We start from the raw sequence: 72,089 nt of genomic DNA, 5'->3' as shown, positions 1-72,089 counted from the left end.
GAGCTTGTGGAGTTCGGTTTCTCTCTTCTTTCATTAACATTGCACCTGAGGTATAATACACACACAGGAAAGTATGTGTTACTAGGATCCAGGTCAGGAAACAGAACATTACCAGCAATCCAGAATGCTCCTTTATCCCTTTCCAGTTACCACCGAAGCTACTGTAAAGAAAACTATGGTCCTAACACCATAGGTGATTTTGCCTGATTTTTACCTTTCTTGTAAGTACTATATTCTCTTTTGCTTATGACTCCTTCAACTTGCTATTATGAGTTTTATCTGTGTTGCTTTGTAATACTCCATTATATAACTATACCATAGTTTATCCATTCTCTTGTTGATGAATATTTGGGTTGTTTCCAGCATTTCTCTGAGTTATGCTCCTGTGAACCTTCTGGAACCTGTTTTATAGAAAGCACATATACGTTGGGTACACATCTAGGGGAGAAACTCGAGCGGCCATGAGCATACATGTGTTTGACTTAAGACTGTGATGTAGTTTTACAACATGATGAGTTTTACAACTCAGCTCCCACTAGCAAGGTGTGAGAGTTTCATCTGCTTCCTTGTGACTTTGGGCATACCTTGTTTCATTGAGTTTCACTGAATGGTGCTTCTCTTTTTCACACCTGGAAGGTTTGTGGCAATCCTATGTTGAGGGAGTCTTTGGGTGCCATTTTTCCAATAGGATTTGTTCACTGTGTCCTTGTCATGTTTTGGTAATTCTTGAGGTGCTTCAGACTTTTTCATTATTATTGTATTTGTTATGGTGATGAGTGGTTTCTCGAGATGGAATCGACTGGTGAAGGTGCTGTGAAGATTGTTGAAATGACAACAAAGTGTTGAATACATAAATTTAGTTGACAAAGCAGCAGCCAGAGGATTGACTCCTTTTGGAAGAAGTTTTCTGGGTAAAATGCTATCCAACAGCATCACAGGCTACAGAGAAATTGTGAAAGGAAGAGTGAATGATGTGGCCAACTTCATTGTTGTCTTATTTTAAGAAACTGCCACAGACATCCTAGCAACCACCACCCTGGTCACGCAGCAGCCATCAACATCGAGGCAAGACCCTCTGCCAGCCAAAACATGACAACTTGCTGAAAGCCCAGATGATGGTTAGCATTTATTCTTTTTTTTTTTTCAACGTTTATTTATTTTTGGGACAGAGAGAGACAGAGCATGAACAGGGGAGGGGCGGAGAGAGAGGGAGACACAGAATCGGAAACAGGCTCCAGGCTCTGAGCCATCAGCCCAGAGCCTGATGCGGGGCTCGAACTCACGGACCGCGAGATCGTGACCTGGCTGAAGTCGGACGCTTAACCAACTGCGCCACCCAGGCGCCCCGGTTAGCATTTATTCTTAACGATAAAGTATTTTCAAATTAAGGTCTGTATTTTTTTTTTTAAGGCATAATGCTATTGCACACACCATAGACCACAGTGTAGCGTAATTGTAACTTTTATATGCACTGGACGACCAAAAAATTAATTTGACTTGTTTTTTTTTGTGATAGCTGTTTCATTGCAGTGGTCTGGAGCCCGAGCCACAAAATGTCTGAGGAATGCCTGTATTTCTACTGTCGTTTTAACCGTTCTGGTGAGTGGTAGTGGTACCAGGTTGTACAGTTTTAATTTGCATGTGTCGTAACTTTTCATATGTTTATTAGTCATTTAGATGTCTTGGAAGTTTTCTTACTACCTTTATTCAATTCAGTGAAATATCAAGCAAGATGACTTTATCAGATGAGGATGGAGGCGATTTTGGAGGTGTTTGGAAAGAGGAAAATGTATAATTGTTTCAAATTGGAAACTGGAAAAGAAGCCAGACAAAGGGGAAAAAACTGCCAGGCAGCATTAAGGTTCCAGTGACATTAAGGAGGGTGAGTCTAAAAAGAAATCAGCTATTCATCCACATTCAGCTGCTGGAGGACAGGCATACAGAGTAGGATTTACTCGGGTGTGTGATCTACCCAAGCAAGTATGAGAGGGGGCAAAGGAGCTTATGTTATGTGCGAGAGAGTGATCATAATGATGACCATGGAACTGAATCTGAGTAAGGTGGAAGGGGAGGGGGGAATCCTGGAATAGGGAAAAGGGGCATAGTGGAGTGTCAAGTTCTTGATGTGTTGGGATTGCTTTGAAGTGAGGGATTTGTTCTATTTCAAGGAGTCTATTAAAGGTTTACAGAAACGGTAACATTTGAACTCTCTTAAATCTTTAATTATAAATTTCCCCTTCCTCCTTTTTGGTCTTTTTGGCAATTTGTTGAACAAGGTAGGTCTTTTCCCTCTACATTTTCCCTCACATTGTGGATTCTGTTTATAGGATCCTATCACTTCTTTCATTTAACATATTTCTATCCCCAATATTTCTTATAAACTGGTATTTGGATCTGGGGGAGCCTGATCCAGTTTTGAAATTTTGCCAAGAAAATGTCATGGTTGGTATTTTGTATTTCCTGTTGTATCCCAGCAGGAGGTACATAACATCGTTGTGTGTGTGTGTGTGTGTGTGTGTGTGTGTGTGTGTGTGTGTGTGTGTTTTAAAATGATGGGACTGAACTGTGGGGTTTGGACGTTGTCAGCATGATTATAAATTCCCCATAACCTTTCGACCTAATCGTTTTAGCAGTCATTGATGATCGTTGATATTATTTCATAATGAATTGTAAAATGGAAACCTCTTAATTCTACAAATCCTTCACATTTTTATAAAGTACAAATTTTTCATAACTCTATTAGTCCAGTGAGGTACAGTTATTTCCCATTATCAGCTTTTAGAACACTGAACAGTTTAGCTAGCAACAAATTTACATACATAGGGAAGGTGTTGGTATCATTTTGAACCTGTGGTTTAAAAACATACTTTATATGCTGTGATGCACTTCAATTATGTTGATGCTTGAAATGCTCCATTTTTGGCTAGTGTATTATTTTCCTGTGGCTACTGTACCAAATTGTCACAAATTTGGTGGCTGTAAATAACAGAAATTTTATTGTTTCACAGGCCTGGAGGCCAGAAACCCAAAATCAGTTTCACTGGGTTAAAATCCAGGTGTTGGCAAGGCTGTGACCCCTGTGAAGGCTGTAGGGGTGAAGGTGGTCCTTGCCTCTTCTACCTTCTGGTACCTGCCAGCCATCCTTGGCTTGTAGCCACATTACTCCAACCTCAGCCTCTGTGGTCATATGGCTTTCTCTTCTGTGTCTCAAATCTTCTTATGCATCCCTCTCATAAAAGAGATGTATGACTGCATTTAGGACACACCCTGACTATCCCATGTTCTCTCCATTTCAAAATCCTTAGTCACATTTGCAAAATTTTTGCAGTCTTTCAAAGATTAGAACCTGATATCATTGGTGGCCATTATGCAGCCTGCTAAAGCTAGTGAGAGCCCTTTAAAGTTAGGCTTTAAAATCCCCAAAGCTCTGTGTCTTTTTGACTTGACTCCAGGAATTTCTGATAACTGCCTTATTTTCTGAAACAAGAAGCCTTTCCGAGTTCTCTATATTTCTCATCCCTTACCTTTAATTGGCCATTCTCCAAGGAGGTGGGTTTTGTTGTTGTTGTTTTAAAAGTGTGAATGGTATTTATAAACTACAATTTGGGCATTAGGAATGCTCTTTGCTAGTGAGTTGTCCACTGAATCAAAGGATCCAGGAATCAAGCAGGGCTTGGGGAATAGGAAGAATGACTCTTCTCAATAATACATCTAATAACCCCACTCACAGAATTTTGGCTTCTGTACTTGAAACTTTGGGATCTGCTGGTTGAGTCCCAAGGGAGGAATGTGTCCACTAGGAAACCAACAGTGCTCTCCATGAACTGGAAAGTGTGACTTGCACTTGGGCATTTAGGGTGCTTGTGCCACTGAACCAAGGGGAAAAGTAAGGGGTTACTGTATTGACTGGGGTGCTTGGTCTCAATTGTCAAGGGAAATATGGCTGTTGCTAAGCAATGGAGGGCACTCTCTGGAGTGCTTCCGTAGTGCTTCTACGTTCAGCTGTTCAAAGTTAATAGAAGGCTACAGTAACTCACCGAAGGAAGAATCAGTAAGGACTTAGATACTTCAGGAATGAAGGGTAGGATCTCCTCACTAGGTAAAAAAAAAAAACCCAGCCAGCTAAGATGCTGACTGAGGGCAACAAGAAAATGATCTGGGCTGTGAAAACAAGGTGAGAGATAGCCATATGATTTATAACAATGAGGACAATGCCAGCTGTTGCTTTCCTACATATTTTCACTTGTTAATCACCTTCCCTCTCTCTTCTGTTAAACATAAAAGCTTTGGTGGTGACTGATTTATAATTGAGACTCAAGATGATAAAATATCCTCCAGGGGGATTGTCTCAACTAAAATTCTCATCATCCAGATGTTCATAGTGACTGGTGGGATGTTTTGTCTTTCTTTGGGGGGAGAGATTAAGTGTACTTTGTACAAGAAAAGTTTGTTGTGTATAAATCTCAAAAAAGGCAAGAGGATGGGTGTACAGGCAGAGTAGTTAAAGGAGGGTGCTGGATATTGTCTGTTCCTTCAGCTCTCTCTCTCTGTATTTATGCTTTGAGAGAGCGAGAGAGAGGGAGAGAGAGAGAGAGAACACAAGCAGGGGAGGGGCAGAGAGACAGGGAGATACAGAATCTGAAGCAGGCTCCAGGCTCTGAGCTGTCAGCACAGGGCCTGATGCAGGGTTCGGGCTCACGAACCACGAGATCATGACCTGAGCCAAAGTTGGAAGCTTAACCAACTGAGCCACCTGGGTACCCCTCTTCCAGCTCCATATTAACTCTTCTATATTTTTTCCTCTTCACTGTTGTGGCAGGAGATCCACAAGCTACATTTCCCTAGACTCTGCAGCTGGATTTCTGTAAGTCTGACCTGTGAGAGGCACTACTGGGATACTGGGGGGAAGAACCCATCTTCCAGTGGTGTCACAAGCAACGGTACTGGCTGCGGTACTCCAGCTGCAGAAGCTGGAGTGCACCAGCACAGTGGCAGCTGTGGCTGATGACAGTAGGCTCTTGGCTGCTTGGTTCCACAGTAGCAGCCTCAGCGATAGTGACTGTGGGTCTTAGGATTTTCCTTTTTGCTTCTTCCAGCCATAGGAATAGTAGCTGTTTCCTTAGTATTCTTTAGATACACTCATTCCTCCTTTGCTCCTCCAGCCCTTTGAAGACCTTTGTAACAAACTCCCTATATTACATTTCTTGTGTTTGAAACACTTTCTAAAAAAAATTTAAAAAATAACTTGTTTTTGAGAGAGGGAATGTGCATGAATGGGGGACGGTCAGACAGAGAGGAAGACAGAGGCTCCGTGGTGACAGTAGAGAGCCCTACATGGGGCTCAGATTCACAAACTGTAAGATCATGACCTGAGCCATAGTTGGACGCTTAACCGACTAAGCCACTCAGGTGCCCCTAAATTTTTTCTAAAGTTTATTTTTATTTGAGAGAGATACAGAGAACAAGTGGGGGAGGGGCAGAGAGAGGGAGGGAGACCTAAGAGCCGAAGCAGGCTCCATGCTATCACCGAAGAGCCCCACACAGGGCTTCAATTCCCAAACCATGAGATCATGACCTGAGCTGAAATCAAGAGTTGGATGCTCAACTGACTGAGCCACCCACACACCCTGTTTGAAATACTTAATGTGGTTTCTGTTTCACTGATTAGACACTGACTGATACACTTCCTCTAAGACAGGTATTATCAGGGCCCCCAAGACAAGCTGAAGACATAGTTCTTTTCCTCAGGGGTCCTACAGCTTGTCAAGACAAGAAGATAATTCAGTACTAAGTAGGGTGGTACAGGAATTCGGAGACATGGGAAATGGAAAGATGAGAAAAAGCTTCTCAGATGTGGTGGGGCTCAACTAGAACAGACAGCTCTGGGGAAGGCAGGGAGAAGACATACAGCAGGTTTTCTCCTAAGCATTATTTTTTTAAGGTTAAAAAAACCCAAAAACCTGTTGGCAAAATATACCTAACATTAAGTTGACCATCTCAGCCATTGTAAAGTGTACAATTCATTATGGTTCATGTTGTTTTGCAACCAATCTCCCAGAACTTTTTTCGTCTTGCAAAAAAAACTCTGTACCCGTTAAACAACTAAATCCTCCCAATCCCAACGCCTGGCAGCCACCATTCTGTCTAAGTTTGACTGTTGTAGGTCCCTCATGTAAGTGGGACCATAGGGTATTGGTGCTTATCTTTCACTTAGCATAATATCCTCAAGTTTCATCCATGTTGTAGCATGTGTGAGACTTTTTTAAAGGCTGAATGATATTGCATTGTATGTGTATGTAACATTTTGTTTATCCGTTCGTTCATCAATAGGCACTTGTGTTGCTTCAACCTTTTGACTCTTACAAATTATGCTGTTGTGAACACTGGTGTGCAAATATTTCTTTCGGTCTCTGCTTTCATTTAGTTTTGGTATATACCCAGAAGTAGGAAGGCTGGATCATAGCGTAATTCTAGTTGAAAATTTTTGAGGGACTGCCATATTTTCCATAGTAGCTGTACCATTTTATAGTCAGTTGTACACAAGGGTTGCAATTTCTCTACATCCTTACCAACACTTGTATTTTGTTAGTTTTGTTTTGATAGTAGCCATCGTAATTGGTGTGAGGTGGTCCTCAACACTTAAGGTTTTGTTTTGAGCTACATGGTTTTTAAGAGGTCGGTGGAATTTGTTATCTGTTTCTGTGGTAATAAGGTGTTTTTTACCCTATTTAAAGAATGTCTTTTGCTGTTTTTCAGCACTTAGATTGTGGAGTGCATCATTATCCTGTTTGGAGTTTATCAAACTTCTTCACTCTGTCAGTTTAGGGCTTTCCTCAAATCTGAAAAAAAATTGGCCATTATTTGTTCATTTTTCTAAGTGACAAAAAGAAAATGCTGTATTCTGGATAGATTTTATTGCTAGGTCTTCAATTTCACTGAACTTTTCTTTTGCAGTGTCTAATCTGTTAATTTATCCAATATTTCACTGCATATATAGTTATTTTTTATTTCTATCCCACTTTGGTTATTTAAAAATATTTTAAATTTTTTTCATGTTTTTAATACTTGTACAAAATTAGCTGTCTTCACATCCTTGTCTGCTGGCTTTCATCACTGCCATGTCTGGGTCTTTTCCTATAGACTACTCTTTTAGTTATGGGTCACATTTTTCTGCTTCCTAACATGTCTACTAATTCTTTAATTAGATAGGTGCAGGACATTATGACTGTTACATCATTGAGGAACTGGATTTTGTTTACTTAGCAGTGTCAGTCTTTGTTTTAGCATTTATTTGTGGATCAGTTTGATCCCTTTGAATCTTGTATTTAAAGCATCTTTGCTAGGGTGGGTCTAAGCTAAAGTGGCCTTCACTCCAGGGGATATATTTTTTTTAATATACTTTTTTAAGTTTTATTTATTTATTTTGAGAGACATAGAGACAGTGTGAGTGGGGGAGGGGCAGAGAGAGAGGAGAGAGAGAATCTCAAGCAGGCTCAGCACTGTCAGCTAAGAGCCTGATGCGGGGCTTGAACTCATGAAACCACAAGATCATGACCTGAGCTGAAACTGAGTTGGACGCTTAACCAGCTGAGCCACCCAGGTGCCCCTTACTCCAGGGATATTTTATGGTCACTACAAAAGGCATGATCCCCCTCTACTTAATACCCTGGGTGATTACTGAGGACTCTTCACTCTGGCTCTTCACCCTCTGTGAGCTCTGGGAATTGCTGTTTGCAACTAACCTCGTAACCTAAATCACTTCTTGCTTGATCCTGTAGAGTGTCATTCTACCTATATGCAGCCAAGTACTCAGTGAAGACACAGTGAAGACACTGTATTGATTCCTTTCTGGAATTCTGCTTACTTCCAATTACCTCACTGTCCCTAAACTCTGATCTCTACTTTCCATCACCACACAGTTACACATGTATTTTCTCGTGATAAGAACTTTTATGATTTTTCTCTTAGCAACTTTCAAATATGTAATACATATATGGTCACCATCTGGGACATTACATCCCTAGGACTTACTTATAACTGGAAGTTTGTACCTTTTGACCATCTTCAACCATTTTGTCCACCCAACTCTACTCCCTGCCCCTGGCAAACACTGATCTATTCTCTGTATCAATTTTTTTTTTTTTAAGATTCCACATAAAAGTTAGATCATACAGAATGTGCTTTCTTTTTCACTTAGTATAACTCTCAAGATGTATCTATCTATCTTGTCACAAATGGCAGAATTTCCTTCTTTTTTATGCCTGAATAATATTCCATTGTGTATGTATTTATATATATCACATTGTCTTCATCTAATGACAGACACAGGTCATTTCAATGTCTCAGTTATTATAAATAATGCTGCAACAACATAGGCATGCAGATATCTTTTCAAGATAGTGACTTTGTTTCCTTTGGAGAAATAGCCAGAAGTGGAATTGCTGGATCGCATGGTAGTTCTATTTTTAATGTTTTGAGGAATTTTCATATGGTTTTCCATAGTGGCTGTACCAATTTATATGATCACCAATGGTGCACACGAGTTCTCCACATCCTAACACTTAATTCCTGTCTTGCTGATACCAGCCATTCTAACAGGTTTGAGGTATGGTATCTCATTGTGGTTTTGAGTTGCATTTCCCTGATATTAGTGATATTGAGCTCCTTTTCATGTACCTGCTAGCATTTGTATGTCTTCTTTGGAAAAATATCTATTTGAAATCCTTATTTTTTAATTAGACTGTTTTCTATTGAGTTGTAGGAGTTGGTAATATATTTTGAGTGTTAACATCTTATCAGATATATGATTTGCAAATATTTTCTCCCATTCAGTAGGTTGCCTTTTCATTTCATTGATGGTTTCCTTTGCTGTGCAGGTTTTTTTGGTTTGTACAGGGCTACTTGTTTGTTTTTGCTTTTGTTGCCTTTGAAGTTAGATCCAAAAAAAAATCATGAAGACTGATGCCAAGGAGCTTACCACCTGTGTTCTTCTAGGAGTTTCATGGTTTCAGGTCTTACATTCAAGTCTTTAATCCATTTTGAGCCTTTTTTTTTTTTTAAGATTTAAGTATTTCCTACACCCAACGTGGGACCTGAATTCATAACCCTGAGATCAAGAGTTGCACACTGTACCAACTGAGCCAGCCAGGCACCCCTGAGCTCATTTTCGTGTATGGTAAAAGATAGTGGTTGAGTTTCATTCTTTTGCTGAAGCTGTTCAGTTTTCTCAACATGAGTTATTAAAGAGACTGTCTTTTCCCCATGGGTATATTCTTGGCTCTTTGGTCATGAATTAGTTGGGACATATATGCGTGGGTTTATTTTTGGGATCTCTGTTCCATTGATCCACGTGTCTCTTCCTATGCCAATACCATACTGTTTTGATTATTATAGCTTTGTTAATATCATTTGAAGTCAGGGAACATAATGTCTCTAGCTCTTCTTTCTCATGATTGTTTTGGCTATTTGGGTGTTTGGTGGCACTTCATCTTGGAAAATAGAATGAATAAAAATCATAGGGCGAAAAACATAGAGCATGTGTGTCCACTCCCTTAACTTAGACAAAGGTTTGGTACTTACCCATGCATTCTAAAAGTGTAAAGAATAATCTCCAATCTCTGCTTAGGGGCAAAGGAACCAATTTTGAGGCCAATTTCTCCTGGAACAGAACTTTAAGTGTTCACATAGTCTTTGTGCACAGTGCTCTTGAGCTAATCCTACTAAATTCTTTGCTGCATGTTGACACATTCCTACACCTATTATAAAGTGAAATGCCTTGCCCTAAACCCCGTGGAAAGTCTATCTACCTATGTACTAGGAAAATAAGGTTCTAGTATTACCACAGCATTAAAAAAAAACAAAACTGGATGAGTTTTCACCAAATTAGAGGGCATTTTCAGAATGGATTGACAAAGTCTTTAAAATCTACTGGAGGGCCCTGAAAGTCTCCAGAAAAAAATGGCAATCATTGTATTAAGCAACTGAAGCTGAGTTATGAGACAGCTATGTGGGTCCCATATGCCATGATAGTAAGATAATGTGGACAGAGAAAACCATAGTAAAAAAACAAGCCCTAAATATATTTTAGGACAAATGCCACACATTACAGGCATTAAGATAAAAACCCAAGAACTCTTTTAAGAAATTTTCTAACATATATTCAAATAGTGAGGTGAGTATCATGAATCCCATTTACCTATTACTAAACTTAATTTTGTTAGGGTCTCTCCTCTTCTCCCAGCCCCTGATCACTTCCGTCCTTAGTTTTTGCGGTGCCAGGCATCATAGAGTTTCATTCGAAAGTATTTTAGTAGCAGGCATGGATTATGATTTATTGTGTTCTCACTTGGACAGCTCCATGTATTGTGCTCTTACATGTGTAGTCGTAAGGACTTAAAGCAATGCTATGAAGGACCGCTTGTATTTTCATTTAGTTTTACAGCTTTGGGGCTTTATACTCCCCCTTCAGGCTTTTTGGTCTTGGAGAAGTGGACCCCTATCTGGGTTTTGTCTTTCTGGTGCACTGGATGAGGATAGGTTTATTGGTTGATCTTGAAGTTTCCATCACCTTTGAAGTCTCTGATCTGTGAACCTCATCACGGGACCAAGGGTGGGCATCTTGGCCAGCAGGTCAAGAGATGTCCATGTATTTAATACCCTGAACTCCCAGCTCCATTGACTTTTTCTCAGTGAAATTTCCCTGGTCTGGGGCTCTGTCATTCCCACAATTAATCTTCTAGGCTAAATTTTAACTCCTGCCAGGATACTTGTCTATCTTCCCTGCATTATTTCAGCTTTGTTTCATATGTCTCCCCCCACCCAAAGCCCATTAAAGGTGCTGTATTTCCTTGCTCTGGGAATGCAAGCTGGTGTAGCCACTCTGGAAAACAGTGTGGAGGTTCCTCAAAAAACTAAAAAAAGAACTACCCTACCACCCAGCAATTGCACTACTAGGTATTTACCCAAGGGATACAGGTGTGCTGTTTCGAAGGGACACATGCACCCCCATGTTTATAGCAGCACTAGCAACAATGGCTAAAATATGGAAAGAACTCAAATGTCCATCGGTGGATGAGTGGATAAAGAAGATGTGGTATATATATACAATGGAGTATTACTTGGCAATCAAAAAGAACGAAATCTTGCCATTTCCAACTACTGGAGGGTATATGGAACTGGAAGGTATTGGAGGGTATTATGCTAAGTGAAATTAGAGAAAGACAAAAATCATATGACTTCACTCATATGAGGACTTTAATATAAAAACAGGGAGGGGGACAAACAGAAGAGACTCATAAATATGGAGAACAAACTGAGGGCTACTTAGAGGGGTTGGGGGAGGGGGGATGGGCTAAATGGGTAAGGAGCACTAAGGAATCTACTCCAGAAATCATTGTTGCACTATATGCTAATTTGGATGTAAATTAAAAAAAAATACATAAATAATTTGCTCAGCTTTCAAGACCTCTGGTATTCTGCTCGCAGTCTACCATGTCAACTGTATCTTCCACTTTCCCTTACCATGTGCTGTTTTGTTAAGTCCAAATTTTGTAACTCTGCTACAAATAATGGCTCCCCATCTTTATATATATATATATATATATATATATATATATATATATACACACATACATACACACACACACACATACACATTCAAATACGTGTACATCAACTTTCAAAATTTTACCCTTAGTAGCATTTAATTATCCACTCAAAACTGAAGGCAACCTCCTTTCACACTGTGATTGATGTCTACCAAGAGATATTCACTTTTCCAAAATTAGCTGTAGATAGATCACAACAAACCAGCCAAACAGCAACCAATCTGGCAGTAAATGCAGAGAGGGTACTCTTTCCTATTAGGGTGTTAAAATAGCATTTAGTAATGCATCTATAGTGGACTGATTTTACATTATTACAAAAGCCCAGCTTTTTGTCCTAGTAGTAGAAAAACTAATGGATTTTTTTCTTCTTTCACATTGACAGACAAGCTTACTATCACTGGAGCCCATGGCCAGCTGGGAAAGGACAAAGTGGCTTGAGTTCTTGCTGTGACCCTTTAGTAATTCCAGTAAAGTCTGAGTACCACTATGGGAGCATTAGAACACCTACACTGCAATAAAAGAATCAACTGTGTGATGTGTATGCAAGTCACCAGAACTGACAGGACATGTGACCTAGGACTACTGATCTCCTGCCTGGGCAAAGCAGAGGTGTGTATGGTGACTATAACTGAAGTACAAGAACTGACTTAAACTGGGGGGAATGAATTCTGAACCCCAGGCGTTCCATACCAGTTACCTGGATTGAGTACAGAAATGGACCACGTTCTTCCTGTGTCTTATGTCTTTTCATGTCTTTAAAGGGCTCCTTTGTAAGAGGAGATCAGTATGGGCTATATACTCAGAGACACAACTGGGTTTAAGTTTTGAAGGATGGGTAGGATTTTGATTTTTAAAAGGAAAGCCATGAAAAATGGAGGAAACAACGTAAGGAAACTTGACTGGAGCAGACTATGATGGTTGGTAGGGAAGGTTCGGAAGGGAATGCTGGAATAGATTACTAGAATGGGGTGTGAAAATAAAAGTTAGTGTCCATGTGAGAGCAAGGCTTACACTGACATGCTGAGGTCATCCGGCAGAAGCACCCAGAGAGGGCAAGTTATTGTTGCTCCAGTTAGTAGGTCAGGCCAGTCAACAGTATCTTACAACAAACTCCTCACCCAGGGTGCATATGCTGCTTCTCTTATCTCTTGGATATCTATTGATATCATTTACAGAATTTTGAATTCCCAAACAGGTACAGAACTCTAGCCCTATATTTCTTTCTGTAACATCTCAGTGACTATTATTAACAAAAAAAAATTTTTTAATCATGACTTACTCCTTAAGAACTAGAAATTTCTGGGCCCCTGGGGGGCTCAGTCATTAGGCATCTGACTTCGCCTCAGCTCATGATCTCATGGTTTGTGAGTTCGAGTCCCACATTGCGTGAGCTGGGGTCCTGCTTCTCTCTCTCTCTCCCCCACTCCCCCCTGCCCCACCCCTCCTGGGAATTCTGTCTCTAGCTCACTTGTGCCCTCTCTCTCTCAAAAAAGAACTCGAAATTTCTACAACCACTGTTTACTATCAACATACTTGTCCCCTAACCATTATGTGTAACCTCCAAAGTAAAAAGGTTTGGTTTTGATTAACTGCAATTAAGAAAAATCCTAATTCCGTTAACTTTTGGTAATTTAGGAGAGGTTGAGTTTCAATTTGTTAACGTGTAAAAAAGGAACAGAGGTCTTCTGGGGTTGTTGTGAAGATCATCCAGTGGAATATATGTAACAGAGCACTTGGTCTCACCCATAATAACGTTAGTTATGTTATAGCTATTATTTTACAAACAAAAGTCTGTGCTGCTAAATAGATCAGACTTGAGCACTGGTTGCTTAATGACACCTGTTACATAATGTGCTTCTACAAATGAATAAAGAGAACTATGTGTAATACAAAGACCTATTTAACATTTTAATAGGTTTATAAAAAGCTATTTTGCTGAAGATCACTGCCAACTCTATTATCTCTCAGCAGCTTTATCTTTTAGAGAAGAAGGTAATTTTTCATCCCAGGGTAGCTTCATTTCCACCTTTAAACTAAGGTGGAAATGCAGCTGCCCACAGGATAAGGCTGGCAAGAGCCTACCCTCCCTAAATGATAAAGTGTCAGATCGTTATTAAAAATAGTTGGTCTTGATTCATCTATAGTCAGCTACTAAATTTCGGTTACTTAACTACCCAGTGCCTGACCTTCTCCCTCCGATATTTTGGAAAAGTCATATTCTTATTATACATGCCTAGCTTGACAAACAGGAGAACTTTGTGTACTTGAAAGAAAAAAGATATGGCAGGTATTCAGTAGGACTTTGTATTGAAAAATCTATTGTTAAGATGTAGATGATTTAAAAATGTATGAAGTATGACCAATATGGCCAGTTTAAGAAATAATTTAATGTCCTGTAAAGACTTATTTTATGTAGTTAGGTTTTTTAGTTTGGTTTTGGTTATGGAAGCTAAAGATGAAGTTTTCCAGGGTGCCTGGGTCGCTCAGTCAGTTAAGCATCTGACTTTAGCTCAGGTCATGATCCGGCAGTTTGTAGGATCGAGCCCTGCATCAGGCTCTGTGCTGACAGCTCAGAGCCTGGAGCCTGCTTCAGATTCTGTGTCTCCCTCCCTCTCTGCTCCTCCCCTGCTCGTGCTCTATCAAAAATAAAATAAACATTAAACAAAAAATGGAGCAAAATGAAATTCCAATCCAGAATTTGGTTTTACCCCTGCTAAAGTTACTAATGATGAAAAGTAACTTCACTTTACTGAAATGAATGCATTTCCTTTATAGAAAAGGAAAGAGCAAATGCTTTCAAACACTTATCTAATATCTTCATATTGCTAGCTTAATAGTTCTACCAGTTATTACTCACATTGAGTTTTAAAATGAGTTTATTAAAGAATGTTTTTAGGAAGGCAACAATGTTATTAAAAAAAACTTCTGTTTCTTCATGCTGAAAAGGTAAGAGGCTATAGTTACAAGCTTCTTCCTATTGGAATTCTGGTAGTATAGCACAGTGTAGTCATTTCTGCGATGCTAGAATAAATAAAAAAAGTCTCTTCTATGTTTCTCCTCAAAAAAGCGATGAATAATAACAGAAGATGGCATAAAAAAGCCATTTTTTTTCCCATTCATTCTGTAGTATTGGAGCCAGTATCTAGGAAACAGGAGAAGAAGAATAAATTGAAAGAGCAACTTAATTTTAAATATTTTGAGAATATCTTTAAAACAGGAAATAACAGTGGCACTGCTGTTGAGGGGTGGGGAGAAAAAGAAGGCAAGGTTGGGGGAAGCTGATTAAGGAAATGTCTTGAGAACTTTAACTTGCTTTTTAAGGCACAGGTAAAGAAGATAATTCTTAGCTCTCCCTATTTATGCTAGAGAAAAACCAAATTAATATTACTTGGTTCATTATATAAGTTATACCAATTTGGTTCATATAGTTGCCATAGGATGATTTTTTTTCTAGGTCCTCTACTGTCCCCAAATTTTAAACCACAAAGAACCGTAACATATAATGAGGAGAAAATTGTATTTTTAATTTCTGATGAGAAACCAAAATTCCAGCCACTGTCACTGTTCCTATTTCAGAAAGCTTTTAGGAAAAAAAGGGCTTATCCATTTATCTGGTCATTAAGGAATGACATTTTCTCAATCATTTATATTTTAATTTTGGAAAGAAAAAATTCTAAGATTGTATTCTTTTCTGCTGACAGAACACATGCAACACAACCTAAACTTTTCTGGAGTACTTAACAGTTTTCTGACGATCAGTTAATACACTCCTCAGAAGCTACTGCAGTAGGTAAGGCTGATTTTACTATTCATCCACTGAATTCTGAAAAAAACAGATAATCTTGCATCTAAGCAAGAGTAATACACTCTAAGGACTACCAGACAGGAGCTATTAAACACACATGTTTATGTGGACTCTTTGATATTAGTAATTTGCTCAGGGGTCTTCTTTAACTGACTTTTTGATTCTTAGCTATGTTTCTTTCTTGCTTTTTTTTTTTTTTTTTTGGTGGTTCCACTGGTGAGGGTTCTTAGCTATGTTTCAAACAACTGAAACAGACAATCTACGAGTCTACATCTGTGCTGTCCAACAGGGTGGCCACCGGGAAGCCATGTGTGGTTATTTAAATTAGTTAACTGATAAACAGTAAATTTCTCAGTTGCCCTAACACATTTCAAATGCTTAATAGCCCTATGTGGCTACTGGAAAAGTACAGATGGAGAACATTTCCATAGGTACGAAAGTTTTACTGAATAGTACTGGTCTACATCATTAACTTATTTTGATAGAGGTGCAGGAGTTATAAATTCATGCCCCAATTCCCCAGTCTAACAAAAACTTAAAAGTCTCAGGGTTATGCTGATGCTATTAGCCTTAATTATAAGGAAAATATGAAAAAAAGTATAATCTGACCTACAAAAATGTCATAATCCAGGAACTATAAAATAACATAGATTTTTTTCTGTCATTAAGCAAGGAAACAGTATTTGATTGGATAATATTAAAAAGCCATCTTTATTCCCACATAACCTTTTGAAAAGCGCAAGTCATTGTAGTGTTGCTACTTTCAGAGACTTGCTGGTATCTGGAAAAGACTTCATTCTTTAAAAAAAGGGCCAAAGGCATTTATGCAGCCATGAAAAATGATGTATCTGCAAATGTATGCATACATTTATTACTGTAAAAAGGGATACATAAGACTAGAGAGTTATGCAGTAAGATATTAAGTGACGTTCTCTCCAGATGGTGTTACATATTACGCTTTTCTTCTGTCTTCTCTACATTTTTCAGTAATTAGCTTATTTCTTTTGGAACCCAAAATGTACAAAATAACCTGAGAAATTTAGGGTATTAAATTTCTACATTTTCTTTTGCTTTTCCAAATTCCCTTCTTAGCGAGTAACAGTATTCTCTATTTAATTTCAGGAACAGCTGTTTGAAACACAAATGGTTCAGATCATAAAGTAAAAGTAAGTATATGTTTAAAATATAATTAGCAAAAAGGAAATAATCATGGAAGAGAAAGCAGATACGTATAGTTTTTGAAACATTTAAGGACTTGAACAAGGTCCTAGGTCTGCTGTGGAAAATATATCTGCACAGATATAACAGAGAGGGGAATGGATATTTATCATTATAACTGATAAGAGTCTTAGGGTTTTTCAAATTCTTTAAATATAAAACGTATAAGCATCCAGCAACACAGAAATCATAGGATAAACTGTCAAAATTAAACACTTCAAATGTGCAACTGAGAAAACTTAATTAGCTTATTTTTACTCACACAGATTGAATTTGTGTGGGTTAGTCTACATGTCCTATGAAATGTTCATCCCTAAAGTCATTAAGAGGACTGGCTGAGACCTGGAATTCAGAATCTAGCTGAGACAGAAGCCAGATCTCTTAGCCATTTCCCCCCTTAATTCCAGATGAAGATGTTCTAAAGACTCACAAAAAACAAGATTTCAAGTAGTTTTGCTTTCACAGTAATTAGGTAAACACTTACTTTTACCATCACAGGCTACAATTTTCACTTTATCCACTTTAATAAGTTCTGTCACCTCTCTGAATTCAACATCATTCAATACAAAAGTCCACACATTATCGCAGAATCTGTACGTATTTAGAGAGCCCTTTAAAACAAAACATTTAGACATACCATGAAGTCATTTTTCCCCCAAGGCAATTTAAGAACTCAGTTACCAAGAATGTAATCTTTAAAACAATATGATGATTTAATACTTACCTTAAGATTTTCCTTAATTTTCATCCTGTCATTTGGGAAAAAACAAACCAAAAACACCACCCTAGATAAATTTGCTAGTAGTTAAATGCTGTAGTTAGCAGACTATTTTCAGCTCTCAAAGAGTCTGCCAATTACTTACCTGAACCATGTAAAAAAAGCTGGAAGGAAATTTGAATTTGTACTGCTCTCTTGTGGCAACACGACGAAAGTTCACTTGAATTTTTATGTAAAACACCACTCCTGCAGTAGGAAATCCATACAAACTTTGATTCCACCCCAATTTAACTAATAAGCCTCACTGATAACAGAGTTGATTAACACATTTTGTACATTATATGCATTATATTCTGTATTACAAAAGTAAGCTACAGCATAGAAAATGTTACTAAGAGAATCATGAGAAATATTGAGAAAATACGTATATAAAAGTGGATCCACACAGTTCAAACCCATGTTTTTCAACCACATTTTATTGTATGTGTTAATTCTCTGAGCTTGTACAAAAGCAGGGACTACCCAGAAACACTAAATTTTAACCCTGTGTCTTGGATGAATTACTGTGCTATATATAGCCAATGGAACTACATTATTGTCCGGTGCAACTGATAAGTATTTTGGTTTTTTTTAGGAGCAGGAATATGTGCTTAAATAAAAAGGAAATTCTCAAAGAATGCGGTAAAAGTGCAAGGAAAGACACAAGCTGAATGCCATCAAAACAGACACATACACATGGAATCTTCACAAATGAAATTTAGTATTTGGTAAGAGATTTATAAACCCCAAACCTTCAATTCAGAAGAACATTCTCTGCAGTGTTACTTGTAATAGTGAAAACTGGATTCTACCTAAATGTTCTATCAAGTGAGAATGATTAGGGAAACTATGATGGTTGTGAATGACTTCATGAAATTTTAAAAAGATGAATAATTATCACTTGTTGGACTACGCTAGGCTCTGAGGATACAAATATGATCCCTGCCATCAATGAGCATACGGTAGCAGGGGAGATCGTTAAAACAAGAAAGCATACAGTATAGCAGTACTATGAAAGAGAAGTAAGAAAAAAAAAATTAAAAGAAAAAAAAAAGGGGCGCCTGGGTGGCACAGTCGGTTAAGCGTCTGACTTCAGCCAGGTCACCATCTCGCGGTCCGTGAGTTCGAGCCCCGCGTCAGGCTCTGGGCTGATGGCTCGGAGCCTGGAGCCTGTTTCCGATTCTGTGTCTCCCTCTCTCTCTGCCCCTCCCCCGTTCATGCTCTGTCTCTCTCTGTCCCCAAAATAAATAAACGTTGAAAAAAAAAAATTAAAAAAAAAAAAAAAAGAAATGAAAGAGAAGTAAGCTAGGGGCACCCAAGGGTATGGAAGACATGGGGCACAGAAGGCTTCCCCTCACAAAGTGAAGTTGAAGTTGAGTCCTGAAAAGCGAGTACAAGTCAAGGAGAGGTGGGACAAGAGAAAGTAAAACACATATTTGGAATGGGATAGTTAAATGGTTAAATAGTTAAATGGGATAGCTCCCAAGGTGGAGGACATCCTGGAGAACCTTGGAAAGATTTGCTGCATCCTAAACCTATTAGGTCAGTGAAGGATTTTGAGCAGAAGAATAACATGATCAGATTTGCATTTCTGGTGATAACATTAATTGATTAGGGGTGGGGGGGAGGCGGTCCTGATGGAGGCCGAAGACTTTGATGCCTGCAAGAGAGGTGAGAGTGGCTTTACTGTAGCAGCAAGGAAATGGAAGTGGAGAGATACCTGGTAACAATGCGCTATGGTAGGGAGACAAAATCTGTTCATCCCCAAGTTTCTGTCTCCAATAACAGTGCAATCATAGGAAAAGCCAGTTTGATTTGGAACTTGTTGACTTTGAGACCTAAGTCACCATGTGCAGAAAGCTGCTAGAGTGTGGAAGAAAGCCTGGGAGCATGAGCCTATCAACTTTAGAGACACAGGGTTGGATGGGATCATTCAAGGAGAATAGGTGGAGCCCTAGATAACCCTAAGGAATACCAACAATGAAACAAAAAAGGGTCTGAGAGACCGTGGGGTCAGAGAATAGAAGCTGGGATAGTATGGTTTCAAGGGAAGTATGGGTTTCAACAGAGAATGTAATGTCACAAATTATGCATTAGTGGAGTGGTGAGATTAAGGCATGGAAAACCTTCAGGACATAGTGTTAACTGAAAAAAAAAAAGATCTCTTTAGTTACATTCTGAGCCTTTGGAAGGCTACACAGCTAAATGCCAATTTTAATGTTCATTTCTAGCACCCCTGAATGCGAACTATCCAGTTGGTGACAGCTATGCCAATAATCTGAACAAGGCATGTTACTAGGATATTTTCAAATACATGTTGAAATTCTGTTAGTTGTAACATAAATGTATATACTTCCCTTATTTTATTGTGAAATTGCTATAAAACTTGCCCGAAAACTATTTTATGTTCAATGCTAACATTTAGAGTAAAATAGACAACTTTTGAGCCAACAAAGGCTTAATACAAAGTAAACACAAGAAGAGATTAATGATAGAATCTTTTTAGAATTGTTTAGTGAGCTAGAATTCCTAATATAAAATACTATATTTAATTTATAGCATCTTCGTCCAAGTCCTAATCTAATTATCTCAAGTATATGGACTCGAGAATAGAAAATTTTATTTAAAAAAATGTATACAAAGGGGTGCCTGGGTGGCTCAGTCAGTTCGGCTCAGGTCATGATCTCCTAGTTGATGAGTTCAAGCCTCACATCAGGCTCTGTGCTAACAGCTCAGAGCTTAGAGCCTGCTTTGAATTCTGTCTCCCTCTGTCTCAAAAACATTACAAACAATGTATTTAAGGAACTTTTCGAATACTAAGATACTTGACTTGGGTCAAGTAACTGATTTAAACCGTAATTAATTTGGCCAAACTATGTCTTCAATGCACCTTTACATATATCTGTATCTGGGCAACATTCTTAAAATATCTTAATACATGTTCTTGGTAGAAACAGACCAGATAGGGAAAAGGAAACTGTCAGTGTTTTTAGAAGGGTGATTTTTCTTGACCATTAAATCTTTTAATGCCTAATTACTACTTCAAGTTTAACATTACTCTCACCTGCTAGCATACTTTTTTTCTAAAGCACACATTGACTTTTTAAAGGACTAGTTCAATATGAATTTTCTCCCTAAAAATTAGTTCAAGGTCCTTGGTGAATATATACATTGACCTTTTTAACATGTAATGGGCCCCCAGGCTAGTAAAAATTATTACAAATAATATAGACTTAAATGTGACCAAGCAAAATAGGTTATTTGCAAACACTCTGAACAAGTTTGCTGTAATGGGAGAGGTAGGTAATGAAAGCCCGAGCTATGAGAGTAGTTATTACTAGCTATTGGAAAACAGGCAAACTTATAAAACACTATGCAAAAGATGCAAATGTCAAATTGTGTTTAATTTTTTTTAATGTTGTATTTATTTTAGAGAGAGGGAGACACAGAATCCAAAGCAGGCTCTGAGCTGTCAGCACCGAGCCCGACGTGGGGCTGAGATCCCATGAACCGTGAGATGGTGACCTGACCTGAAGTCGGACACTTAACCAGACTGAGCCACACAGGTGTCCATGTTTAACTTTACCTAACTAGACCCAAACTGGAAACCTACAATACCACTAGAAGATAAGTAGTCAAATTGTCTATATAGGCAAAAACGTATGTATTAACTTAGAATTAAAGCATCAGGTTCTGAATGACAAACCAGGCAGGTTTGTACATGTGGTTACACAAAACAGCAAACTAATTTTGCCAGTAAAATTCAAGAATCTACTGACAAAATTTTATAAAGATACATTTTACTCCAGATAACTTTTACGCATGTGAAACTGATAAGATTTATTACATAAAATACATGCAGGCTTTATCCCTTCATTAAAATTATTCTCTGTATACCCGAGATCCACAATGCCTGGTATGTAATAGACACTGACATGTTGAAGAAAGGATTTTAAATAAAAAGTTTTTTAATTTAAAAAAACCCCAAACTCTATACTTCTCTTAAATCAATTGACCTCTATGTTCTTTTCATATACTGTAATCTTTTAATTTCTACTTTATGGTATCCCTTAACAACATGAGCACAAATATTAAATATAACCAAATGATGGCTCAATTAATATCAACGTGGTAAGATTATTTCTATTTACCATGATGCTTGCAATGGGCTTCAGTCTGATTTACCATCCAGTTTAGAAAGATAGCTTTGTTCAGTTTGGGCTTACTGTTCAAAGTATAAATGAGTTAAATGAGATCAAGCTACCAGAACAGATCATTATCTACCACCAGTTCAGGTCTTCATTAGAGTAGGTGGGAGGCAACATGAATGTACTTCCCTGGAATGAGGGAAGGTCAGACTTTGAAAAACATAAGCAAACCGGAGAGACAGCTCTCATTTACCTTCAATTCTGCAGATAAGGGTTTGGGCATTTGAGACCTCAGTGACTCTGGAGGGAAGGCAACTAAACATACATAGGCTGATTTGTGAAACAATGGAACAAAAATCTCAAAAACAACTCTGTATCTCACGTTAGGTGGATAGAGCTGGTATACAGAATTTAAAAGTAAAGTATAATTTGGGGCGCCTGGGTGGCTCAGTCGGTTAATCATGATCTCAGGATTTATTGAGTTCCAGCCCCACATCAGACTCAGAGCTGACAGTGTGGTGCCTAGTTGGGATTCTCCCTCTGCCCCTCCCTTGCTGGCACAGTCTCTTTCAAAATAAATAAAGTTTAAAAAACAGTTAAAAGTATAGTTATTATAAAACAAGTTCGAAAATTCGATTAAGCCATCTCTTCCTTTTATATTAATAATTATGTACAGATCCTAAAAAGCACTGTTGTAATAACCACTGGTATAAGCTGCAAAATTTTAGGAAAATATCCTTACCCTGAAGTTGACTCTGTTCCTGACCCTCTGGGCCAATGCTGAATTTATAGCCTTATCAAACTGAAGGAGAACTTGGAGAGCAAGTTGGGGGGTGATCTGTTGAGACTGAGAAAAAGTAAAGGTCGTAAATCCTTTTAGGGAAGGACATTAAAGACAACATACATATGAGATATCATCTAAAATTTAACCGAGGTTAACCAGAGCCTCTTAAACTAGAATCTCTTACTCTTTTGTGCCATAAATGACAATTAGGAAGTAAAGCCTCACTGTATTTTCCTGCACTGTCCTGACTCAAACAGAATTGTGAAAAGAAAACATGCAGTGATATTACACTGCCAGGACAAAACTCTATCACTCCTTTATAGTGTCTGGAAAGAGGCATTCAGTAAATTGAAGGAACTAAGTTTCTTTTAAATAAAAACCACAGGACTTAATATACTAAAAAAACCCTAATCTCATTAAAGCTCATAAAATGTATGAAAGCAAATGGAAATAATATTAAAACGTTCTTAGAGAAGTTTAATTTAAAGGTTAATTCTCCTAAAATTGAAATATAAATTCAAATTTAAATCTCAAAAGACTGAAATTTTCCAAAATTATCTTAAAGCCACACAGACTATGCCTTTCTTGTAACAGAAAACCAATACTCTCAATTTTTATGTTTAACAATAATCTTTGAAAAATTAGGCATGTTCAACCATGTCATCAGAATGGTATAATGTACAAGAACTTGCAGTTATTCATCTGAATACTGACTTGCTGGGTCAGAGAGTCTAAGATCTCTAATGTCCTATCTCTGCCTGAGACAAAGGATATAACAAAAACTATTATAGATCCATCTAAATAAAAACTGATGTTTAGTCTCCCACCTGTATGAGCTCATCCAGGCTCTCCTGGAGACTGTTTCCCAAAGTGGTATTTCTGTATAACTGATATGCCATGGCTTAGGAGGAAGGAACTGTTTTTCTTATTCAGGCTTGCATTGATGTCCTAAAAATTTAATATGAAAGTATTAAACATAAACCATGTATGTAATATAGTCTACTTCATATACTAATATATGCTATCCGAACCCTTAATAATTGCAAATTGCCTTATAACTAAGAATTACAAAGAACAGTTAAAAATGACTTATTCTTTTCTCTTATTTTGACATAGGCATTTATTCTCCTTTACACAAAGTACAGGTATACTCATTTACAGATATAGGTATATTTTTGCTATTTCTTTTAAAAGTCTGCTTTTTAACTTAATCTAGAATGAATTTATCACGCATTACCATTCCTTTCTCCTTACTGCCAAGTCACTAATCCAGACAGTCTTCAGCTTCCACGTACATGGCTTCGCTTCATTTCCTTTTTTCCTTAACATTTGATATTTACAGAGTGCCTATCAAGAAGATCGGACTATCATAAGCAGCAGGGACAGGAAGATAAGGATATACTCCTGATTCTAAAAAACTTATACTCTAGACAGAGTAACAGAAATACAAAAATAGGATTTAACTCAATAGAGAAGAGTAACTATGATAGATCTATAGAGTGTATGATGCAGGCTACCTGTGGACTGAGTAGACTGGTTACCAAAATCTTCCTGACTCTTCAAGCTAGACTTCAGCCAAGCAAAAGAAGAAGAATAGAACGAGTAAAGCCAAAGGAGTATGAAATGATACAGTTTAAGGAGGATGAATAGGCAGTGGTAGGAAACGGAGCTGAGAACGAGGACACGATGGATTTGTTCCACCAGGAGAAACACCAGGGTTTTACAGGGAAGATAACGGGAACCACTGAAGCATTCCAGGAAAGGTCAAATGAGCAGCAATCTGAAGAACATACTTGAAGGAAATGAGGGCTCAAATAGGGTGGCAGTAGTACAGTTTCAACAAATTTTGAGCTGCTGCTACATGTCATACACAAGACCACTGACCTCATGGGACTTTCAGCTTTAGAGATGGACAGGAGACTTTATCAAGTAAAACTCGGCAAAAATAATGGTTAGTTATCAATCTTCACGTTATACGCCCATGGAATTTGATGCAGGAGATCACGTCTACCTTCTTGAAACCTTTTCTTTGGCTTCTGGGATGCCACACTCCATTCTCTCCTCCCAACTCACTGGATATTACTATTGTTTTCTTTGCCTGGTTCCTCCTCAGCAACATGACCTCTACTGGAGGGCCTTAAGGCTTCTTAGGTCTTCTCTATATGTTTTACTCCCTTAGTTAGCTCATTCAGGCTTATGGATTTTACTACTATCTGCTGATGACTTCCAAATGTATATCCCCAATCCTTGTCCCCTTGTTGCCATATATAAAATTGCCTCAACACTCCCTGAAAGTATCACTAGGGTAGCTCAAATGAAATGTGACAAAAACCAAATTCCTGACTCTGTCCCTCCCAAACCTTTTCTGCCCTCAGCTTGCTCACTCTAGTAAATAGTAAATCTAGTCTCGTGTAAATAGGACACCCCCAAAATTTTACATTCAACCTTAGCTTCTCTCTCACTCTGCATCCAACCTGTCAGCCAATCCTTTGAGCTCTTCCTTCTAAGTATAGCCAGGAGCTGACCACTTTTGCCATCTCCAGGGCTACCATTAAGTCCTCATCATCTGCCACCAAAATTACTGTGATAGCCCTGTAAGAGCTCTCCCTGTTTCTACAATTGCCTTTAACACCCCTGCCCCTAGAGCAGCCATACTGAGCCTTTTAAAACATAAATGAAGCCACATCACTCATTTATTGCAAACGTTCAATAGCAGCATCCTACCTCAGAATAAAGTCCTCCTAATGGTTTGCAAGGCCGACATCCTCTGGGTCCCTTACTACCTCACTGAACTTACCTTCTTCCACTTACTCCTTCATTCACTCTGATGCAGCCATACTGGTACCTTGCTGCTCTTCAATATGGCAAGATATTCTTGCTTTGGGGCTTCTGCACTGTCATTTTTGCTTCAAGTGTTCTTCCCAACTACCTCCATGGTTCACTCCCTGATTTAATTCACATCTCTGCTCAAACGTCACTTCATTAGAAAGGACTTCTGTGACCAAACTGTAAAAAAAGAACTACCTCCCTTCCCCCTTACACTGTTTTAACTTTCATTCATACCATTAACTGCAGCTGACACACATATGCTTATTGTTTCCATCCACTAAAATAGATGTTCCATAAGAGTGGGTTTTGTTCACAGTTAAAAAATTTACCATCTAGAACAATGACTAGTATGTATTCAATAAGTATTAGTGAACAAATAACTTGGTGGTTATGTCAAAATGCTAACATCAAATATTAAAAATTTGTCATAGTGTGATACAAAGTTTTCTTTGTTACTTAGGAAAATGAAGCAATGAAACTTCCAGACTCGCAAGATGGTACCAAACCACCTACCAACATCTACATGCACATACTTTGCCTCCCTGCCTGTCACTGTGCCAAACCATCCATGCTGTTATTCAAATACAATCTTTCAACCTGTGCATCAAGCCTATCCCTCTAGTACACTCAAGAATATTATTCCAACAACTGAATTAGTCCTTCTCCCCCTGACCTTCAAATTTCCCATCTCTAAGGATCATTGCCATCAGCAAATAAACAAGGTGGCTACTTCTCTTATCTTCAGGAAGAAAAAAAAAAAAAAAAACTCCTGGGGCGCCTGGCTGGCTCAGTTAGTACAGCATGTGACTCTTGATTTTGGCTCAGGTCATGATCCCTGGGTCCTGGGATCAAGCCCTTGATCAAGCCCTCGGCTGGGCTCTGAGCTGAACGTGGAGCTTCCTTGAGATTCTCTCTCTCTCCCTCTGCCCCTCTCCCAGGCTCATGCGTGCTCTCGCTCTCGAAAATAAGAAGTCTCAACTCCCTTTCCTCATAGCTGCACTCTGTTTCTCTGTTCCTCTGTAAGGAACACTCCCAAGAGTTACCCGCACTCACCATCTCTCATTTCTCCTTTCCCATTTTCTCTTACACTCACTCCTCACAGGCTTTGCTTCCAGCACTCAAATGAAACAGATGGTGAACCAACGGCATTGGTGAAGCTAATCCAGATTTCTTAGTCCTCTTCAGACTTAATCATTTGACACAGCTGATGACTCTCCCTTTTGATATAGGACCTTGGCTTAGCTTCTGGGACCTCACACGTTTTTTCTTTCTTTTTTTTTTATGTTTGTTTATTTTTGAGAGACAGTGAGCAAGTGTGAGAGGTGGAGGGGACAGAGAGAGGAGATACAGAATCCAAAGCAGGCTTCAGGGTCTGAGCTGTCAGCACAGGGTCTGACAAAGGGCTCAAACTCACAGACCGTGAGATCATGACCTGAGCCGAAGTCAGATGCTTAACCGACTGAGCCACCAAGTGCCCCTGGGTTGTTCTCTTCAACTCCCTGGTTTATCCTTCCCTATATCATTTGTTAGTTTACCCTGTTCTTTCTGAATTCTCTAAGTCACAAATCACTGTCTGTGGTCTTTTGATGTCTACACTCATTCCTCAGGATAATCCTTGCTGAGGATTCCTAAATTCATATGCTAGCATATACCTTGCCCTTGCAGGCACTACTGGATCCAACTGCCTACTCAACATTTTACTTTTTGTTTTTCCCTTTTCAGTTGATGTAACTCCATACTTCCATGGGTTTACACAAAAACCTTTGAAGTTATCCTCCACTCCCCTCATCTCACCTCCACATCTAATCCCTAGCAAATCCTGTAAACTCTATCTTCAAAGTGCGTTCAGAATCCATCCATTTCTCACCATTTCCAATGTTACTCCACCATGTGTTATCACCCTGGTCTGTGCTGTGATCATCTGCCACTGGATTACTGAACTAGCTTCCTAACTGGTTTCCCTGCTTCCACACTGCCCCTACACTTTAATCCCAATTTGGCAGCCAGGTAATCTGTTAAAACTTAGGTTAGAACATACCTCTTTTCTGTTCCAAACCTTCCATTTCACTCAGTCCTTACAAGAATTTGGTTGCCTATGATCTCTCCAACCAGACCTACCATCTCTCCCTTGCTCTCACCCAGTATGTCTACAGACACACTGCCTTCCATGTTATTCTTAGAACATGACAGGGAAGTACCTGCCTATGTAAGCCTTTGAAAAGGCTGTTCTTTCTACCTGGAATCCTCTCCCCCCAGATACCTACTTGATTCTCTCAATTCCTTCAAGTACACCTTGTACTTAATGAGCCTTAAACTGATGGTCATACTTAAAGTACCAACTTGTACCTCCACTTTGGAACTTGCCAATCCCCCTTTTCCTGCTATGTGTTTTTGATGGCACTACCACCTTCTAACATGTTATGTAATTAGGTTTATTTTTTGCATCTTCCAGTAGGGGCTTTTATCTGTTTTGTTCACGGAAGTAAACCAATTGTCTAGAACAAACAGCAACTAACTCATAATGGAAGCCAAATAAGTATCTGCTTAGTAAATTAAGGCAAAAAATCTACGTGGGTGGATGGGGGAGGGGTTAAAAAGGGCAACAAGAGGTCCCAATAGAGAAACTTGACAAAGTAGGAGTACCAACTCTTAGGTCATGCCCACTTGACAACATTCTAAGAGTTATCCAGAAAATGAGAGGCCTGAGAAAACTGAAACTTAAAAGCTCAAGTTACAGGAAACTGAAACCTAACCAAGCTTAACCAGCTTGTTCCGCTTCTGTACAATTGCTTGGCGCGCCCATGTATTCCTGATCAATCATTATTGCCTGGCACATCCATATATTCTTGATCAACCATTGTTACTTGGCACATCCGTGTACTCCTGATCAATCATTGTGATACCCGTACCCCTGGTTGTGGTCTGACCTAAAGGCAGGAACCAATCGAATACTGCTAAGTGTCCAACTTTAAACACCAACCAATCGCAGCTCTGTAACTGTGGAAAATTCCTGATTTCCCCATGACTTGTTTGTACCTGTCTATAAAAGGGGTGTAAAAACCTCTCTCGGGGCCTCTTAGCGTCACCGGCAACGAGTGCGCAGAAGTCCAGGTTCGAACCTGCAATAAATGACCCTTGCTGCTTAGCTTTGACTCTGGACTCTGGTGGTTCGTTTTTGGGGGTCTCTTAGACTCTGGGCGTTTCAAAAATAATTATAACAATGAACTATCAGGGAAATAAAAAAAAACAACTCATTGGCTCTACAGGCTGATAGAATGGAGCCAGCTTGGGATTCTCTAATCTCTCTGCACACTGCTCCTGCTCCCAGCACGCTCTGTCTCTCAAAATTAACAAACTTTAAAAAAGAAAAAAAAAACAACCTACAATCTCATTTACAATTGCATCAAAAAGAATAAAATAAAAATAAATTTAAACAAGGTGAAAGTCCTCTACACTGAAAATGTAAGATACTGGTGAAAGAAATTGAAGACAACAAAAATAAATGGGAAGATATTCCATGCTCTTGGGCTGGAAGAGTATTGTTAAAATCTCCATACAATCTATGTAAAGCAATTTACAAGTTCAATGCAATCCATATCAAAATTCCAATGGCATTTTTCACAGAACTACAGCAAAGCCTAAAATTTATACAGAACAACAAAAACCCACGTAGCCAAAGCAATCTGGACAAAGAAGAACAAAGCTGGAAGCAACATGCTTCCCGAGCTCAAACTACATTGTGAAGTTATAGTAATTAAAACGTTATGGTATTGGCATAAAAACAGACATATCAATCAATGGAACAAAACAGACAGCCCAGAAATAAAAACCACATTTATATGGCTAATTAACCTATCACAAAGGAGGCAAGAATATACTATGGGAAAAAGACAGTCTCTTCAATAAATGGTACTGGGAAAACTGGGCTACTTTCTGACACCAAATACAAACACCACACACAAAATAAACAGAAAATGGATTAAAGACCTAAATGTGAGACCTGCAACCATGAAACTCCTAGAAGAAAACATAGGCAGTAATCTCTTGGACACTGCCCTTAGCAACTTATTTATGCATACGTCTCCTCAGGCATGGGAAACAAAAGCAAAAATTAAGCTATTGGGACTACACCAAAATAAATAGCTTTTGCACAGCAAAGGAAACCATCAATCAAACAAAAGGCAATCTTGTGAGTGGGATAGAATATCTGCAAATGACGTATTTGATAAGTGGTTGATATCCGAGATATATAAAAAACTTCTACAACCCAACATGAAAAAAAACAAATAATCTCGTTAAAAAATACGGAGAAGCCCTGATTGGACATCTTTCCAAAGAAGACGTACAAGTGGCCAAGAGACACCTGAAAAGATTCTCAACATCATTAATCATCAGGGAAATGTAAATAAAAGCCACGATATCACCTCATATCTACCAGAATGGCTAGTACCAAAAACACACAATATGTCAAGTGTTGGTGAGGATGTGGAGAAAAGGGAACCCTCCTATACTGTTGGAGGGAAAGTAAACTGGTGAAGCCAGTGTGGAAAACAGTGCCTCAAAACAAAACAAAACAAAACAAAACAAAGCTATATAATCCAGTAATTACACTAGTGTGTATTTACCTAAAGAAAATAAAAACTAATCTGAAAAAAATATATGCTCCCCTATGTCTACTGCAGCATTATTTACAATAGCCAAGATACTGAAGCAACCCATGCGTTCATCAGTAGAGAAATGGAAAAGGAAAATGTGGTATGTCTGTGTATATATCTACATCTATATCTATATCGACACACACAAACACACATATATTAACAGACTATTACTCAGCCATAAAAAAGAATGAGATTGTGCATTTTGAGACAACATGGATAGACCTAGAGGGTATTATGCTAAGTGAAATAAGTCAGACTAAGAAAGGCAAATACCATGATTCTACGCATCAGTGGAACCAAAACAAACAAAACCCACAACCAAACAAATGAATAAACAAACAAAAACCAGAATCAGACTGATAAATACAGAGAACTATTGCCAGAGGGAAGAGGGGTAAGGGGTTGGATAAAATAGGTGAAGGGGAGACGGAGATACAGTCCTCCAGTTATGGAGTAAGTCAAATAAAAGGCGTAACATAAGGAATACAGTCAACACATTTTAAAAGCAATGTAATAGGACAGATGGTAGCTACACTTGTGGTGAACATAGCATCATGTATAAACATGTCAACCCACTAAATTGTACACCTGAAAGTAACATTGTGTGCTAACTATACTAAAAGAAAAAAAAAGTGGTGTATATATGCAAAGAAATACTATGCAGTCATAAAAAAGAGTATCTTGCCATTTGTGGCAACATGAATGAACCTAGAGGGTATTATGCTAAATGAAATAAGTCAGACAGAGAAAGACAAGTACCATATGATTTCCCATATAGGTGGATACTAAAAAAAAAACAAAAACAAAACAGACCACTTTTAAATACAGAGAACTGATGGTTGTCCAAAGGGAGGCAGGTGGGAGGAATGGGCAAAATAAAAGAGATTAAACAGTACAAACTTCTGGTTATAAAAGAAGTCACAGGGATGAAAAGTACATAGGGAACACAATTAATAATATTGTAATAACACTGTATGGTGACAGATACCATGGTGAAGACTGAGTATTGTATAAAACTGTCAAAGCAATATGTTGTATGCCTGAAACTAACACAGACATAAGTTATTATATATAAGCCTTTTGGTAATCACAGAGCAAATCTCTACAGCAAACACACAAAAGATAAACGGAAAGAATATCAGAATACCACTAAAGAAAGTCATCAAACCACAAAGGAAGAGAGAAAGAAGGAAGAGAACTACAAAAACAGCCAGTAAACAATTAACAAAATGGCAGTAAGTACATAGCTATCAATAATTACTATAACTGTAAATGCACTACATTCTCCAATCAAAAGACAGAGTGGCTGAATGTATGTGTGTGTATTATATATATATATATATATATATATACATATATATATATATATAATACACACACACACATATATATACATATATATATATACATATATATATACATATATATAAACAAAAGACCCATCTATATGCTACCTGCACAAGATGCCTACATTTTAGAACATGTAAAATAGAAAGTGAAGAGATGGAAAAAGATATTCCATGCAAATGGAAACCAAAAGAAAGGTGATGTAGCTATACTTCTATCAGAAAAATAAACTTTAGGGGCACCTGGCTGGCTCAGTCGGTTGAGCACTGACACTTGATTTCAGGTCAGGTCATGATCTCGGGGTTCATGGGATTGAGACCCACATTGGGCTCTGCACTTACTGCACAGAACCTGCTTGGGATCGTCTCTCTCCCTCTCTCTCTGCTCCTCCCCTGCTTGCACACACACTCTCTCAAAATAAATAAACGTTTAAAAAAATGAGAGAAAAGAAACTTTAAAACACAAAGACTGCAATAAGTGATAAGATGAGTGTCACATAATGATACAGGGGTCAGTCCAACAACAGAATAGAACATTTGGAAATACCTGTGTAGCCAACATAGAAGTATCTAAACATATTAAGCAAGGAGTAACAGACCTACAGGAAGAAAGACAGCAATACAATAATAGGAGATTTCAATATTTTCAGTCAAACAGAAAATTAATAAGGAAATGCTGGTCTTAGAACATGTTAGGCCAGACTTAAATTATACATACAGAACATTCCTTCCAAAAGCAATATATATTTTTCTCAAGTGCACATGGAACATTCTCCAAGACAGATGATATGTCAGGCCACAAAACAAGCCAATAAATTTAGGTGGAATGAAATCATATCAAACATGTTTTATGATTATAATGATATGAAACCAGAAATTATACAAAGAAACCTAGAAAATTCACAATGTGTGATTATACAATATGTTACTGAATAACCAACAGATCAAAGGAGAGATCAAAAAAGAAATAAAAAAATGTCTTGAGACAAGGAAAATGGACATACAACATACCAAAATTTGTTGGATACATCAAAAGCAGTTGTAAGAAAGAAGTTCATAGTGATAAAGGCTTACCTGGAGAAGTCTCACAAACAACCTAACTTTACACCTCAAGGAACTAAAACACACACACACACACACACACACACACACACACACACACAGCAGAAGGAAGAAAATAAAGATAGAAATGAAATAGAGATTTAAAAGCCTTAGAGAGTATCAAAGAAAAAAAGAGCTGGCTCTTTGAAAAGATAAACAAAACTGACAAGCCTTTAGTTAAATTCATAAATACACCTAGAAAAAACAATTCAAATAAAATCAGACACGAAAGAGATGTTACAAATGACACCACAGAAATAGAAAGGATCTTAAGAGACTGCTATGAACAATTACATGCCAAGAAATTGGACAACTTAGAAGAAATTAATTCCTAAAAACACAGAACCAAATGATGATGAAATAGAAAACATGAACACACCAATCAATGATAAGGAAATTTACTCAGTAATCAAAAACTTCTCAACAAACAGAAGCCCAGGATCAGACGCCTTCACCGATAAACTCTACCTAACATTCAAAACAGAATTAATACCAATCCTCAAACTCTTTCAATAGAGAAGATGAACAAACTCTTCCAAACTCATTTAAGAGTCCAGTATTACTCTGAAACCAAAACCAGACAAGGATCCTACAAGAAACAAAACAAAACAACCCCCCCCCCCCAAAAAAAAACAAAAACCTGCAGGCCAATATCCCTGATAAACATAGATGCAAAAATCCTCAATAAATAATAGCAAACTGAATTCAACAATACATTAAAAGGATCATACACCATGATCAAGGGGGACTTATTCGAGGGATGTAAGCATGGCCCAAGAACCTCAAATCTGCCAATGTAATACACCATAATAACCAAGTGAACGATAAAAATCTTATGATCATTTCAATACATGCATAAAAAGTATATGACAAAATTCAACATCCATTTATGATAACTTTCAACAAAGCAGATTTAGAGGAAACATACCTCAATATAATAAAGGCCGTATAGCACAAGCCCATAGTTAAAATCACACTCAACAATGATAAACAGAAAGCCTGGGTGGCTCAGTACGTTGAGCATTCGACTTCAGCTCAGGTCATGATCTCAGGGTTCATGAGTTCCAGTCCCGTGTCTGGAGCCTGCTTAGGATTCTGTATCTCTATCTCTCTCTGCCCCTCCCCGACTTGTGCTCTGTCTCTATTTCAATAAATGAATAAACATTAAAAAAGAATTAAAAAAAAAAAAAAGAATTTTTTTTTTTTAAAAGAAAGTCTTTTCCTCTAAGATCACGAACAAGACACGACTCTTGTCCTATTATATGTGACAAAGTACTACAAGTCCTTCCAGAGCAATTAGGCAAGATATAGAAACAAAAAGCATCCAAATTGAGAAGGAAAAAGTAAAACTGTCACTATTTGTAGACAACATGTTATATAGAAAACACTAAAGACTCCATTAAAAACTGTCAGAATAAATTAACAAACTGAGTAAAGTCACAGGATACAAAATCAATACACAAAAATCTACTGAGTTTCTATACACTAATAACTATCAGAGAAATAAAGAAAACAATCATATTTGCAATTGCATCAAAAGGAACAAAATACCTAGGAACAAATTTAACTAAGAGGGTAAAAGACCTATATGTTGAAAACTACAAGACATTATTCAGTTTATTCGGTGAGATAAATTGAAAAAAGGCACAAATAAAGGGAAAGACATTCCATGCTCATGGAGTAGAAGAAGCAATATTATTAGTATGTCCTTCCTTACTACCCAAAGCAATTTACAGATTCAATGCAATCCTTATCAAAATTCCAATGGCATTTTTCAAAGACACACAACAATCCTAAAATTTGTATGGAACCCCCAAACCCCCAAACAGCCAAAGCAATCTTGAGAGTGAAGACCAAAGCTGGAGGAATCACACTCCCAGATTTCACACAATATTACAAAGCCACGGTAATCACATATATCAACAGAACATAACAGCCGAGAAATGAACTCAGGCATACATATTCAATGAATTTATAGTAAAGAAGCCAAGAATAATGGGGAAAGGGAAGTATCTTCAAAAAATGATGTTGAGAAGACTGCACAAACACATGTAAAAGAATGAAAATGGACCACTAATTTACACACTATACCCACAATCATCAACTCAAAGCAGATGAAAGACTTGAATGTAAGACCCGAAACTGTAAAACTCCTAGAAGAAAACACAGGCTACAGTTAAGTTCCTTGACACTGGTGCTATGATATTTTAAACTGGACACCAGAAGCAAAATCACAAAAAGCAAAAATATGTAAGTAGGATTACATCATACTAAAAAGTTTCTGTACAGCAAAGGAAAGTGTCAACAAAATAAACAGGCAACCTACTAAGTGGGAGAAAATATCTGCAAATCATCTATCTGATAAGAAATTAATATCCAAATTATATAAAGAATTCATACAACGAACAGCAAAATAACAACCCAATTTAAAAATTGGCAGAAGATCTGAAAAGACATTTTTCTTTTTTTTTAAATGTTTTTAATGTTTATTTATTTTGTGCAAGCAGGGGAAGGGCAGAAAGAGAGGGAGAAAGATTCACAAGCAAGCTCCACACTGTCAGCGCAGAGCCCAACCTGGGGCTCCATCTTACAAACTGTGAGATCATGACCTGAGCTGAAATCAAGAGTCAGACGCCTAACCGACTGACTCACTCAGGCGTCCCATGAACAGACATTTTTCTAAATTAGACATACAAATAAATGGCCAACAGACACACAAAAAGAAGCTCAACATCACTAATCATCAGGGAAATGCAAATTAAAACCACAATGAGATATGACCTCATGCCTGTTAGAACGGCCACTATCAGGAAGACAAGAAATAACAAGTATTGGTGACGATGGAGAAAAGGGAACTCTCTTGCACTATTGGGGGGAATGTAAATTGGTGCAACCACTATGGAAAACAGTATGGAAGTTCTTCAGAAAGTTACAAATATTAACTACCATAGGATACAGCAATTCCACTTCTGGGTATTTATCCCCCCCAAATGAAAACACTATCTTGAAAAGATATATGCACTCCATGTTCACTGCAACATTATTTACAATAGCCAAGCTATCAGAGCAACCTAGGTGTCCATCAATGGATGAATGGATAAAGGCATCATGGTGAATATATTACAACGGAATATTATTCAGCCATAAAAAGAATGAAATCTTGCCAATTACAGCAGGGATAGACCTCAAGGGCATTACCATTTTATTTATTTTGAGAGCTAGAGAGAGCGAGGGAGGGTCAGAGGAGGAGGGGGTAGAGACTCTGTGCTGTCAGTGCACAGCCTGACACGCGGCTCAGTCCCACGAACCATGAGATCATGACCTGAGCCAAAATCAAGTCAGATGCTCAACTGACTGAGCCACCCAGGCGCCCCATCATGGGCATTATCATTAAGTGAAGTGAGACAGAGAAAGGCAAACACCGTATGATATCGGATACAGGTGGAATCTAAAACCAAAAAATGAAAAAACCCAAGCGCCTAGTTTCAGAGAACAGATTGGTAGTTGAGGGGGTGGGATATGGTAGAGAGGGAGTCAATGGAAAACAGACACTGAAAGTTTGAATCAATCAAAAGATTGACTTCTACATGTTTATATATATGCTAAATACATATATAAGAGTTACATTTTAAAGTCAGAGGACAAGTGAACTGGAATGTTGAGCACAATGCATACACCCAAAAAAGTAAAGAGGTTTGAAGGGATAATATATAAATATATACATAAAAAACAGAAACAAAAAGCAACGTACTGAATAGGAGAAACTATTTGCAAATCATAAAAAAGAATTCATACAACAGCAAACAAACAACCTGATTAAAAAATGGGCAAAATATCTGAACATTTTTCTAAAGAACCCCTACAAATGATCAACAAACACATGAAGAGATGCTCAATACCACTAATCATCTGGCTAATGCAAATCAAAACCACCATGAAATACCACCTTACACACGTGATAATGGCAATTCTCAAGGAGACAAGAAATAAGTGTTGGCGAGAAAGTAGAGAAAGCGGGACCCTTGTGCACTGTTGGCAGGAATGCAAACTGCTGCAGCCACTATGGAAAACAGCATGGAAGTTCTGCAAAAGATTAAAAATAGAACTACCAAATGATCCAGAAATTCCGCTTCTAGTATCTGTCTGAAGGAAAGGAAAACACTAATTAACCTGAAACTAATGTTATGTGGCAATTATACCTCAATAGATACTAATTTAAAAAAATAGCTTTAAGTTATTTAAACATTTGTTAGTTACTTTAATTATTTTAGATTCTTAAAAATCCCTTGTGAAATGTTCAAATCTGTTAGATCTGGTATCCCTCACATCCATTTCGTGCTCATTCACTTCGCAATTTAGAAAATTAATTAGAAGGGCTCCACATTCGGAACTAATTCAGTAGTCCTCGTCCTTCCTGATCAAATCATCCAGTTTAAATTCGTTACCCTGTGGGAGCCCGCTTGAACTTTAAGGCAGATTTCAAATAAGCGAAGCAGCCCAGGAATGAGACACTTACGGAATGCGCTCCTCTGATATTCGGCAAAAACAAAACAAAACGAAACACAACAACTCGGGATGCGTAAAGACATTCACCTGGCTAACAATAAGGTGCTGGGCTGAAGACCTCCCCCAGGACCGTTCAGCTGGCGCCCTGTGGACCACAAACCTCCCGCCGCAGGGCGCAACCTCCTCCCGCCGACTCCCGCACTTTTCCTTCGCGGGTACCGGTCGCCTGGCCATCCCGGCAGCGAAGTCAGTAACGGGCCCACCCCGGGCCCCTGCCCTCCGCGCCGCCCTCGAAGACCCAGCCGACCGCAACCCCACCTCTGGGGGACGGCAAGGAGCGCGGGTGCGGCTCACCCAGTACCTGTGGGGAAGGCGCTTCCCGCCGCGGAGCGGACAGAAGCGGAGCAGCCAGCAGCCCAGCAGGAAGCACCTACTACCCGACCACCTCTTCGGCCGTCGCAGAAGCCGCAGAGCTGCGCCGACGACCCGGAAGTGCTCGCCGAACCTGGAAGTGACAGCACGCGGGTGGGCCGGGAGGCCCCGCCCAGCCCCTCCTCCCACACGCCACTCAAGCCTTGCCACCGGAGGGTGTGGTGCGGAGGGAGGAAGGGCGTGGGACCGGCAGCTTTCAAGCCCTAGACCGATGGACGAGCTTCCTTTTTGAGTAATTCACCAGGTTTACCAAATCGTTCATAATAAGCTTATCCACTGTTAGATACACAATTAGGAATGTTAGGGCAGTCACATTTTATGCCTGAAGTGTGTTCAGGGTAATACTGTTGAAGATCCTGTAATACTAAATTGAAGACCAATTCTGAAAAGATTAGAGCAGGTATCACTTTATGATTCAAAACACGGCTGCAATTCAGTTAGCCCAACAAGCTCTTGTTGAGTTCTGAAGAATTTTAATGTGGGAGAATTTGTATTTAAAATTTGTACCTTATGCACGACAAATACTGCAATATATATTGAGTTTACATAAACCCAAATGGCATATCCTAAGTGGACTAAAGGCAGCATGATGTGTACAGCTGTTTGCCATTAAGTAGGTGAACAGTGATTAAGGAGTAAATACATAAACAAGTGCTATCAAATGGAATCTCTGAGCAGTTTTGTTAGCTAAACATTCTCATTTAAGCCATGTTTTCAGCCACTTATTGAACTGATTTTATTGTTGGATTCCCCATTACCAAAATGATTCTAAACTATGAGATACAAAGTTTGATAGTTTCGACAATGTTTAAAATGAAAGCAGGATGAACACTTCACCCCTTTGAAGAATAGCAAGTAGTGCCCAGACTACATAAAGAGAAACAAAAGTTCTGTAACTACTGAAAGGCTTACAAGATAAAAACTCAGTGTAACAATTTAGTAACTTAACGTAAGACAAAATATGTGATAAAAATGAGTCAAAAACAAACTTTACAATTAATTTATTTAAATTCATTAACGTTGCAAAAGTATCATGTGCAACAAATCAGGACACAAGTTATTGTATTCCTAATAAGTCAGAGAAAAATAAAATATTACATCTCCTTAGTAAATCAAGACCAACTCTTTTCTTTCTTACAGGGATCACATCAACATCTTCCACACACAGTCATCAGAACTAAATTTCTCACACTGTAAAATGACAGCACCAGCCTAGGCAACATATTTTGAATAGTGAAACGATCACAGCACATTGTGTCTACATGGCAACAACCTGAACTTACATTAAGAAAAATATTTGAATTTTTGGAATTCGTATCAAAGTGTGTAGGTGACTAACTCTAAATTGTGTTCCACGTGAACAGTGTCCAATCGGCTGTGCAAGACAGTAGCCCTGAACACCTCCAATATTTACTAGTTAGGTTTATGTAAATGAACAGTTTAAGGAGCATAACTTAAAAAGTCTGTATACAAAAAGTGCAGTGGAGCAGCAGAGTAGTATTATTTTCCAAGTTCCTCCTTACCCATACTGATTGTGAAAACACACAGATTTCAAAATGTAAATGTTTTAACCTCTTATATATGAGGTCACATAAGACTCAGACAGCTATCCGAAGCAAACAGTTTAATATTGTTCTTTATCAATCTGAAAGCATTAAACCTTTCATTTTCATTACGTGTTTAAGTGCTTTATGTGAACTTTTCATAGAGTTTTTAAAGTAAATCTCAAAACATAAGAAATTAAGTAGATCTAGCATACATGGTTGAAACAAAATAACAGTTCTGTTCAAATTTTAGAGTCACTCCTGGTGTTTATTAACACATTATCTTATTTTCAAGTACTATTTAGAACTTTGAAGGAAAGTTACATTACAGGGACTCACCTCTGATCTAACTCTAATTCATTCAGAATCCTGGGTGGCGGAAGAGGGAGTAAAAGGCTCCCCAGGTAATTCTTCAGTACTACTAGAACACTGCATAGATGGTCTCCACTGCCCTTACCAGCTGACCTTCTCATGTGAATGTAAATTCATAATGCTTTCTCCCAGCAACTCAACTCCTCCAATTCCTGGTCCCTGCGACAAGATAAACTCTAACGGAACAGGTGGTCTAATTAATAAGCACATTAACTCCTCTATTCCTTTCTTTTGAGGTTTGTGATCCAGTTCTCAAATATCTAAATAGGATGGGAAAAAAATAAGCATGAAAACAAGATGGGACGGATTAGCAAATCTATTTTCAGCCTATCTTCTTCCTTCTGATTGAGCAACGTTACTAATTTTCCATATATAACATGGGGAAAAGGAGGACAAAGCAACTGTCACCTTATATATACCTTTACCAATCTCATCAGGAAACTGGCCCATTCTATCCGATAATATCCTAATGCTAATTTACCTGTCAATTGAAGAAATCTAAAAAAGCCACTTCCGCACTAAATCAAACACTTCGAGATTCCCTGAGCACTCACATAAAAACAGCCAAATAGTGGTGCTATATAGTCCTCTACAAGAAGTCTCTATCAAAAAGCAGATCCCTTACCTTTTTAAATTCTGAAATTGCAGTCAAACAAATTCTAGCTACTGACATTTACTCGTCAATCAGCAAGTTTCAGTACTCACTGCAAGCTACTAAATAGCGATGTCCACTTTCAAAGACTACATTAACGTTTACCAATCTTAGAAAACATAAAAAATAACCTAGTCCTAAACTTTAATCTGAGCACTGTTACTGCTGACCCTCTCTGTTCAAACTTGTTTCTGTATGAAGAGACAAAGCAGAGGAAAATATAAATTCTCATTACAGGTGTTACCAGTCTTTGCCTCCTTCACTTCCAGTCTTCTTACTCACATGTTCTGTGTGAAGCCTGCAGGTTTTCCTGTTGGATGCAAGAAAGCCTACTGCATGGTGCCAAGAGCTGCCACACACACTATTTCCCTTTACAGACACATTCAGTGACATCTGAGAGAACCCCTTTATAGTTTTCTTTCTCTTCCTTCCTTGTTTTGTTATTTTCCTTTCAAACTACCCTGCTAGGGCTTACCTAGAATCATATTCCACCACCAAGCTCCACCCAAGGTAAAGGCTATTAAGCTTAAACTGTGAGGTCAATATACCATCTTTCCTTGGTGCTACCTAGGAATATGATCCAGCAGAACACAACCAAATTACTTTATACAAGCAACTTTTGACTAAGAGGCATTCAGAGCCCAAGTACAACAAAATATACTGACAAAAATCAAATTAAACCAGTTAAGTTAGATCCATGACCTTAGGAGAAACATGAAATATTACAATTATATGTACTTTCACTTCAATCAGTAATGGAAAATTAAAATTGAATGATATGGGGGAAATGTCACACAAAGACAAACGATTAACAACAAACTTGGTAAATGCTTCTCCTCCAACCTACCAGTTATGATCTTAAGCCTTAGGGTTATGAGACATTTATTATGGGGCACATCTCTATACCAGATTCCATTAAGGTGCAGGTTAGAGCAGGTGTGTTCTACTCTAGCGATTCACGGCACATCCCTTTCGTTATATCCCAAGTGTTAACACTGTTCCCTCTGAATTTTAATGTTCTAATGGATGGCGGGCTAGTTGTACTTCAAAAAATATTTAAGAAAATGCACCACTTTTGCAACAAGCTGTATCTGTAGTTAGGAACAATGCTTGCAAAAGCAAAAGTGAACAAACACAATAAACTGTTGAAACTGAAAAACTGTTAATGTGGAGGAAAACCACCTATTTAAAAAGCTCAGCAAATTGTGAGCAGGATAAAGACTTTTATAGATGAAAGACTACTTAAAGAGCTCTACAAATATATACGCTAATCACAATTAAATTCCACAATCGTTTATTCATAATTCTCATATGGTTAAATTCAGGAGGAATGGCTAAGTTGTTATTGTTAGTTTGCTTTTTCAACACAAGCCGTTCCTAAGGTTTGAGCAAGCAATAATGGTTTGGGCTTTACTTGCCAGAATGACGTTAGTTTAGGATCTGCCTACAGCTGCTGGATCCAAGTTAAGTCAGAAGGCTGCTGAGGAACATCTCATCCTGGGAATCCTCCAGGATTAGACTTAGGTTTAGCATGTCAAGTTTATAACTGAGAAGGACAAAAAGTAAAGGAAAATTCTCTTTGTAATACAAACTTTATAATAAAAATGGCAATGGTGAAAGCCACATGTATGTTCAGTCTGACAGAATAAAGCCTAAAAGCTTAGCCCTCCTTTGCTCCAATTTTGCTATTCTAGGACACTCTTTAATAAATTGCCTTACAGGAAGGCCCAGAGTGTGGCAGTACCCTCAAATTTGGAGGATACCAAGTTTTCCAAATGAGTCACACAAGTGTATGACACAATACTAGACCAACCTACTATTTTAGGATGATTCTGCGGGCAATTAAGTTCTTCTGTTCGAGCACCTAAGGACAATGTATTTTAATATAGTGTCAAGGTACTTACCAAATTAAACAAAAAGTTAATATAAATGTGTCATCCAAAACAGCATAATGCAGTGATGCTCTAAGACTTACAAAATAACTTAGTTTTACAGTACTGTCAACATGATTCAAAAGAAAATGTGAATACACACAATATCTGACTAGGTCAAACACTTACTATCAAGTTTAAATAACTGATAAAGTATTTTGGTAAAGTGCCCACATTGAGAGCAGTTAAAAAAGCAGCCCCTATTTTCTACAGAAAAATAGTGACAGTGAAGAACTCATCACATTCTCTGAATACTACACTGCACTCACAAATTCTGGAGAGTGATACCCTGGACACACAGCTTATTTCACATTAGTGAACAAATCTAAAATTTTTATAATAAAGTTCTGACTTTGGGCCAGAAGATAAAATGTCCCATATATACATATATTACAAATCCTAATTCTTAGCCTCTGAAGTTTAGTTCTAAAAATGGCTTTTTGACTTGTCTTTAAAGTTTAAAAAGGAAACAGTGTGCAATACATTTGTATTTGCGCTTCTGAATTAAACGGTATTTATTAAATGAGAAAAAAGCCTAGGATAGTATACATCTACTTAGATTATGAACATGACCTTTGGGTGTTCATGAGAACCAGTTTAACTGTCCCTCATCTTATGAGCAACTTTATTCTCTAAGTTACCCAGGAAATGTATCTAACCATCTACAAAAACAGAAATTCGAACATGCACTTTACAAATCATGATCTCATTTACCTGCACATTCTTCCACAAGACAGGTATACATTAAAAAATATTGCTCAGAAACATAAAAATATATATTATCTCTTTCCTTTACCATTTAGGCATATAAATATTTTACTGAAGAAGATTTTACTGAAGATTCAACAAACAAATGCAAAAACTGCTTTATATAAAGTGTGGTTCTCTGCTATTTAGCAATATAAAATATAAAATGAGTACAATATAATTAGCTAACAAAGAGCTAAATTCAAGAGATTTGCAAACCAATACAGCAGTGAACAGTCCCTTATACAAAAGTCCATTAAGGAAGAATCAAGTCAATTTTGTAACAGGTTACATAAAAATCAGGGCCAATAAATGCATTATAAATGCAAAAAAGAGCACTGCTTCATCAGCACATTCTTCAGTCTTGTCTGGACTAGATGCCAAACTTACTGTTCACTTTTCGGTTCATCCTGTTTTCCATTAAGCTCTTGATCAACTCTGGTTAATGAAAAACAATATAGATAATAAGACACTAGCAAGTGAACAGTTTTCTTTTAAAAATTGTGACTACTTTTAGCATAGAATATTATTCTGTTAAAAACAAAGCTTTGCAAAGAAGCAGACATAGTAAAAAGGTTACCAGACATTTCCCCAACCATGAAAGGTAATTTTTAAAGACAAGAGGACACTGGCAAGAAATGTGACTGTTGTTTCCTCAAAGACTATAATATACTTTACGTACAAATGCCCATAAACTTCACTATAAGTTCAAACTATAACAAGTATACTAAAATCTTGGAGCCATAGCATGGCTGGCGCAGGGATGTAAGTGATGAGAAAGTGGTAGGAAAAACTCCCTCAAAAATGATTCTGTTAACCGAAATATTAAAATGATACCAATCCCACCAATTGATCAGTGTTTTTAAATTCAGTGATAAAAATGCACATTTATAGAAATCAGAATTACTGTCTAAAATTTACTAGTACACTTAGAGTATAAATGCCTTTCACTTATTTTGATAGTAAGAAGCCATCGAATTTAATAATCAGAAATATCCAGAGGTGGTTAAAAATCTGCCTCGATTAGTAGTGTGTTGCACAGAGATCATATCAAAATTTAGGCAAGTGGAGATTAGAATTATGTAATTACCACACAATTATAAACAACCCTTTAAAGAAGATAATGTACCATAGTCTATTATATTTGTACTAGTTGGAATTACTGATGGAGGGGAGTTTAAAACAATTTGATATATAAAGATACTTTTCATTACTATGTTTACATTACTATGATCATCACCACTCATTACTAGGATCACCTGAACATTAGTAAATGAGCCCGAAAAGTCTTGGTCTGTGGTAAAGCCAGATTAACAACATTTAAAAACATTTTTTTTTTTTTTTTAATATGCAGGTACCAAAAATTTGAAAGGTACATATTCTTGGTAAGGCTTGCAGTATACAACCAATCTTTTCAAAATCTGAAACATCCTTAAGAACGAATTTCACAATTACTTCACTTTTAAACTACATTCAAACATGTTAACAACTGTTATCTCTCCCTGGCCATACTTGGCACTGAGGAACTGTTTGGAAGAAACATCTACCACATTTAAAATTCCTATACTTCCACACTCAGTTTTGAAACCCCATTATTACCAGTACTCATCATAGGGATTTCACCTTAAGTAAGCTCCTCCTCATACAGCCTCTGTGAAATGTCTTAAAATATGCTCCTTTATCTTTAAAACTTTAATGCTACCATTTTCAAGCTGACAAGAATTTATGATTTTTTAAGAGTAAAAAAACTTTGTACAAAAAAATAAGGAAGTGCCTGAAAGATACATGTAATGATTCTATCAAGGTTAAACAGAAGTTTTTAAAAGAGAAAACAAACCAACAAACAAACAAACAAAAAAAAACAAGATAAAATAGTACTGGTAGGTTATCAAAAAATACATTTAAATAAAAAGTATAGTTCTACTATTTTTCTGATGCCTAAATTGTAGGTAACTGAATACTAAGAACTTTGTAAAAAGGCCCAGCAGATTTTATCAACAAAGGTAATTCATTTTGAAATCCATGAAGCAACTGGCTTCAGTATACAATTACAGATTATATTTTTAATTTCAGTTATCTGTCTGGCAAATGTACACTAGTGCCTAGAAAAAAAAATTAGCAAGATCTAAAATTACTGTTCACATCTCTATGTTCAAATGTTTGCTGAACTGTTAAGTGTCATATAAAAATGTAAAGCTATGATTCCGTCACAAGGTCAACGGAATTCTTGCTCATCAACTGAGTCAAAATGTCCTCAAAGTTAAGAATGTTTCAGTTCCTTATAACTGGTTCCTTAGAATGGTCAAAGTGATAACTACATACAAATTTCTCACCCTAACTCTTAAGACACTTAGTATTAAGACAATTTTGCTAATATGTCATTATTTTTTAAAAATCCATTAACAAGTTACCTCCAAGTTCTACACTATTCTAAATTAGTATATAAAATGGTAATTATTTTATACCCTTGCCTTTCATGTTCTATGCCAAGATATTAAGAGCTAATAGTTTGTTATGCTCAAAGCAGAAGTATTCAAAATTAAAGATGGAAAGCAGAGTATTTAACTATTAAATGGTATACTGAATTTTAGGTATTTTATTGTATGTAGGATTTGACTGGTTAGCAGGCCATTTATAAGCATACAGGGAAATCAATGTTGGTTAGCCAAAGAATATGTACATTGCAAATATAATCATAAACCCCAGGGAAATAAATTGATTCCTTAAATAAATATATATATTTATCAAAACCACTAGACATGTAAAGAATATGGTGAAACAGATAAAGTCTTAGAGGTAATTGGTTTTTCAAATAGTATTCTTAGCAATTGCTCTGGTTTTGTCATCAGTATACGTATACCAAAAAGGAGTGAAGAGGGGCTGTGGCCTTTAATTCCTAATTGGCATTATGCATGGTGTTAAAACAGGGTGAATCCAAGCCATATTCAGCATCAGGAATTTTAGATTCACTCTGTATTTGGATTCTGGGGTATGTTTATATTTACAGATGCTATTATCTTTGTCTACAAGCTAACCAACCAATAAGGAAGAGTTAGTCTGTGCAATGCAAATGGACTAGTCTAGATGCAACCCAGTCAAGGTGTGCATATACCTTTTTTGTTTCTTTTTTAACTTTTCTTCTTCATACCTTGGTAGGGAAGAGTTATTTTAGTAAATATACATGTTATGAAGAGGAACAAAAACTCGAAAAAAAGGCACTGACAATAAACTCATATAAGACTGCAGGCAAAACCAAAAATACTTAATACACTGTGGAGAAAGTCAAAACTGACCTAAGAAATCTGGCTTTGACACATTAAATGGACTAAACCTCAGATTAGCAAAACAAAACACTTTTTTCTACATGACAGCAGTGTGATACCCATGTATTTATGTTAATAGCCTTCTACCAAATCCTTATAAAAGTTATAAAGAAGTGAATGTGGTAAACAGAATATATTCCAGCCACTGGAATGTACCAAGGTTAGGCTGATAAAAACAATACTGTATATTTCTCCAGTGACAGGATTATTCAATGCCATGATGAATTTACTCAAATTTGGACAGCAGCATGTTCCAAGTCTGCAGAACGTTCTTTAGTACTGACCAATGAAGAAATCAACTCTTAAGATTGCAAAGTCTTTAAAAATGAGAATTAATCACAACCAGAAAAATACTTCCTACTTCTTCAACTGACAGCCTGAAGAAAATGGTGACTAATGGAGAAGGTGTTGGAAAATGGCTTCTTTCCCTTTTCCTTCTTTACAAAAACAAGAGCAGTTACAAAATATTTATAATACAGGAAAAAGAGTGTGTATTGAAAAATATTTACCTGTTGCATATCAAAATATAAAAATCCAATATAATTAAAGAAATAAAACAAAACATACTGTTTTATGCATTCTGGTATGCCAACATATTCCATGGGGACAAGTTCCGCTAGTTCTGCCAAATTAAAGACGTATCTAATTTTTTGGCTGAATTTTGAGCTATGGAAGAAAATAAAAATAATTACCTCAATATTCTGACCAACAGAACTGACAAATTCATGCAAGGAGTTTGTGTTTTTGTTTCTAGTTTTGTTTTTTTTTTAAAGTCAATGGCTCTCAGAAAATTACCTAATAAAGGGTCTTGTAACAGCTAGAAGTGTTCTGATAAACCATGAGGGATGTACAATGATTAGTGATTTTAGATTTTTCCGTAACCTGGAGTTAAAAAAAAAAAGAAAAAGAAATAAAAATTTAAAAGCTCTACAAATTCTACTGCTGGAAAAAAAGGTAAGACATCAGTAAGTATGTACAAGTTTATACAAAAAAAAACCCCTCATCCATAAGTTCATTTAGATGGGATATTCTTAAAGACAAGAAAATGCACTCTTGAATTCTGATGGTCACTCCTACTACTGAGATGAACTTTACTCCACTTGGCTAAATTTATGTCCATCCACAGTATAGCCTGTCATTAAATGTCTCCTAGATATATTCACTTTAGGATTGTGTCAACCAGGGGTAGAGGTCAATATGGAATACAGAGGTAAACTGTTTTCATTTTTCAGGAGAGGAGGGAACTGGTACTCATTTCTTTGACACTATGAAAGGCACTGTGCAAGCAGAAAGCTGGACGTGAAGATCACCATAGGAACAGGAAATGTAAATAAGATCTAACACATTCTTATGGGGTGTAAAACTCCCCCCTAAGAATTAGAGGCATTATCCTGGATGACTTATAATGACCAAATAAAACCTGTTTTATTAATGCATATTTCACACTTAAATAAAGTGATCATTAGCATTTTTTTTCTTTTTATCATAAAAACTAGCTCCTGCCATGTTTAGGTATTTAGAGAAACCTATTAATGAGTGTGAGTTCATTAAATTAGTTCAAATCAGCTATAGTCAAATCAAACCAATTGTACAATCAAAGTTCCTTCCATTCACATAGATAACTAACTCCTAGGAGAACACACTTCTGGAGCTCACTCCAGAGGAAGATTATAGGCGAGCTTCTTCAAAACCATAAAACATGCTAAGCACTATGAGTTAAACAAAATTCACAATATATTAAAATAGGAAATGTACTAAGTTTTCCACCCTTTCCCAAAATGTAAATTACAGGAAAATGTTCAGTGTGGTATAAATAAGGAGAAATAAAGAACTATTTTATAAGTTTGTTTTAAGGAATTATTCTTTGTAAAACAGATCAAAACTCATTTCCTTCAGGATAGTCTAAGATACTACATTGAGAAAATAGAAATGTGTTATGAAATTAACCAATGTAATTTATGGTGTCTTTAAGTGGCAATAGGAAATAAAATTTAACCTAATAAATCTAATCTAAAAATTATTCAGACTAGCTTTCAATGTGTATTTACAATACCTTCTATCAATTTGCTGATAGCATTTCCTGAGCCATCCCAGACTGGGCATTTTTCTTCGAGTTGTAGCACCATTTAAATAAACTATCATGTAGTTTTCTGCTACTAACAGCTCCAAAGTGCCAATAACATACCTATAAAAACAAATTAAGTTTAAGCCTTAAATATTGCTTTACACTACCAAACTCAATTATCCAAATTATAGAATGTCCTTCCCTTCTCTTAAATGACAGCAAAGCCAATTAAAATCCTAAAACTCCATTGGTTGGAGGGGGTGCCTGGGTGGCTCAGTTGGTTGGGGATCCCACTCAGGCCAGGATCCCAGGGTCATGGGATTGCCCTGCATTAGAGGAACCTGCTTGAGATTCTCCCTCTCTCTCTCTCTCTCTCTCTCTTTCTCTCTCTGTGCCCCCCTTACAGAAGCACACTTCCTCTCTCTCTCTCTAAAAAACAAAACAAAAAAAGTTTTAAAATTGCACTAGTCGGTGTTATGATTATATACAAAAAAGAGTTATCTTTTAGAAATACATATTTAAGTGTTTATAGATGAAATGACATGATTTCTGGGATTTGCTCCAAGGTTACACAATGGGGAGAGCATAAATTTTGGGGAGGTATAAACTGTTAACTATGGAACTGGGTGATTCATACACAAAGATTCAATGTATTTCTTTCTGCCTTTGTATATGTTTGAAATTTTCCACAATAAGTTTTTTAAGTTCATATATTTTGAGAGAGAGTGTGTGTGTGCACAAGAGAGAGGGACACAGAGGGAGAAAGAGAATCCTAAGGAGGCTCCATGCTGTCAGCGCACAGCCTGAAGCAGGGCTTAATCTCACGGTTCACGAGATCAAGACCTAAGCTGAGATCAAGAGTCGGACACTTGACCAACTGAGCCACTGCGGCACCCCTCCACAGTAAGAGTTTTAAAAACAGCACTACCTTAAGAAACAAAACGAGTCTGGAGAAATATAACAGAACTTAGTTCAGTTACATTTGGCTTCTTGGGAATAAATGCAGTTTAGTCATATGATTTTGAGATCAAAGCAATTTCTTTACACTTAATGTATCCTCAAATATAAATAATAAAGAAGCTGGAACAGATCATTTGAAATATTCCCTCCGGTTTTAAACTGACAATTTTTCTGCTGAGTTGGAAAACAAATAGTTGCATAATGCCAAAGAATAAGGACTTAACCAGGATGGGGATATTTATAATCTTTTTCCAGTTAAAGTTCACCTTCTTGAAATGGAGATCTAATTAACCCAATATTCTTCCAAATGTTTTTGTGAAGATACACTTACTTAAAGAGATTGTCCATCAGGTATCGATAGTTGGGTTGACCACTTTCAGGCATAAAACATACAGCAAACACAACAATAGCATTTAATCCATCGCCATAATATCCTGGAAAAGAAATCAAAGAAAATCGCTAGCATGATTTTACTTTTTCAGAGGAAATCTGTACAGTTGACAGATTAAAGTGATTCACTTTCCACAAGTTTTTGGATCAAAAATCCTGGTTTCTTATTTAACCTTAAATAGTCTTAGAAAGATGTTTAAATCCCCTCTTCTCAAAACAAGTGCAATAAAATCTCAAGAGGAAAGGGTGGGCATAAAACCAGAAACCCAATTAAAACAGCATAATCCGAAAGCCAGACTTATTTTAGTAAATAGACAAATGTGATATAATCCAAGAAGACATAATACAAAAACATCTGCAATAAAACAATCTTAAGCAATTTATGGTTAAAGTGGGTGCTTCTCAAAAAATAGTTTTACAGTCAACAATACCTAGCATTTTGTGGATTTTAGAGAGGATTAAAAACTAAGAAAAGATTACATCTCTGACAATTCTAACAGAAGAAAAAGTGTTAAAATGTGTATGTTTATTAAAATGTGTATGTTTATTATAATCTCTAGATATTAAGCTGTATCCAGTAACAAACAGTTTTGCTTTAACTTTCATTTCTATTGTTTACAAACACACGCTGAAAAGGTTTAAACATTTCAAGTACCTTAGCATCTTCAATATCTTTCTTAATCTCAGCCACAAAACACATTGTGATAATTCAATAGGATAAAATGGCCCTAATTATTTTCCCCTAATCCAAATAAAGCACTATTTCTGAAAGATATTAGGTTTAAATCATAAGGCAGGTCTCACAACTTGTTTCCCATGAACCAGCTGAATTAATGCAAGTCTGTGGACTTCCTGATCCAGATTATCCTGTTTTCTTCATCTGAATAAGATTAAATTAGGTGGAATAATGTAACTGCAAATATTCAAGTGATTTGTTTTCAGATGAATGAAGACTATAGAAATAAGGAAGGGAATGCATTTGGTAGAGAGTAAATTAAGTAGAAATGACTTTACATAAAAAAACCCAATCTGCTTAACCTGTGTGGTCCCTTTCCTGCATTAGGATTTCAGGTAATATGACATGTTCTAGAGAGTGACTTGCATTTTTTTTTTTTTTAATGTTTATTTTTGAGAGAGAGAGAGAGAGAGAGAGAGACAGACAGACAGACAGACAGAGCACAAGCAGGGGTGGGCAGAGAGAAAGGGAGACACAGAATCCGAAGCAGGCGCCAGGTTCTGAGCTGTCAGCAAGCAAAGGGCACGACATGGGGGGCTCAAACTCATGAACCGTGAGATCACGACCTGAACCAAAGTCAGATGCTCAACAGACTGAGCCACACAGATGCCCCAGGAGTGAATTGCATTTTGACTACCATTAACATTCTGGCACTATTTACAGCATGTAAGTAAACTTCTGTACATGGCATAGATGGATAGAAGTTATAATTGTACTTCCAAAGCTTTTCCTGTTTGACTTGTGATTTCTTAAGGATCAAAGCCTTATATTTTTGGATATTCCACAAATATGCAAAGTTGGTGCTCCGTAAGAATGTGGAATGAATTAGTTCTGTACTTTATGGTAAAGCTACAGGATTTGTTTAGGGCTTTAAGTAACACCAGGTTTTACTTACACAACAAAAAGACTAGTACAAGAATGTTCACAGCAGTTTTAATCATAATAGCCCCAACTGGAAACAACTCACATAGCCATCAAAGGAAAAGTGAATAAGCCAATTGTGGTCAAACCACACAATGAATAACACACAATTAGCAATAACAAGGAATGAACAATAGACACGTGCAACAATATGGATGAATCTCCAGAATATGCTGAGCAAAAGAAGCAGACACAAGAGTGTATACTGTATGATTCTAGTTACATGAAATTCTAGAACAGGAAATGTCATGGGGACAGACATTAGAATAGTGGTTACTGGGGAGGGGGTATTCATTGGGAAGGAGTATGAGAGAATTTTGGGGGCAATGAGAAGTTCTATCTGTCTAGAGGTGTAGGTGATATGGGGATACATGGTTACATGGGCATTTGTCAAAACTCACTGAATCTTACATTTCAAATTAGAGCACTTTTAAGTGAAAAAGTCAGAACGAAGAAAAACACATACTGTATGATATCACTTATATGTGGAATCTAAAAAAGCCAAACTTAGAGACTAGAATGGTGGTTACCAGGGACTAGGGGGAAAGAGGAGATGTTGGTCAAAGGGTACAAACTTCCAGTAATATGATGAATAAGTTCTAGGGATCTAACATGCAGCATAGTGACTACAGTTAATAATACCCTATTATGTACTCGGAAGTTGCTAAGAGAGCAGATCATAAATGTTCTCACCACAAAAAAGAAATAGTAATCACTATGCAATATGTATTGTATCAGATCAACACATTTTACACCTTAAACTTACACGATGTTATGTGTCAATTATAGATATCTCATGAAGCTGAGACCAAAAAAAAAAAAAAGAAATTTGCAAACGCTACAAAAAAGGATTATGGCATTTCACTGTATATAAATTACAAACAGATAAAAAGATGAGAAAGTCTCATTTTTGGGGGGGTGTCTAGGAAGAGAGTGGGAGGAAAACAGTTTTTGCTGTACACTCTTGTACCTTTTGAACATACTGTGTGCGTCTACTAGTGATTTTTAAAATTTTTTTTTTTTTTCAACGTTTATTTATTTTTGGGACAGAGAGAGACAGAGCATGAACGGGGGAGGGGCAGAGAGAGAGGGAGACACAGAATCAGAAACAGGCTCCAGGCTCTGAGCCATCAGCCCAGAGCCCGACGCGGGGCTCGAACTCACGGACCGCGAGATCGTGACCTGGCTGAAGTCGGACGCTTAACCGACTGCGCCACCCAGGCGCCCCTCTACTAGTGATTTTTAAATGTGGTTTTATCCTTCTACTTCAAACCTGTTATATTTCTAAAATGACACAAAAATTACCAGTTACAATTTTTAACTCAAGGGAGAGCTTCTTTAAGCTTTTACATTTCTGATATTGCACTAAAAAATATGAACAATCTTTGATCGCTCTTACCTCCGTGGCTGATAACTTTTTTATAGGGTTCAATTGCCTTCATATCAACCCTGTGGTCCTGTTCTCCAATTCTGAACATACGCCAGCGTCGTCCATCTTCTTTTTCCTCTGCTGCTGTGTATTCGGTAATTGAGCCTTTCCTAATAATTTCAGTAGTTTTGGGCTTTGGAAGATCATCTGTCAAAATAAAAGGTTTTTGAATCACAAATTGTTACTTATAAATAACAAATAAAAATAAAATTGCATGTTAACCACTTTACTATCTAATTAGACTGTTCAGAGAATTTTTCATTATACCTTCTGTGGAATTTTTAAGTGTTTCTTCTATATAGAGGAAAAGGCTTCTTGCTCTTCGTATGAGGCCATTTTATGCTTTTGGAAAACATGGTTAACTCTTTTTGTATTGCTTAATTCAGAAAGCACCTAATCACAGTGCAGTGTATATTCATGAGTCCAAAAAAGATAATTCACACAACCATCAAAATCTTAGCATACTGGCCTTACGATACTGTTCTAGATTCTATTTACAACATTGTTCTTGGTAGTTACCACTATAGGTTATTTACAGTAACTATCTGAGAGCAAACTGGTTTTTGTTATTGAGCACATAAATTACTCCCCAAACATTGTAATACCAGATAGAAAGTGGTTAACTAGTCAATGATTATTTCTCATTTGATCAATTTTATTAAGCATATATTTACTGAAAAAATTCTGACGTGTACATGCAAAAGTCTATTTTGAATTGACATTAGCCAAAGCAGAAGCACCAATGATTAGGTGTAATTTATATTTCAAGATTGCATTTTAGTGGATTTTAAATGAAGAAATGATTTTCAAAATTTTAGTATCATAGTCCTTACCAAAAGATGGGGGAGGGGGAACCTACTGCATGTTAGTTGTTTGTTTCCAAGATAAAGCTGTTAACGGAAAATATCCTTCCAGGAAATGACTACAGCAGCATTAAAGAAAGAAGAGACAAAACACATAGGCAGAAAACTATTTCAGTATCTTTTAAAAAAAACTGCTATAACTGGACTGCTTAGTGAACCAGTAAAACAGGGAAGAAAAAAGGAACAAAGATACAGCATATCAAGGATCTTACTCTTCACTTCAGATAAGACACATAGTGCCGAACACTGCTTTGAAATGAAAATCATTCTAAGGATGAAACCCACAAACAACTATATAAAGATACTGTACACAGCAATTATGTCATTAAAGAAAGCATCCAAAGCAACAGACATGCCAACTCCTTTGAATTCTAAATAACTAATAATCAGGAATATAAAGTTTGCAAGACTAAGAGTATACATAATTCAAGCTGGTTGTTTACACAGTGTAGGCAAACCTAATTAAAAAAAACTCCCTTCAAAGCTCCCTCTCTGCAAATCCTTAATTACTTGTAGCATATTCCCTAAATTACATGTCTCTTCAAAGCTTTTCTTGCTTAGATTATTGACTGAATAAAAGAACATGCCATAATTATCAAGCGATATTTTGGAAGCAACATGAGAAAACATAACTTTACAATACTGGGCAATTAAGAAAAAAAAAATTAAGCCACCTGTGTAATCTACTAAAAACAGTTTTGAAACATAAGAATATTCAGCGTTAGCAGTACTTCACATCTTAGTAACAAATACAGTAGGAACTTTAAAGAATAACATATTTCAACAAAATCCCTTCGTCATTGATTTTGGGTTCATGCTCAAGTTTTAAGTTTTTCCAATTATCCTAATACGAAACTGCTACTCAAAAAACACATATGCATACAAACATTTATTAATAAAAGTTAGATGAAAACAATGAAGCATTTACCTTCCCACTCAAATTCATTACTGTTCTCTGATGGCGTGTCTAAGCCATCTAAGTCAATCTCTCCACTTTCATCCAAATCATCTGACAGCACAGAGCCATCACTAGGATCCAGGGTCAGGCTAATGTCTGGGGCCATGAGTTTCTTTCTCACCTTATTTCCATTAAGTTCTAGTGAGCATGGAACGGGTAAAAGAAAAAAAAAAGGTGAAAAATAGATTAGAAGGATTGTTTACGTGCTCAACTTGAGTAAGAGAAAAATTTTAATCACTTCATTCTTGAGGAAAATTAACATTAATCAGACACAATCCCAAAGCATTAATTTACGAACTTTGGATTTTGATCATTATTGTTTCTACATCATGGCAAGATGACATACTCCAACAAGGATATATCTTTTTAAATAACAGAGGCAGATCTTACAACCAACTCTTACTACTAAAAATTAACTCCTCTCAACTTTTTATTGTAGAAACTTCCAAAAACCAAGGGTAGGTCTTTGGAAAGTTATAATTTCCAGAGCATTCCAAACACGCTTTCTTAAACATTCAACTCATTCTTTGGCTCCCTAATAGAACAAAAAGTGAGTGTGTATGTATATATATATATATATATTTTTTTTTTTTTTTTTTTTTTTTTTTTTTTTTTTTTTGCTTGACAAAGAAATGTGTTAAAAAATAGCACAAAGCCTATCATTTCATTGAAACCAAAATGTCAAGTTCTTACCAGGCTGGCTCTCTGGTCCAGTTACAGCTAATATATCTGCTTCCATACTATCATCCTCTGGTAAAGGTCTAGAAGACACAGACATAATTTTTATTTCACAAATTAAAAAAAATTTTTTTGAAGTTAAAAGAACTATTAAAAATATAGAACCAATTATGTGGAAAACTGAATAGAGTGGTTTCTTAAGCTTCAGTAATTTACAAACCACTTTTAAAGAAAATTTCAGACTGTTGGAGATGACTTACACATTTAAATAAATAACACATAAAAGTAGATACAAATTCCTTATCTAATTCCTCTTGAATACAACTATAAAACAATTCTAAAAATTATAAACAACCTAAAAAATATATAATTCAAACGCAGGAATTTAATGTGACATATGATACAATGGGTGATGAAGGTAAATTGTCCCTCACATGGGAGGATGGTGATGATGGCTACAATTCTTTTGAGCTTAGTATCTCTACATTACTATTATCCCCATGTGTTATGCAATGGCTTGGTATTCCCACCAGCTGTCCATATTCCCACTGCTAAGGGACCTTTCTATGCACTGGGATGGTCTTCTAACCAGGAAGGTATGGAAGCATCATTTACATAGAAGATCTGCCTCTGCCCTTTTTCTCTTAACCCAGCTGGTGTCAATACCATTGTAAACACAAATGCAAACATATCAAGGTAGCTGGCTAGATGATCTAAAAAAAAAACCCCTTATTTATTTAATAAACCTTTTCTTTTTTTTTAAAAAAATTTTTTTTTTCAACGTTTATTTATTTTTGGGACAGAGAGAGACAGAGCATGAACGGGGGGGAGGGGCAGAGAGAGAGGGAGACACAGAATCGGAAACAGGCTCCAGGCTCTGAGCCATCAGCCCAGAGCCTGACGCGGGGCTCGAACTCACGGACCGCGAGATCGTGACCTGGCTGAAGTCGGACGCTTAAGCGACTGCGCCACCCAGGCGCCCCTAATAAACCTTTTCTTAAAATAGAAACACAAAATTTAATAATTCTTACAGACATTTAAAGACTCCCTTCTCCCAGGAACCCCTTAGACTCTAAGAAATACCATATTAAAGCATTTTTTTTATAATAACAAAAATTTTGAAATTTAAATCTTGAAAACAAAAATGAAAGATTATAGAAAATCTCATATATTTAGTTGGAATATAAGATACAAGAGAATTCATCTAACTGTTGGACGGGAACTCTCATTTTCTAGTATCAAATGAATACCTTTCAATACTGGGCTGTTTCTTCTTCTTTTTTTTTTTTTTTTTAATGTTTATTTACTTTTGAGAGAGACAGAGAGAGAGAGAACGCGAGCATGAGATGTGGAGGGGCAGAGAGAGAGGGAGACACAGAATCTGAAGCAGGCTCCAGGCTCTTAGCTGTCAGCACAGAGCATGACACAGGGCTCGAACCCACGAACTGCAAGGTTATGATCTGAGCCAAAGTCGGATACTTAACCGACTGAGCCACCCAGGTGCCCCTCAATACTGGGCTTCTTTAAGAAACTCAATATTCATTTAGTAAGTGACATCTCAATAAAGAGATTTTGAAGTTTTGCTTTAAATTTTCTTTTAAAAGTATTGCTCACATTGGAAAATCTTCATCTTGCCATTCTTCCTTAAGTTCCACACCTTCCATCCTCAGCTTAGATTCAATATCAACTACAAGCTCCTGATAATCCAGAGAGCCAATGTCCTGTGAAAAGAGAAAAATTTGTAACAACGTATCTTCCATTTTATTTTTTAACCGCTTAAAAGGCATAATAATCTTGTACCTTAGTTCACACCTCCACCCTGGTTGTGAAATCAATTTACTGGGTTTCAACTACCATTAAAAAAAAAAAAAAAAAGAATGAGAATGAGAACGGTGTGTGTGTGTGTATATATCCACACACATATATACATATGTATACACATATGTATATGTATACACATATGTATATGCATACATACATACATATATACGTGTGTGGACATATATACGTATATATATATATATATATATATATATATATATATATTCTAGCAAAGTAAGTGCTATTTGTAGTAAGGATATTGTGCAGTGAAAATATTCGTTTTCAGTTACATATATGCATGTGTATCCCAGGCTGTGATTTAAAATTTATTAAATATTTTGACGTATGCAGAAAAATTATGCAATTTTAGGGGGAAGGCACAATGAATAAAAAGTAAATATATTCTCTACTCTAGACCCATAATTTTCTGTCATGTGGATGGAGGTTGATTCTAGAAATCGACAGTAAATCGCATTTACATTCATGATGGCACTAAAGCCAAGTGATATGTGTGCTGTATTTTTTTTTAATTGAGGTATAATTAACATTTTTGAATTGAAGTACAATAAACATGTGTGCTGTTTTCTATATTTCCTCCCGTATAGTTTCAATGCCATAATTCTGGAGGTATTTAAAGAAGGCTATTTAGTAATTATCCAGTAAATTAATTTTGATTTGCCTCATATCTACACTAAACTTCTCATACAGTTCAGCATAAGTTTTCAGACACTTAGTGAATATTTCTATTGATGCATCTACATGTGTTAACCTAGGCCATTAAATTTTAGTTTGTCTGAGGAAGGGTGTGGGGCCAACATCCTTATTTTACAAAGTGAAGAACCTAGAGATTGGTTTGGTTGATGGAATAAGAAACAGAGGTTTAAGTATATTATTTAAGAAGTCATAAAGATCAACTGGTTAATGAGTGCAACAAAAAACTGACAACTTTAGGGGGAAGAGGTATAAATGAGTATTCAGTTGAATTACATTAGACCAAGTCAATAGATGACTAAAGGTATTTTTTGAAAAAGTAATAAAACATGTATTTCTTAAGAGATAGGAACTATCACTAGAAGTATTAAAAACAAAGCAAAAAGCGGTTGGCCCCAGTAGAAGAAAGAGGGTGAGATGGGGAGAATGACTGATGCATTTCACAGTAAATCCTCAACTATTTGACTTTTAAAATCATGTATATATAACTTTTAAAAATACTTATCAAATAAAACAAAAGGTGACAGTCATTCACATTCACTTCAATTAGTCTTCTAAAACTACATGGAAGGATCTCAAGGATATAATGCTAAGTAAAGTGTCAGTCAGAGAAAGACAAATACGTGGACAAATACATCATATGTGGAATTTAAGAAACAAAACAAATGAACGAAGTAAAAAGAGAGAAACAAAAAACTCCGAGTCTTAAAAATAGAGAACTGGTGGGGAGGTGGGTGAGGGATGGGTGAAAGAGGTGAAGGGGATTAAGGGTACACTCTGAGTCATGTACAGATTTGTTCAATCACTCTACTATACAACTGAAACTGATATAACTCCAGTTAATTATACTGGAATAAATAAAGAAAGAAATAAATAAAACAAAGACATGGTTATGGTTTATGGTTGCTTCATGTGCTGTCATTACAACAGTCAAAAGATGTACAAAGCTGGGGGCGCCTGGGTGGCTCAGTCGGTTAAGCGGCCGACTTCGGCTCAGGTCATGATCTCGCGGTCCGTGAGTTCAAGTCCCGCGTCGGGCTCTGTGCTGACAGCTCAGAGCCTGGAGCCTGTTTCAGATTCTGTATCTCCCTCTCTCTCTGCCCCTCCCCCGTTCATGCTCTGTCTCTCTCTGTCTCTCTCTGTCTCAAAAACAAATAAACGTTAAAAAAAAAAAAAGATGTACAAAGCTGTACAGAAAAAGCACTGTGTTCCAGAACAACAATAAAATTAGGCAATTTTCTGAAGTGTTAGATTTCACATGGTAGACTAAATTTATATCTCTGCCAAGTTTGAATTCTTACCTCTGCTCAAAGAAAGGTTTCACACATTCTCAAAAGGTTTAAATTTTCGAGGACACGCTTTCAAGTACAGAAAAAATGGCAAATGCTATCTTTTCCTCACTAACATATTTGCTTGGAAAACTCAGTATTTATATATAGGAGTAAGGGATTTTTAACTCTTTGGGAAAACAATGAGTGAGGCAATGTTGAGTAGAGAAGAAAATAAACAGAAAAGGGATACCTACCTTACCAATCTCTTCTATTTAAGACACAGAACTAGTGTAAAAGACCCCAAAATTATGGTCAACAAGCCCAAATACTTAATGCTTATTGCCCTAGAAACTGATGCTCAAGAAGACTGAAACACTCTGTTAATACAGGTTTAAAACTGTCTCTTTCAAATTTTTAATTTTTTAAATTAATTTTTTAAAATTTACATCCAAATTAGTTAGCATATAGTTCAAATTTTTAATTTTTAAAATTTTAATTTACTCCTCAATGTTTTCTCAAGTCTTTTATAATCACATTACAGCGAACTAATATACTTCCTAAATTCAATAATCAGAAAAAGTTTCCATTATTTTGTCTCGCCTTTTTGCCAGGTGTTGGAAAAATACCAGGATGTTCTTGGTGTCTTTTTCAAATATCCCACATACTCAGAAAAATATTTAGTATCTCAAAAACAAAAGCAGAGACTGAAAGTGCTATCACTATATTCCCAACACCTAGCACAATGCCTGGCACATAAGCCTGTAAATATCAATTACATGAATAAATACTTAATTGTAGGTATGACACTGGATAGCAAGCCTTTGTGTTGCTCTACCCCTTAGGCTTATTTTTCTTATTAAACTATGTAACTTGGCTTTCTGTTGTTTTACTCCCCAAAAAGTGTACTGAAAATATTTAGGGCAATCCACATCCATGCAATTATCAATTTCTGTTGGTAAAATTATTCCTCATTTGTAAGAGAAAATATGTAACCAGTGAAATTCGATAAGACAAACCCTGTCCTTTCGATCCTCTACCACAGGAACCAGTCTATCACTTGAAAAGAACTTCTCTACTCAATATAGAGCCTGAGTCCTTCAGATATCTCAGCTGATTCATTCAATTTGTACTTCAAAATCATGAAGTACATGATGTTAATACACACAGCACATGGACATGGATATTTAGTTTGGGGATAATTATTTAAGCTAGTTAAACAGAACCTAGGAGGAGAGATAAAGACAGATTCACTCTTGACCATTCCATCACGAATTTTAGGGAGAAAATACACTAGGTAGATAAAAAGTTTAAACAATTGAGAGAATATTGTTCTTGGAAGCACTTAATCATCAGCAGCTGTAAGAACAGGAAACAAACAAGAAAGGAGCAATATAAGCACAACCACTTTGAAGGAAATCAGGACATTGCTGACTCACAAGTTAACTGTGCCTGTTTCCCACTTTTTGTTCATAGATTTAGCAAATTAGAATGGGGAAATAACACTTTAAGATGCCATGTGTTAAAATAACCTAATGCAACAGGAATAACTTGATTTCTCAACAGACTTGTGGTACCGGGAGAACATCATAACTTGTGCCAGTTATCAGTGGAAGTCATAGAGATAAATTCACAACAGTTGCTGACCTCAATGAGGTTAAAAATCAAGGAGAATGTATTTCCTCCTGACAGTCTCTGGAGGGAGGTGTGGTGGTAAATTCAACCAAAACGAAGAAGGGGTTTCCCTATGCAACTCAAGATTGAAAACATTAAAAGCAAAAATTAAGTATTAAGGGGCGCCTGGGTAGCTCAGTCGGTTAAACGTCCGACTTCAGCTCAGGTCACGATCTCACCGTCTGTGAGTTCGAGCCCCGTGTCGGGCTCTGTGCTGTCAGTTCACAGCCTGGAGCCTGCTTCAGATTCTGTTGTGTCCCCCTATCTCTGCCCCTCCCCCACTCACGCTCTCTCAAAAAATGAATAAACGTTAAAAAAACTAAAAAAAAATTAAGTATTAGAATATTTACAACCGTCTTGAGTTATAAATTATAATCTTACATGACAACTTTACTATTATGTAGTGTAACAGTTCTGCTGGAACAGGTGCTAGTAACCACCATCTACAGTTGCAGAAGGAAATGCCCAGGCAAGCCTTTCACTTCCCCATTTAAATGAAAGGGCTTCATTCTAAATATTTATGTTCACTTTGCCCTGTAAGGTTGGCAACACTGGTAGCACTATAGGAAAACACTTTAGGCCAACTTATATGTTTACAAAGATCACCAAAACACCTACAGAAAAATCTTATATGCCTGTCACTACTTGAGAGCAGGATCATGCAGGGGTTTTTAAGAATGAAATGACACCATGATCTGTCACCTTACACCTATTAGAATGGCCATTCTCGATTCAACAAGAAATAGCAAGTGCTGGCAAGGGTGTGGAGAAAAAGAAGCCCTTGTGCACTGCTGGTAGGATTGTGAATTGGTGCAGCCACTGTGGAAAACAGTATGGAGGTTCCTCAAAAAATTAAAAATAGAAACAGCATATGACCCAGAAATTCCACTTCTGGGTATCTATCTGAAGGCAACAAAACCACCATCTCAAAAAGATACATGCAGCCTCATGTTCCCTGCAGCGTTATTTACAATAGTGAAAGTAGAGAGGCAACCTATGTTTTCATCCATGAATGAATGGCAAAGGAACTGTGGCATATATATAGAATGGAATATTATTCAGCCATAAAAAGAATGAAATCTTGACAGTCGGGACAAATGGATAGACCTTGAGGGTATTATGCTATGTAAGATAAGTCAGACAGAGAAAGACAAACACTATACGGTCTCACTTAACTTATATGTGGAATCTTAAGACACATACACTTATATGTGGAATCTTAAAACACACATAAAACGCGCACACACACACACACACACACACACACACACACACACCAAGTTCTTAGATGCACAGAACAGTGGTTGCCAGAAGGGAGGGGGGTTGAAGGAGTGGGCAAAATGGGTGAAGGGGGTCAAAAGGTACAAACTTCCAGTTATGAAATAAATCCTATGGATGTAACGTACAGCATAGTGTATTACAGATCTGAAAGATGCTAAGAAAATAATTCTTAAAAGTTTTTATCACAAGATAAAAATTTTTAACAATATGTGGCAATGAATGTTAAATGCACTCATTGTGGTGATCATTTCCCAATATATAAAAATATCAAATCATTACTGTATGTACACCTCAAGCCAATATGATGTGATATGCCAACTGTACCTCAATTTAAAAAAAGAGTAAAATGAGATACTCTGTCAAAAATGTTAACACAAAATTCAAGAAAAATTACAATGGTCTGACTCTTCTCAAAATTGTGAAAATAAAGCAAAGAATAATTATGTCACCTATAAACAGTACTTTTAAAAAAAAGTTCTTAATGTTCATTTATTTCAGAGAGAGAGACAGAGCGTGAGCAGGGGAGGGGTAGAAAGAGACACAGAATCCGAAGAGAGCTCCAGGATCTGAGCTGTCAGCACAAAGCCTGACATGGGGCTTGAACTCATGAGCCGTGAGATCATGACCCGAGCTGAAGTCAGAGGCTTAACCGACTGAGTCACCACCCAGGCGCCCCTAAACAGTACTTTTATTATCAGTATGCAGAACATACTGGAGATGCTCTAAGGCCTTTACAAAGATTAAAGTATAATACTGATCTCCTTATTGTAGTTATAAATGTATTTTTAACATTTTTTTAATTATTTATTTTTGAGAGAGAGAGAGAGAGAGAGCGCGCGCGAGGGAGGGGCAGAAAGAGAGGGAGACAGAGAATCTCAAGCAGGCTCTGCAGTGTCAGGTCAGAGCCCAACAAGGGGCTGGAACCCACGAGTTGTGAGATTATGACCTGAACCAAAACCAAGAGTCAGACGCTTAATCGACTGAGCCATCCAGGAGCCCCTGTAGTTACAAATATTGGTTGTAATATAAAATTATAATTTTGAGGACCGCCTAGGTGGCTCAGTCGGTTCAGTGGCCAACTCTTGATTTTGGCTCAGTTCATGATCTCCAGGTTCAGAAGACAGTACAGTATCAGCGTGGAGCTCTCTTGGGATTCTCTCTCCCTCTCTCTCTGTCCCTCCCCCACTTGCAGTTTCCCTCTCTCAAAATAAAGAAACCTTAAAAAAACGATAATTTTGGAATATTACTATCATCACATTATACTAGTAATCTGCTTTACACCATGTAAGCTTAATAAGACATCTTTCCATCTACTGTTAGCCAAGGTTAATTTTTCAGAACTGGCTATATATACTTCCTTTTTTAGATGCCTTCCTGCATCCCTGATCTTACCAGCATTTCTCCAGATGGAATCTGGAGGACTACTTTCCTTTTCACATTTACTAACCACTTGCACATTCATCATCCCATATGTTCCAATCAACAACTTCTGCGAAGTATAAAACATTGGTGTTATTATCACCATTTTCTTCTAATATGTGAGGCAAACGACACTACATCCCGGTTCCCAGATTAACCCGTAGACTATTACAGCACACTGTCTCCAGTTCACCATCAACTTTATACAGAATAAGCCTGCAATGCCAGATCTGGTCACATTTAACTTCATAGGTCCTCTAACGCTTAAAGACTACAACAGCACTGACTTATGATGGTCTAGTTCAAGTTTCATGTTTGCAGAAGTGGACCTGTCATACCTCCTGTATAAGCCCAACAACGTTAGGTGGCAATTGAGGAGATTAGAAAGATTTAAGAAGAGTGTGGAGAAAATGTAAAATGACAGGAACTAAGTAAAAGATGTACAAGATCATCAAGAAGATAGTACAAAAGGTAACTAGATTGGGTAACTTCAGTTACCAACCTTATCCATGTACAAGTTGCAGAAATTCCTACACAATTTTAGAGAAAGGATGTTTAATTGAAAAAAAGGTAAGTAATTATGCATTAAGACAAACAGAGATCCTAATCAAAAAGGTGAGGACGAAAAAAGCAACACTAAAATGCAACCACACACTTCAGCGAACTATAAGGCACTATGATTACCAGGATGAACAGGGCAAAAGCTGTGCTCTCAAAGAGCTCCAGGAACAGGCAGACAAGGGAAGTTTCAAAGCAACATAACAGACCCAAATAAACTCCTGATTTAACGTGAGCAGATCTAGTTGATCTCAAGGTGCATCAGCTACACCCAGGAAACCCAAACCATTAAGCAAAAGGCAAAGTCTGAATTCACGCAGGAATTCGTCTTTTCACAGAGGAAGGTCTACTAAAGCTTTCATTACAAATGCCGCTTCCGCGTCTACTCCCCGAGAGTATGAGGCACATCAGAAGTCCAAGTTTCTTTGTTCTGCACCAGGACTGACGCTGATCCTAAATACGGGACCAAAGGGGCCAGGTCACCGCATCCCGACTAGGGTGTGTGCAGGGGGAGCGGAAAAGGCGCAAGTTCTCTCCCGAGAACAACAGCACAAACGGCAGACGGGTGGCGGGGGGGGGCGAGCAAGGATGGCAAAGGCAAGCAGGAGCCGAGCCAAGGGCGGGGGCCTAAGCTGGGTGGGGATCCGGGAAGCGCCTCCCGGGCAGGTTCCAAGACGCCCCCTACACCGGATAACTCTCTGGGCTTCCTCTCTCGGGCTGTCCAGGGGACACGCGCCCCTCAGACATCCGCCCCAGGCCTGCTTCCAGCCCAGGCCCGCCGTGCCTAGTCTTCCCGGGCCGCACTCACCCCGGAGGAAGCCTTGGCCCCCTCGTCTTCTTCGCCCCTCCAGGCCGGCGACGCGGGGCTGACGGCCAGGTCGCAAGAGGTAGCGCCGAGAGGAGCCCGCTCCCCTCGGACGGCAGCGGAGACCCTGGCCCAGTCCCCTGGCTACAGCTGCAGCGGCAGCAGCTGACCCGGATGCAGAGAGCTGCCCCGGCGGAAGTGGTAGTATCCTGACCTTCTTCAGGCGAAGGCGTGGCGTCTTCTCGAAGCAGAGCAGGCCTTGCCCCCACCCCCTCGGCCGTCGCGGACGAACGCCTGCGCAGGCGTCCGCCGGGAGCCCTGTATTCCCCAGATCTGGCGGCGCTTACTCGCGTGATGGCGATACTGGGTGCTCGAGTCTCAGAGAGCCTTTTTTACACTATTTTGGCTTTATTGATCATTACAATACATTTGTAGCATAAAATGGAGAAAAATAGGGGAGGAAAAGTACTCGAGGCCTCATTTTGGGGAACTAAACTTCAGAAAAACCCTTGGCAAAATTCTCGAGGCTGAATAAAACAGTGCTGCCCCGAACACAGGGAGCGATCAGATTAGTGTTTTGGATTAACAGTTAGTTGTGGACCATGCTCTAGTAAGATAAAACAAAAATATTAGACACATTTTATTATTAGAGTCAACGGCCATACAATTACTTGTAAAATTACTATAAAGTTTTCCAAACGCTTACTCTAAATTTCTGCACCTGTCTCACCGTGGATCGGTAACAATCAGTTCTCTGAAGGGCCCAGCTCTCGATAGCTTCAAGGAACTAAGATTATTTGGAGAATATAATAATCTCTCTCAAGAAATTTCATCCAGTAAATCCCTACAAAGGCTCAACGGTCAACTACTGGGCAGTGTATTTGTGAATGGGGGGAGGGTGGTTGAGGGGAACAGAAAGCTCAAAAATTTGAATCATTGACCCAAAATGCAGCTCCCGGGTTTACACTGTTTTGGCAACATTTACTGACCGTTGGCAGGCGGTTAAACTCTGTGTCCCATCTATAAAAATAAGGAAAAAACAACTTCATAGGATTTTTGTAAGATAAAGTCATATGTATTAGAATAGTGCTTGACATACTGTAATCATATATGTTAGGTATTATTCCCCCTAAATAGCTGGCAGAGAAAACAAAACTTACCAACTGGTACACAGAGCTTTAAACAACGTCTTGGATCATGCTTATGTATGTGATTCCATCTTCAGTTACAGATTTTTCATAGTTTCATAGTTTGCTTATTTCAGTCCCGCAATGAGTAGCATTCCTCACAGGGTGGCAGCAAATCATTTGAAATCATATACAGTTAGGTGATTTGGTTGTTGTTGTTTTGTTTTGCAATCTTCAGTTTCTATTTCATTTCAGTAACTTCACTGTTTAATAAGCTCGGTTAGTGTTTCCTGTAGTTTTGAAGAATCCATTCTACGAGTTATCTTTTTATCCCCATCTCATGAATTATCCATACTTATTGCTGAAACATTAGAAACTATAAATAAGGCAAAAAAGATAGTCACTGCTAAGACCTTTATGCATATCCTTTCAGATTTTTGTATACATATACCTATATAAATAGCACATACGTGTTTTCATAAAAAATGAGATAATGTACCTAATAGTTTATAAATTTTTTTTTCATTTAAAAATATATCCTGAACTCCTCTTCAGGTTGGTAAGTATATTTCAACACCATCGTTTCTATTTTGGGTAATTTACATATTAACAATTCCTTATTGAACATTTAGGTTACTCCATTTTTTTTTTTTGATAATGAAAAACCACACTTCACAGAATGTACAAAAACATCAAAAACCTAAGACTAACTGATTTTCAAACAAGATACTAGTTATATTTTCAAATAATACGCTCAGTATATTTTCCTTCAACTTTTAGGTGACATACCTTTAAGCAATGGATCCAACTGTTAGCCTGAAAAAAGTATAATTAAGACACAGTTTTCCTTGTGTTTGCAGATTTTTTTGGACAATATTTAGTATATTTTTACAATCACTTGTTTTCTAGTATGAGTGTCCTTGAATAGGTATTTAGAGTATTTAGAATCTTAAAAATTGAGGGGTGCCTGGTGGCTCAGTTGGTTGACCATCCAACTTTGGCTCAGTTCATGATCTCACGGTTCATGAGTTCAAGCCCCGCATCAGGCTCTGTGCTGACAGCTCAGAGCCTGGAGCCTGCTTCAGATTCTGTGTCTCCCTCTCTCTCTGCTCCTCCCCTGCTCACATTCTGTCTCTCTCTCAAAAATAAATAAAGATAAAATTTTTTAAAAAAAGAATTGGAAAGTAATTCAGAAGAAAAAAGTGTGGCTTCCAGACCCGAAGTAAAAGATACCATTTGGAAAGTGATACATTTGGTCAGAACCACCATCAGCCATTTCCTTGTGGTTTTCAGCTTTGGTGTTATGTTTAAATAGGCTCTCCTGGGCACCTGGGTGGCTCAGTCAGTTAAGCCTCTGACTCAGTTTCAGTTCAGGTCATGGTCTCTTGGTTTGTGAGGTCAAGCCCCGCATTGGGCTCCGCGCTGGCAGTGCAGAGCCTGCTTGGGATTCTCTCTCTCTCTTCTCTCTCTCTGCCCCTCCCTGGCTTGTGTGCTCTGTCTCTCTCTCTCTCTCTCAAAAATAAAAAATAAAAATAAAAAATTGGCCCTCCTCACCCTAAAATTATACAAGTAGTTAATAATTGTTTATAGTTTCATCTTTTTAAAAAATACAAACATTAAATTCAATAGGAATTTTGTAATAGATGCTTATGATATGAGGTAGGGAATCTGATTTTTCCCACACTGACAAACTAGTTCACTTAACATCATTTATTGAATAATCTGTTAATTCCTGAACTTGACTAGGACTCATTCAAATGAAAGTTTACCTTCAAAGATGTCATCTTAGGTTACCCACTTCATTCAAGTGTCCATTCACAAACCTTTCGCCAAACCTTTGTATACATTCACAAACTGTCACTGAACAAACTTTCATTGAACAATATTATGAGTCAATACTGTCGGTCCCTAAGGGTACAGGTAATAAAGACACAGTGTCTGCCTTCAAGGAGCTCAGAGACTAGTCAGGGAGAGGGGCAAAGGAACCCAGTAAAACAACTTGGTGGATTGAGGTGATATTGGTACTTCCAAAGAACAGCTAAATAGAAGGGAACTAAACAGATGGCCGGAGAGGAGTAGGAGGTGGGGTCAGTAAAGGAAGACTTGGAAGGAGGTGATCTCGAGCTTAGTAGTAAAAGGAGAATCTTCTGAGCAGAGGTAATGGCATGTGCAAATGCACGGAGGCTTCTAGGAACCGCACATCGTTCTTCACGACTGGAGCCCAAGCTGTGGGAGGATGAGTGGGTGTGAAAGGCCAGTAACAAAAATAAGCCATCAAAGGCCAGATGAAAGGGGAGGTTTTTTTGATGCTAAGTATTTGTTCAGAGCCAACATAATGAGCAACGTGGAAAAGCAATCAATTATTACTTTATAACTGTGCTCCAAAAGAAGAGATTGAAACATGTCCCTCGCAATGACAGCATTATTAAGTTCTGAAAGAACCACTTTGAAAGCGGCAATATTCATTTGAAAATATACTTCAGTACGTGTGTTAAGATCATTCATGTTACTTTGTCATACTTCATCTATCAAAACAAAAGCACTTAGCCAAAATAGGCTTGCAGAGTGCTGAGTCTATACCTGCTTCTCGCCCTCACTGCAACCTGGGATCAGAGAGGTAGGATGTGAGATGACGAAGAAGACATTTCAGACAATGCTAGGAAAATGCTTGTGTAAATTCAAATTTTAGAAGGCAGAATGTACATTAAACAAAACTCTTGAACAATACTGCCCTCCCCACTGTATAATTTTATAGGCAGATTGTTATTCTTGCTTATGAGCGTATAAACTCAGTGATGTTCGGCAGCTCACTCATAATTTTTGAAAAAAATGTGAAGTCTCCTTTTCACGTGGGCTGAAGATGTCTTTGCTGGTTGAGCTTGAGGGTAAAACTGGATACAATTATGTATTCATTTAATTATTCATAACTTGAGACTGCGATGCAAGTATATATATTTTTTTCACTTATTCACTTTATAAAATTCTAAACTAAACCCAGCAGCAGTTTTGTCTTTGGCATGGTGACAAGTTTCTTTTTGACAATGAACCAGTAAAAGAAATAATTCCAGAGAGAATTGATGCTTCCCTATTTCTGAAAATGAAATCCGACGGCACACATATATTACACATCACTGTTGCGAGATGTTTCCACATTTCACAGAGCCCAGCACATGTTTTTAAGAAATGTTTCCATATGCAGAATTAGACTATGGCCATTTAGGAGGAAAACGAGGTTAATTTGCCAGAGAATTTTAGTCCACAGGACTTTAAGTATTCATCTCATTCAGGGAAATAGGTTATGGATTGAAGTCATGTGAGAGCAAGAGCTCAGATCTGGAGTAAGTCATGTTTGTTGAAGATGAGACAGGATATGCATTTCATTCAACGTACGTAAGAAAAGTCTAGTGCTACTTTCGAATGCTCATCAAAACTAATACTGTGAACAAATCTTAGAGTCCACATTCAAGTCCTCTGTGAAACTGTTTCTGCAAGGTCATGAAAGAAATAACAAATAGGAGTTTACAGGTATCTGAGGATATACATTTTATGATCTAAAAGAACAAAATCTGGACAAATCATAGCAACAACTAAACTGGACATCATGGTTGACATTTGGAAAGAATGTCACCTACCCTGAACAGGGGTCATTACGAAAAACCACTCCCCTTATTAATTAATGCTCTTGCAAAAGTACTGAGACATAGTATCCCCGTGCTTGGTTTATTACTAAAGTAAAGAGTAGCTTTGAAGAGAGCAGGAGATTTGACTCTTGTTTGTCTCAGTGTGGCATCTATATTTGGAAACATGCAAATAAGTGATAGCTTCCAATTAGAAAAAAGCAGTTTGATTGACTGATGATGATGATGATTTTTACCAGTGATAATGGTTTTCAAATTCTTCCTGGGCTGGGTAAATAAAAGTGAGAATTTTCTAAGGTCCTCCAGACTAATACAAAATTAGATATAACACTGTCATTCACCAATGCGTTTATCATTTATTCTGCATCTTTAGAGTCAAAATGCAGTCTTATTTAACAAAATAAGTGTATTTAAAAATGCACAAAGAATTGTTGGGCCAATTGGGAATTACATGCTACTTAACAAAGCAAAGTGCTAACATGGCTCTATGTAAGGCAAATGCACTTTTATTTAATTTCATACAAATATAAACATGAAAAGGTGATATCATCTAGTTCACTATTGCAATAGGCTGTATGTCCTACAAATGTATTTCCAAAAATACTTCACTTCCTAAGAGTAACTACCTCAACTGAGAGAATCTAGATCATTATGTATATTTTAAAACAGTGCAGGTAAAATGTACTAACTCAATTCTTTTTAATGAGTGTCAGTACAATGAGGAGAAAATATTAATATTGTAACATTATTTTTCATTTACATGGTTCCCTTAGGATACTTAAAGCAATACTTTTTTTCCCTATATAATTGCTAAAGCACCAAACGGTACTCCCTGAGAAAAAGTAGGACACTTTCCAGTTTCAGGTATGTATGTATGGAATGGGGAGACACGAAAGACAGAAGTTTACCATGAATTATCAGCTTTAAAAGATCCTTAGTCTCTAAAATTCTAGATTTTTTTTTGAATGGAATACTAATTTTTCAGCAGGTCACTCATTAATGTGAGGGACTTTTTCTATACATAGATGGGAGATGCTACTCCATTACACAATGCCCTTACTCAAGCACTATTTACAAAAATTGTATCTAGTAATCTTGGTGTGCAGTTTGGGATATGGGAGAGTGTGGGGCGAATTTAAATCAATAAGATGACTAATGCCTGAAATTACATTATTAGTCTTTCTTAATTAGCTTATGACACTGATTCATGTTAAAATGCAATTATTTTTCATAGAGGGTTTAACACATAAACTTTACGTTAAAATGGAAGGCCAGGGACTGGACGGGAATTAGGAGAGGCATTCTAGGCCTTACTCTGCTACAGTCTCTGTGACCTTGGGAAAGTTCTCTGTCTTCTGCAGATCTTCAATTTCCTTGTCGGTAACTAACGGGGTATCCAAGACTCATTTTGCCTCATTTTTATTATTTTGCTGAAAGCCGAGCTTATCGTTTCCTTACATTTTAGAAATTCACTCAAATGTTATATGGGTGCTTAAGTACAAATACCTGAAAATTACACACCTTCATATTATTGTCTGCCTTAGAAAAAAATTGGCATTAAAAAACCCCAATCCAAGTGCATACATAAAACCCATGCCAGATAATAGGAAAGACAGTTTAAAGAATCTGAATATTTACCAGGGATATTGGTATTTACAGTTTGCAGGTTTGCACAATACAGTAGATAAAGCCCTGAACTCAGAATAAGCAGGTTTCCTTTAAAATTCCAGCCAGACCATTGAAGATCTCCCCCACACTCCATATGCAGTATGTATTCTCTAAGACTAGGAAACAGGCAACGGCAAATGAAGAAAAAGGTGGTAGTCTCAGGGAGTCTCAGGCACTGCCTTGAAGGGATCACTTTTGTTTAAGGACCATTCTGACAATAAGGAGTTCCTTCAAAGTTTAGTTTATGAGACTGCCTCTTATAATAGTTTTTACTTTCGTTCTTTAAAGAAATTTTTTTAATCTTTATTTTTTGAGAGAGGGAGAGACAGCGTGAGCAGAGGAGGGACAGAGAGAGAGGGAGACACAGAATCTGAAGCACGCTCCAGGCTCCGGGTTGTCAGTACAGAGTCCGCCATGGGGCTCGAACCCACGAACTGCGAGATCATGACCTGAGCCAAAGTGGGTCACTGAACTGACTGAGCCACACGGTCAGTTCTTTAGTCCTTTATCTGACGTGAAGGGACAGAGGACACATGCTGAAATGAAATCACTTGAAACCTGTCCCTCTTTTTCATTTTAATAATTCCTTTTGTGATTTGACTTAAAAAAGACATTCTCTAGCAGGCCAATTTCTTGGCACAGCTATATATTTTTTAAAGTATTAATAGGAATGTATATATTTTTCGGTTCTTAGAGTATATTTTCTAAAGGTGTCCCGGGAGCCTTGGAAATAAGGGGTCTTTTTGTTAAATTAGTAAATCTAGCAAAAAACCCAAAAATCTCATTTCAATTTATTTCAGAACAAAAAGTCACAGGTCGTGGTCTTCACTGCCCATCTTCCCCCACATCCTCATAAATTGATTAATTTTTGATCTAGGAAAGAATAATTCATTTTTATCTTCATTTAATTTTAATAGTCAAGGAGTAGTCTATAGAGATTGAATAAATTTAATCCTTCTGCAATTAGTGTCAAATGAATTCTTCCTGGATGTGGATAACTAAAGAAATACAGACCCTCCCACACACCGACAGAAACCTTTATCAGGTTTAATGTTTCATGTCAATGATCCTACTTGAAAGGAAGCTTGTCTTGTTTTCTCTCCTCCCTTTCTGTCCTCGTTAATTGTGTGTTTTTAAACCTAAACTTTGTCTCAGCTTCTCTGAGAACTGTAGTCTTCACTGGATCGACCACATGATCCCACAAGGATAACATTCTGCCCCTGACTTGTCACTTTTGGGTAGAGGAATTAAATTTTTCTCCTAATCCATTTTACAACCAGTAACTTCTGTGGGATGCTCCAGTGAGGATGATAGGGTCAGACCTCACGAGAAAGGTCTGGATATGTTCTGTGCGCAGCAA

The 72,089-nt window shown here is 37.4% G+C and overlaps 2 protein-coding genes and 1 long non-coding RNA gene across 7 annotated transcripts; 1 reads left to right on the top strand and 2 right to left on the bottom strand.

Moving 5' to 3' along the window:
- The first annotated feature begins 12,137 nt into the window (after window positions 1–12,137).
- LOC125167599 (uncharacterized) lies at window positions 12,138–18,068 on the top strand. Its single transcript, XR_007152839.1, has 4 exons — window positions 12,138–12,215; window positions 15,308–15,396; window positions 16,534–16,577; window positions 17,982–18,068. It is a non-coding gene; the product is annotated as an uncharacterized LOC125167599 (long non-coding RNA).
- On the bottom strand, window positions 14,465–37,276 carry GTF2A2 (general transcription factor IIA subunit 2). Of its 2 annotated transcripts, none has more exons than XM_047861936.1 (5): window positions 37,120–37,276; window positions 23,146–23,266; window positions 22,277–22,381; window positions 17,114–17,240; window positions 14,465–14,748 (listed from the first exon to the last, which is right to left on the bottom strand). In XM_047861936.1, exons 2-5 carry the CDS (start codon window positions 23,215–23,217, stop codon window positions 14,723–14,725), a joined length of 330 nt encoding a protein of 109 aa, XP_047717892.1. In that variant the 5' UTR covers window positions 23,218–23,266; window positions 37,120–37,276; the 3' UTR covers window positions 14,465–14,722. The 2 variants fall into 2 exon arrangements, with proteins under 2 accessions (XP_047717892.1, XP_047717894.1); XM_047861938.1 differs by lacking the exon at window positions 37,120–37,276 and adding an exon at window positions 23,556–25,891.
- A 900-nt stretch (window positions 37,277–38,176) lies between these two features.
- BNIP2 (BCL2 interacting protein 2) lies at window positions 38,177–64,491 on the bottom strand. 4 transcript variants are annotated; one of them, XM_047861932.1, is made up of 11 exons: window positions 64,300–64,489; window positions 56,374–56,480; window positions 54,775–54,842; window positions 54,052–54,219; window positions 52,231–52,407; window positions 49,116–49,218; window positions 47,813–47,944; window positions 46,555–46,641; window positions 46,327–46,425; window positions 45,549–45,584; window positions 38,177–42,874 (listed from the first exon to the last, which is right to left on the bottom strand). In XM_047861932.1, exons 2-11 carry the CDS (start codon window positions 56,421–56,423, stop codon window positions 42,823–42,825), a joined length of 972 nt encoding a protein of 323 aa, XP_047717888.1. In that variant the 5' UTR covers window positions 56,424–56,480; window positions 64,300–64,489; the 3' UTR covers window positions 38,177–42,822. The 4 variants fall into 4 exon arrangements, with proteins under 4 accessions (XP_047717888.1, XP_047717890.1, XP_047717889.1 ...); XM_047861934.1 differs by lacking the exon at window positions 46,555–46,641 and having other exon boundaries at window positions 64,300–64,491; XM_047861933.1 differs by lacking the exon at window positions 45,549–45,584 and having other exon boundaries at window positions 64,300–64,488.
- Between the last annotated feature and the right edge of the window lie 7,598 nt (window positions 64,492–72,089).

This window comes from Prionailurus viverrinus, chromosome B3 (genome assembly GCF_022837055.1).
Source record: "Prionailurus viverrinus isolate Anna chromosome B3, UM_Priviv_1.0, whole genome shotgun sequence".
NCBI lineage: Eukaryota > Metazoa > Chordata > Mammalia > Carnivora > Felidae > Prionailurus > Prionailurus viverrinus.
The sequence above is the reverse complement of the archived record's forward strand: the minus strand, read 5'-3'. Positions and strand labels throughout refer to the sequence as shown.

Excerpts from the sequence above, each read along its gene's own strand:
- BNIP2 (XM_047861932.1), bottom strand. The coding sequence starts at position 56,423 with ATGGAAGGTGTGGAACTTAAGGAAGAATGGCAAGATGAAGATTTTCCA. Across the intron at positions 49,219-52,230 it reads AAAAGTTATCAGCCACGGAG|GATATTATGGCGATGGATTA; the intron begins GTAAGAGCGATC and ends TTTCTTTTCCAG. Across the intron at positions 46,426-46,554 it reads GTTACAAGACCCTTTATTAG|CTCAAAATTCAGCCAAAAAA; the intron begins GTAATTTTCTGA and ends TTTCTTCCATAG.
- GTF2A2 (XM_047861936.1), bottom strand. The coding sequence starts at position 23,217 with ATGGCATATCAGTTATACAGAAATACCACTTTGGGAAACAGTCTCCAG. Across the intron at positions 17,241-22,276 it reads GGAACAGAGTCAACTTCAGG|GGCTCTCTAAATACGTACAG; the intron begins GTAAGGATATTT and ends TTTGTTTTAAAG. Across the intron at positions 14,749-17,113 it reads TGTAGCCTGTGATGGTAAAA|ATACTGGCTCCAATACTACA; the intron begins GTAAGTGTTTAC and ends CCTGTTTCCTAG.